The following is a 72089-nucleotide window of genomic DNA, read 5'->3' on the forward strand; positions in this document are numbered from 1 at the left end:
AGGAAGGAAGGGAGGAAAGAAGGAAGGAAGGAAGGAAGGAAGGAAGGAAGGAAGGGAGGGAGGAAGGAAGGAAGGAAGGATGGAAGGGAGGGAGGAAAGGAGGGATGAAGGAAGGAAGGAAGGGAGGAAAGAAGGAAGGAAGGAAGGAAGGAAGGAAGGAAGGAAGGAAGGGAGGGAGGGAGGGAGGGAGGAAGGAAGGAAGGAAGGGAGGGAGGGAGGGAGGGAGGGAGGGAGGGAGGGAGGGAGGAAGGAAGGAAGGAAGGAAGGAAGGGAGGGAGGAAGGAAGGAAAGAAGGGAGGGAGGAAGGAAGGAAGGAAGGAAAGAAGGAAAGAAAGGAAAGAAAGGAGGGAGGAAGGAAGGAAGGGAGGAATGGAGAATGGATGGAAGGAAGGGAGGGAGGGAGGAAGGAAAAACATGGCAGATAGGGAGGAAGAGAGAGAAAGAGGCGGAGAAAGGCAGCATTGCATGATGTTTGTTCTCACAGTTAAGGAAATACTGAACCATCTTGGTTTAACCACTAGGCTCTCAAGAAACAGACATCGCGTGGACACAGAATGGAGACAGAAATGGAGACAGTAATAGCTAATATTTATTAAACCCTTATGATGTACCAGGAGGCATCATTCCAAGCTCTTCATGTTTTAGCTCGTTTACTCCTCATGACAATCCTGAAAAGCGCTACTATAATCACGGCCACTTTATTTTATTTTATTTTATTTTTTTAACCAGAATTTTGTTTTATTTATTTTTTTATAAATTTATTTTTTATTGGTGTTCAATTTGCCAACATACAGAATAACACCCAGTGCTCATCCCGTCCAGTGCCCCCTCAGTGCCCGTCACCCAGTCACCCCCACCCCCCGCCCTCCTTCCCTTCCACCACCCCTAGTTCGTTTCCCAGAGTTAGGCCACTTTAAACATGAGCGAAAGGAGGCCAAGATTGCCTAAGTAAAACGTCTAGTCACATTATATGGTCATAAGTGAATGAGGCTGAAACTCAAACGCAGGCAGGACTCTCCAGACCCCTCACTCTGAACCACCCTGCTGCTTTACACAAGGCGATGAAACTATAGAAAGTTTTAGAAATAAAACTACAAAACTATAGGGGCTCTGGGACGGCTGTCGGTTTGGTATCTGCCTTCGGCTCAGGTCATGATCTCAGGGTCCTGGGTTTGAACCCCACATCGGGCTCCCTGCTCAGCGGGGAGCCTGCTTCTCCCTCTGCCTCTGCCCTTCCTCCCTACTACTGTTCCCTCTCTCTCAAGTAAATAAAGAAAAACTCTTAAAAAAATATGAAACTATGAAACAAGTAAGACAACAAACATGCCCATTGTACCTGTGAGCCAGTTTGGTCTCTGGTTTCACACGTTCCCTGGCTACCTCGATGGCTGGGGGATGCAATGACTACGGAGTTTGCAGTGAGGTGAGAATCGTGTTACTGGAAACGGTCCAATTATAGATAAGACAAGCGAGCCTCAAGACATCGACTGCTCCTGATCGGCATCTGTAGGGTTAGAACCTAGCGCTCCAGACTCTTGGACCTGCGTCTCGCAACAGAGACACACGAATGTGTGCCCTTGACTGACGCCTCGCTCCTCTGCTCCATCCTCCTGCCTCCCCGGCCACGTGGCCCATCATTGCACATCAACATGCTCACCTCTGCGAAACAAAGATAGAATCTCAGAACCTGGGAGGCATAATGTCCTTAGATCGGACCTAGAAAATCCTTTGTCCTCCAGACTTGTTATATAGATGAGAAGACTGAGGCTTAGAAAAGCAAAGCACTCTTCACAAAATCATTTTTACCTGATTAGCTAACCGGAGGCTAGCTTCTTCCCGTGTAACACACCATCCCAGATACTCAGTTTTATTTTTTATTATTTTTTTTTATTTTTTTATTTTTTTACTCATTTTTATATGTGACAAACCAACCATTCATCACCAATGAGCATTGGATCGCATGTGGATAATCCCATACCTTCCATTTGCATATTGAATTCTCAAAAAAGACTCCTGAGAAACATATCATGCTTATTTATTTTTTCTAATTTAGGACCATTTGGATCTAATGACTCCAAACTCGGTGTTGTCTTTAATCTTCCACGGCTGTCTCTCTACTCGTTAGAACCACAAGGACTCTTGATTAGATTTACTGGTTCTAGATTTAACACCATTCACTATCTGTTAGCTACCAACCACAGAGCAGTGATATGTACCTTAGGATTCACACCACATTTTCTAAACACGCACTGAGTACTGTGTATTTGGTGTATGTATGTCCCTGTGTACATGTATGTATAGGGACACGTACACACAGAGATGGATACCTACGTAACACTTAATTAAAAAATGCAAATATATCTCTTTATAGGCCCCTAATCACGTCACATGGTCCTTTTATTGAACATTGCTATGTAAAATTAAGATGTAAAAAGCCTTAATTTGAAACAGCTGACCTAAAATATTTATAGTATTTTAGGAATGGAAACTGACACATTCATCCAACTCAATCATCTTTTATACACTCCAGAGTTTTGCTTACTTAGGCTGCCATTACTAGAGTCACTTTCTTATCTCGCTTTTATTTATTAGTCAAGACCAAAAGACAATGAAACCAAATTGGGTTTCCCTGTGAGTTTCACAGGCAATAAAAAGGCCAGAAAGTACACCGGCAAGTTGCTCCAGACCTTGACACTGGTAGGAAAGAAGCCTGAAATCTCCACCAAGACTCCACTACAGAGGAGATTGAAGGAGGTGGCAGGTTGGGAAGCCTGGAGAGGATGCTCCCTGAACAGCAGAGAGACTAAGAGATTAGTATTCCAGAGAAAACACGATCCGATCCGCTACCAATAAAGAGAGCAAACAAATCCAAACCAATCAAAGATACATCAAGTGTGGGCCTATTTCGGCACCATTTGGCTCCATCCTTGAAATAATAATAAGAGTTGATTGTTTGACACTTAAGAGGGTTTGACGGACTCCTGGCTGTAGATAATGCTTCATGAGCATCCTTTTTCTGTGTTCCTTGAATGGTGCTTGCTAAAGGGGGAAAGAAAAGTTACTTTTTTTTTCTTTCTCTTTAAAGATTTTATTTATTTATTCATGAGAGACACACACAGAGAGAGAGAGAGGCAGAGACATAGAGGGAGAAGCAGCACCCCCGCGGGGAACCCGATGTGGGACTCGATCCTGGGACTGGGATCACGCCCTGAGCCAAAGGCAGATGCTCAACCGCTGAGCCCCCGGGCGCCCCATTTTCTCTAACCACTATAATCATGGTCTATGGTGTTCTGTGCTACTTTTACTAATTACCATTTAACACGAGCCCAGCGCACTAGTACCCACGGAGCCCTTCGTAGAAACCCAATACTGTGCTGGGTTCTTTGCAGACATGATCACATTTAATCTCGACAGAAGCTCTGTGACGTGAGTCCCATTAGGATCTCGATTTTAGAAATAAGAGGCATACAGGGTTTAAACAACTTTCTTAACCACTGGCACAACCGACTGGTGTCAAATGAGGTCCTAAACCAGGGTCTGTTTCCTGCCGAAGGCAGTCCTCTTAACCACCAGGCATAATGCCTAAAGAAAAGTATTCAAAAGGGAAGTCTACAAGTGCAGATTTCAATTAAACATGCAAAATAGGGAAAGCTTCCATAAAAGATCTTAGAAGATGCTCTATGTCCAGCCTCCGCTCTGAGTTTCAAGGCAGAGAGGATGCCTCCGTCCCTTCTCAGTCATTAGACTGCTGGCCGTGCCCTTCAACCTGGCACTGCACCTACTCTTCAAAGCACCAGGTCGGACCCTGGGAGGATTATAAAAGAAAAGCTGACCAAAAATAATCTCCACTCTGGCAGCATTAAAGGGACCCAATTTAAGTGGATTGAGGTGTCAAAATTCATCATTGCAATTTACCTTAGAAAAGGCCTTAAATGTCAATTTACCTCTGCAGTGAGACATACCTTGGAGCAAAAACTGAGAACGCATCTCAGCATAATAACCTCCCTTGCCAAGAGCACCTCTGAACCACTGCTAACGTCTCCTCACTTCATGGGCACTAAAAAGCAGAGTTAATTCTGCAGTCAGTGAGCTCACTGCGTCCCTTTCTGAAGATGCTCAGCCTGCATCAGTTTGCCGGGGCCCAAAAATAAAGCGCCACAGGCTGGGTGGCTTCAGCAACACAGTTTATTTTCTCAAGATCCTGGGGCCTGGAAGTCTGAGGTCAAGGCGTTAGTAGGATTGGTTTCCCCTATAAGCGTTTCTCCCCGGCTTGTAGATGATGGTCTGTCTCCTCCTTGCGTCCTCGAATGGTCTTTCCTCGGAGGGTGTTTGTGCCCTAATCTCCTCTTTTAACAAGGTCTCTAGTCATATAGAATTAGGGTCCATCCGTATGACTTCATTTTACCTTAATTATCTCCAAATGCAGTCCTATTCGGAGGTCCTAGGGGTTAGGACTTGACCACTTGAGTTTTGTGAAGGATGCAATTCAACCCAGAACACAGCTCAACTGAAATGATCCCCATTTAGTATTACTCTACCCAATGCCTCCGAAACCTTCCATTCTTACTCCCTAGCCTCTTCTTGCCACTCAACAGTCCTTTCCAAGCTCCCACCCCAATCCTGCCCTAGAATGAAGCCCAGTGCTGCCTTGTGTTCCCAGGCTACAGGGGTTGGTCCAATGACCAGCACATGTGCCAGGCGATAAAATAAAATGCAATATATTTTTCCCCGGTAGAACGAAGCTCTTTATCCTGTCTCTTGAAGATAAATCTAGAATTATATAACCCAGTGGGCTAGTAGAAGGTATTTTACAGCCAGGAAGGACAAGTCCGAGAATAAGTCAAATAAAGTTGGGCCACAGAGTAGACCCCGAAGACCGAGAGATCAGGGTGTTGGTGACACTTTTTGAGGCTCTGGATCGAACTATGTCTGACGTTAAAATTATATCTAGTCTTTCCCATCCATCCCATATTATCCCTTTTACTTTAGCCATTTGGAGTCTAGCTACCTATAGTTCCATCTGAAACAACAGTTTCGTATAGATGAAAGGGAGCAGTGGTGCTCAGGGGAAGACTGAGAATAAATTAGGGGAGTTTTCTTTGGCTTTCATCTGTTTGCCCTGTGTGGATGGGGCGACCGTGTTCAGTTACTAAAAGTCAAGATTACTTAATTAGCTCAGCAGATGTTTACAAGACACCCAGCAGCATCAGGCATTGTATTATGGCATACATTCTCAACAAGGGGGATATTGCCCTAAAAGGGACAAAAACTGGTTCTTCTGGGTTACAAAAAAAAAAAAAAAAAAAAGAACTTATTCTTTTTTTAACGTATAAAGCAAATATGCACACAATGCACTAACAGATACAGAATCTATCGGTGGTATTATTATTTTATAGGGGGATGGGGACAATTAGGGAGGGAAATCTTTCCCAAAAGGCTTCTGAGGAAGGCAGTAATTGAGGGAAAAAAAAAAGTGGAGAAACACTGTGCTAAAGGAAATCTGGAGATGCAGATGCAAGTAGGAGTACAACAGGCGCTGTGATAGAGCCATACACAAGGTACAATAAAGACCAAAAGAGAAAGCATTTTCAGTCCTACTGGGACAGGATTGAATGAAGAGTCAAAACAGTTATGTAGAAAATGATACTTTATCTTATTCTGAAAGCTAAGCAATCAGGAAGAAAAAGCACGTCCTAGTCCGAGATGCCAGTGTAAGCAAAAGCATGGAAGCGCGCGAGGGCATCGCTCAGCGTGGTTGGGGCTCAGGCTATAAAGGAAAAAGCAGACACCGGGGGGGTGTGAGCCTGTCAGGTAGGAACATCTGATCGATAGTGGATTCATTGTATAAGGCTCTTCCCCCCTCCCCTAAAAAGAACTTCGGAGGCAGGAAGAAGCTTCCAGCTTCAGTTCAGCAGCTCAAATCAGCTCAAATCAGTCACAGTTGGCATTTCTGAAATGCTCTTTGCCTTTTCCTCTGTGTTTGTCACTTCATCCATCCTGGTGTCTGGGGCAGTTCCAGGCGCTTGTGGTTAAGGCAGGAAAATGGAGAAATGGCACCTGCTGTATACGTCAATCGGCTTTCATCGGGACAGGAAAAGCTTCCCCGAATACACCTCCCTCCTTGTGCTTGGGACTCGGGGCCTGACCAGGGTCACTCGGCCATCACCGGCCCCGGTGGAGATGGGGGAACGGAGACCAGAGTGGTCACAACGTGCTGAGACAAAGTATTTCCTCATCTAGGGACAGGCAAGGTGCTGCTGCAAATTTAATCTGTTAGAAAGAAATATATAAAGGTGGGGGGAGTGTCTTTTTTTTTCTCATTAAACTTTTGTTTTAATGGGTCTCAAAATCTGTTGCAACAGATTTTTCAAGCTGTTTCGATTAAAAAGTACTGATTTTTTTAAACAACTGATCACTTAAAACTGCCACACACACACACACACACACACGCATGCACATCCAAATGGTCCATGGAACACTCCTTTCCTTCGGAAGGCTTTGTCCTGCACCCTTAGCAGTAACCATTAGTTCACTATTAAACGTAAGTGGCCAATTGATGCCCCCGAGTTAGACGGGGCGGCAGGTGTGGAGGACGACCCTCATTTAGCCTCTGAGCCCTCTGGGCAGACCCGGGGCCCTGGCAGATGCACCGCTTTGGGGACACCTGCAGCAGCCGTCTATCCCGTGTCCCGATGGGCCAAGGGTGCCAGGAGGATAGAGAAGCCTGGGCTCAGCCAGGTAAGTGGCTGCCCTCGGCTCAGGTCACGACCCCGGGGTTCTGGGATGCAGCCCGCACACATGCTCACTGCTGGGGGGACACCTGCCTCCCTCCCTGCTTGCCACTCCCCCTTGCTTGTGCTCCTGCACTCTCTCTCTCTCTGTAAGATGAATAAATTTTTAAAATCCAAAAAAAAAAAAAAAAAAGAAAGAAATATACAGGGAATACAGTTTAGGTGAAGAAAGAAATGATCAAAGACCAAATTATTATTTTGGTTCTCTTTAGCTAAGACAAGACATAGAATAAAATTCCAATGTACTTTAGAAATTATTAGTAGAGAGGTGATAAAATTATTGATTTTTATATTCCTCTTCATAGTTCTAAGTTTTCTATAGTGAATTTGCATATAATCAAGAAAAAAACCAACATTATAATATTTTCAAAGAAACACTTCCCAGTGAGATTATTGCCCGGGGAAGAGAACTAGAACTAGACTATTTTAAGAGTTAAGCTGGTGAAAAAAATTAAGTATCGTATATTTAGGTAATTGGACTAGAACACATAGAAAATATGGAAGAAAATTAGTGGGGCCCAAAAGGAGAAAAAGAGTAAGTGGTTTTCTGAGGCCAAAGTATACCAATTCCTGAGAGCTGATTGCTCGATTTTGGGGGAACTTTGCTAAGTTGTATGTGAAGCAAAGCCATTATTAAAAACTAAATCATATGAAATTACAGTTAAATAAAGGCAACAAATACTCAAAATAATCACTTCCTAATCATCTTACTATATTGGACTATCGTGTATGGTCTTGAGGTAGTCTATTGCGTTTGTACGGTGGAAACACTGCATAGTGCGTGCTCCTGACTATCTCTTCCTAATTCCACCTTCAGCGAGATCACATTCTAGCTTGAAATAGGCCACGGCCAGAGTGTTTATGTCATGACAACTGGCAAATGCTACAAATCAGAGTGTGATTTATCATTTTGTTTAAGCGTACTTAAATTTAAGCGTACTTAAATGACAGAAAATTTTGTTAATAAAAATTAAATTTTGTCTTGTCTGTAAATATAAGCATAAACATTTGAGAAAGTATATTTTCATCAGCATTATTGAAACAATCACTACTTAACTCTTAAAACCATTACCCTTCTCTTCTTTTATAAAAAATAAGATAAAATCAAGATTTCTTACTTCTTAAGGAACTGAACATGCAACTACTTAGGACCCAGCAAATACACTCCTGGGCATTTAACCCTGAGGTAAAAAAAAAAAAAAAAAAAAAGAAGCGTTCACATGAAAACCTGTACATAAATATTTATCACAGCTTTATTTGTAATAGCCCCAGGGTAGAAAATATCCCAGCATTTTTCAATGGGTAGACTGGTTATACAAACTATAATACATCCAATCCCGTGGAATACTATTTAGCAATGAAAATGAATAAATTATTGATACATGCAACACCTGGATGAACCTCCAGGGCATTATGCTGAATATAAAAAGCCAATCGCAGGGGGACCTGGGTGGCTCAGTCAGTTGGGTATCTAATTCTTGATATCAATTCAGTCTTGATCTCAGGGTCATGAGTTCAAGCCCTTCATGCCCAGTGCAGAGCCTACTTAAAGAAAAGACAAAAAATTAATTAATTAATTTAATTTAATTTAAAAAATAAATAAATAAAAAGAAAAGACAAAGTCCCAAGAGTAACAAACTGTACAATTCCATTTACACAAACTTCTTAAAATGTGAACATTTTGGAAATGGAGACAGATTGGTGGTTGCCAGAGGCCAAGAAGCAGATAGGGCCCGGGAAAGTGGGTGTAACTATTAAAGGACAACATTAAGGTTCCATATGTTGAAGGAGGTGTTGTGTATCAATACCCATATTCTGTTTGTGATATTGTACTATAGGTTGTAAGATATTATTGTTGGCAGAAACTGGATAAAATGTACATGGCACCTCCAGATCATTATTTATGACTGCATGTGAATCTACCATTATCTCAAATACAAAGTTTAACTAAAACAGACAGATAAAAGTCCTAATAGTTTATCTAATGTATAACAAAGAAATTGCAAGCTGAAAAAAAATTATTTTTTAAGAAACTTTATTTTCCCTCGACGTTTTCATTTCGTTTGCAGCTTAAGACTACTCAGTTGTGGTTCCTATCCATTCAAAAAGTTACGCTTTCCTAATTTCCCCTCCTTCCTCTCTGTCTATAGCTCTCACTTCTTCCCTCTTCTTTTCTCATTGCACTTGTTCCTCTTTGATTATATCATCTGTTCTCACATATTCAATTATCATTTATATATAAAATTCCCCAAACATATACTCTCTTTTCTCTTGAAAATGTTAACTCACCTACTGACTGGTCACGCCCCTTGAATATCATATCGGCATTACAACTGAGCATCTCTAAAATTTAATGCAAAAGTAATTCAATGGAGAAAGGCTCGTCTTTGCAATCAGCTGTGCTTAAGCAATCGGATATCCTCATGCAGGAAAGAAGAAGAGTAAAGAGAAAGAAAAGAAAGACGGAGGAGGAGGGAAGGGGAAGGAAGGCCATGCACACCTTTTACTTCATGCAAAAAAATAACTCAAATGAACTTGAGTTGAACATAATACCTAAAACTGAACATAAGCAAATAATCTTTGTTACCTTGTTTTTTTTTTATTTTTTTTATTTTTTATTGGTGTTCAATTTACTAACATACAGAATAACCCCCAGTGCCCGTCACCCATTCACTCCCACCCCCCGCCCACCTCCCCTTCCAACACCCCTAGTTCGTTTCCCAGAGTTAGCAGTCTCTTTGTTACCTTGTAAGCAAAGGTTTCTAGGATATAGCATCAAACAGATGGTCCAAAGAGAAAACATGCCCGATTGGTATTCATCAAAGTGGAAAACTCCTACTGTACAAAACCACTAGTAAAATACAAGGTATAGATTAAGTGAAAATATTTGCAAATATAAATATATATAATCTCAAAATTCAATAAGAAATCATGGGATCCCTGGGTGGCGCAGCGGTTTGGCGCCTGCCTTTGGCCCAGGGCGCGATCCTGGAGACCCGGGATCGAATCCCACGTCGGGCTCCCGGTGCATGGAGCCTGCTTCTCCCTCTGCCTGTGTCTCTGCCTCTCTCTCTCTCTGTAACTATCATAAATAAATAAAAATTTAAAAAAAATAAAAATATTAAAAAAAAAAAAAGAAATCAAATAACCCAATAAAAAATGGTAAAAATATTTGAAAAAACTTCATCCAAGGGGCATTTGGGTGACTCAGCAGTTGAGCATCTGCCTTTGGCTCAGGGTGTGACCCCGGGGTCCCGGGATCAAGTCCTGCATCGGGGTCCCCGCAGGGAGCCTGCTTTTCCCTCTGCCTGTGTCTCTGCCTCTCTCTCTGTGTCTGAAATAATAAATAAATTAATTAATTAATTAATTAATTAATTAATTAATAATAAATACATAAAATATTTAAAAAATTAAACAGTACAGTTTGATGTTTTGACCTGTGAAGTATTTGCCACAGTCAGGGTAGAGAACATGTGTGTCACGAGCAGTCATTTCCTTGAACCCCTTTATCAGCTCTTCTTTCCTCCCCTTCTGGGATTACACCTCTTCTGTGTTGATGACCCCAGGTGACCACAGAGGTGCTTTCTATCACTTTAGGTTAGTTTCCTTTTTTTTTTTTTTTTGAGTAATACATAAATTAAACCACACAATTTTAACTTTTCTTAGTTGGCCTCCTTTCACTGAGCATCATTAATTGGAGATCCACTGATGTTGCTAGGAACATTCGTGCACAAATTCTTGTGTAATTCTAGTTTGGTTTTCTTTTTCCTCTTAGGAAAATACATAAGATTGGAATGGCTGGATTATATAAATAGATGTATGTTTGATTTTTTAAAGAAACTAACAAACGGTTTTCCAAAGTGGTTATACAGTAATATGTGAGGGTTCCCATATCTATATCCTTGTTAACAATTGGTGTGGTTGTGTTTTCAATATTACTTTTTCTTATGGTTGCTTTGATTTTTTAAAATGATTAATCATGTAGAGCATCTTTTTTAAACTTATTTGTTATCTATGCATCTTCTTGGATGAAGTTTTTTTTTTTAAAGATTATACTTATTTATTCATGAGAGACACAGACAGAGGCAGAGACACAGGCAGAGGGAGAAGCAGGGTCCCTGTGGGGAGCTCGATATAGGACTGGATCCCAGGACCCCGGGGTCACGCCCTGAGCCGAAGGCAGGTGCTTGACCCCTGAGCCACCCAGGTGCCCCTCAACTATACTCTTTAAATGTTCAATTTGTCATATGTCAATTAAATTTAATTTTTTTAATGGAGAAAAAATCATAAGAAAAATGTGATTTTGGTGGGGATGTTAGACAAGATCAGATTTAGGTTAAAGAGACCATTTTTTTCCAGTCATCACAGGAAGAAAAGAGAATACACCAAACCCAAGTGTGTGGGTTTTGCAGTGAATAATTAACAGAGTTTTCTTCTCATGTTTTTTATTTTCCCAGTAAAGAGTGAGATTGTGGAAATTACAGGAAGAAGGCTGTGAGGTAACCACTATGGAAGATGGAAACAAGGGTGGTGTTTCTTTCTTTTTTTAAAAGATTTTATTTATTTATTTATTTATTTATTTATTTATTTATTTATTTATTTGAGAGAGGGAATGAACAGTGGGTAAGGGTTGAGGGAGAGGGAGAAGCAGGCTCCCCGCTGAGCAGGGAACCCAATGGGGGGCTCCATTCCAGGACCCTGGGATCATGACCTGAGCAGAAGGCAGATGCTTAACAGACTGTGCCTCTCAGGTGCCCCAAGGGTGGTGTTGTCCAGGGGAATCTTCCCCCACTTCCATGCTACGACAAGTCCCCTTTTCTTCGACCGTCCCTTCGTAACATGTGCCCCAGGCATATGCTCGACGTGTAGCTGTACGATGCCTTCTTCTACGGTTTTCTCACCCAATAGACTAGAGGACAGTCTCTACGGAAGCTAAGACTAATCCATCTTCATGCACTTCCATGTTCCTCACTGCATCCTAGTGGAGTGCGTGTGAGAGACAGGGCTCTTAGGAAACATCTATTGAGTGAACAATTAAGGAAATCTAGAAGGATCCCCTAGCAACACTGATGGTGCAGAAGAGACCCAAGGCCATCATTTCCCAGTGGTATCTACTTGCATGATTTTATTTTGTCCGACGGTGCTTGGCTAGTCAGAGGCAGGACAAGCCCTGAAATGAAAAACTGCTGCCCTGGATTAATGACTGTTTGCCCGTGACAGTGCAAGAGAAGAATAGCAAGCAGAGACACGGACACGAGATAGATCCCAAACAGGTCTTCAAGAAGAAATCAAATTGAAGATACAACTTCAGCAACTCTAATAATTCTATAAATATTTGAAGGAATTCAATAAAACAAGCCATTGAAAAGGACTTCCTTACAAACGAATATTGAATATCGGATAATTGATTTCTTCTCTTAAGGCAGGTGGGTTATGGAAAAATTAGAATCGAGTCTATCTTGAATATCTAGGTTTTCCTCCACCCCTCATTTTTCTATAACCGTGGTAAAATCGCCAATGCAGTCATGCTTGCTGTAAAGATTTTATTCTTTGAGCAGTTTTGGGTTTACAGCAAACTTGAGAGGAAGATGGAGAGATTTTCCCAGATACCTCCTGCTCATAATATGCAGATACCCTGCCTGTTATCAACATCACTCACCAGAATGGTAGGTTTCCTATTCCGAATGAACCCACCGTGACGCATCATAACCACCCAAAGGCCGCGGTTTAGGTTTCATCCTTAGTATCGCACATCCTCTGTGTTTAGAAAACGTATAAGGACATGTATTTATCATTATACTATCACACAGAGTATTTTCACAATCCTTAAAATCCTCTGGCCTCTATTTGTCTCTCACACACCAACCCCAACCCCAACCCTGGCAACCACTGATCTTTTTACTGTCTCCATAACTTTGCCTTTTTCAGAGACTCATGCAGCTGAAATCCTACAGTATCTAACATTTTACATCACCCTCTCTCGCTTAGTCATATGCATGTAGGTTTCCTTCCTTTCTATTTAGTGCTAAATAATAGTCTATTGTCTGGATGCACCTCAGTTTATTTATCCATGAATCTACAAAAGGACCCTTTGGTTGCTTCCAAATACTGGCAATTATAAAGAAAGCTGCTATCTATACCCTTGTGTGGGTTACGTGGACGTAAGTGTTCAGCCACCGTGGGTAAATGCCAAAGAGCGTGATTGTTGTATCGAAAGTGAACAGTATGTTTAGTTTTGTGAGAAATCTCCAAACTATCCACCAAAGTGGCTGTGGCATTCTGCACACCGCCTGGCAAGGTGTAAGAGCTCCTTTTGCTGCACATCCTCAACAGCATTTAGTGTTGCCATCATCGTATTACGGATTTTGACCATTCTCAAAAGTGCGTACTGGTCCTTTACATATTCTAATTTTGCATTTCCCTCATGACGTATAATATTGAACATCTTTCCACATGGCTTTTGACCTCTGTTTATCTTTGGTGAGCTGTCTGTTAAGGGCTTTGGCCCATTTTACATCAGGTCGTTTACTTACTGCTGAGTTCTAGGAGTTCTTTGTATATTTTTAAAAACTGTCATTTATCAGGAGTATCTTTTACAGATATTTTCTCCCAGTCTGCAGTTTGTCTTCAAAGTCTCTTGATGTGGACTTTTGCAGATCAGAAGTTCTTAATGAGGCCCAGTTTATCAATGATTTCTTTCATTCATTGTGCCTTTGGCTTTCTACCAAAAAACTCATCTCTATATCCAAGGTGATTTAGGTTTTCTCCCGTGTTATCTTCCAGGAGTTCTATAGTTTTGCATTTTACACTTAGGTCTGTGAGCCATTTTAGTTAATTTTTGTGAAGGGTGTAAGATCTCTGTCTAGATTCTTTTATGTGTGTGCAGATCTCCACTTGTTCCAGTATCATCTGTTGAAAAAAAATTTCCTTGCCCCCTTGTATTATCTTCGCTCCTCTGTCAAAGATCAGTTGACTATATTTATGGGTCCTATTTCCGTGCTCTCTGTTCTTCCTAAAGATGAATTCATCTGTTCTTTTACCAACACCACACTGTCTTGATTACTGTAGCTCTCTAAGAAGTCCTAAAGTTGGGTAGTACCCAACCTCCAACGTTGTTCTCCTCCTTCAATATGGTGTTGGCTACCCTGAGTCTTTTGCTTCTCCATATAACTTTTAGAATCAGTTTTGACTTATACCCATAAAATAATTTCCTATTTGAGACTTTGTTGAATTTGCAAATGCAGTCAGTAAGAACTGACATCTTGACAATATTGAGTTTTCCTATTCATGAAAATGAAATATCTCTCCATGTATTTACTTCTTGTTTGACTTTATTCATCAAAGGTTTGCCCTTTTCCTCATATGGATCTTCTACACATTTGTTATATTTATACCGAGGTATTTGGTGTGCTTAATGTAAAAATGGTATTTGTGTTTAACTCAGATTTAATTTATCAATTGTTGGTATATAGGAAGGCAATGGACTCTTGTATTATTAACCCTGTGTCCTGCCATGTTGCTCTAATCACTTACTAGTTCCTGGAGTTTTTTGTCAGTTATCTTGGGTTTTCTTCCATAGGTGATCACATCATCTGTGAACCAAGACCATTTTATTTCTTCCTTCCCAAACTGTATGCCTTTTTCTTTTCTTGTCTTATTGCACAAGGCTGAACTTCCAGCAGAATATAGCAAAGGGGTGGTGAGAGGGAACACCCTTGTCTTCTACGTCACCTTATAGGAAACCTTTACATTTCTCAGCATTACATGTGATAATAGCTATAGAATTTTTTTGTAGGGCAGCCCGGGTGGCTCAGCGGTTTAGCACTGCCTTCAGCCCAGGGCATGATCCTGGAGACCCAGGATCAAGTCCCCCATAGGGCTTCCTCCATAGAGCCTGCTTCTCCCTCTGCCTGTGTCTCTGCCTCTCTCTTTCTTTGTGTCTCTCATGAAGAAATAAATAAAATCTTAAAAAAAGAATTTTTTGTCAATATTCTTTATTAATTTGAGGAAGTTCCTTTTTATTTGTAGTCTGCAAGTTTTTAATCACGAATGGTATTGTATCATGTCAAGTTGTTTTTTTATCTATTCATATTAATCATGTCGTTTTTCTTTCTTATCCTATTACTGTGATGGATTCTATTAATTGATTTTCAAATGTTTCTGTTTGTTTTTTAAATATTTTATTTGTTTGGGGAGAGGGGTGGGAGGAGCAGAGGGATAGGGACAAACAGACTCCACCCTGAGTAGGGAGCCCGATGTGGGGCTTGATCCTATGACCCTGAGATCACGGCCAGAGCTAAAATCAGGAGTCAGGTGCCTAACTGACTGAGCCACCCAGTCACCCCGATTTCCAAATGTTGAACTAGCCTTGCAAATCTGAAATAAAATCCCCAAGGTTGTGATGTGTAATCCTTTTTAAATACTGTTGGATGCAATTTACTACCATTTTCTCAAGTGTTTTTGCATCTATGTTAATGAGACAAATTGGTCTTTAGCTTTTTTCTTTTTTCATGAAATGTTTTTGTCCAGGTTTGATATAAGGTAAGGCTGAGTTCACAGGATGAGTTTAAAAATACTCCCTCTGCTTTTATCTTCTGAAAATTGGTAGAATTTTTTTCTTAAATTCTTGGTAGATTTCACTGGTGAACCTATCTAAACCTGGTGCTTTCTGTTTGGGAAGGTTATTAACTATGATTCAGTTCTTTAATAGACATAGGCCTATTCAGGTTCTCTATTTCTCCTCTATGAGTTTTGAAAGCTTGTGTCTTTCAATGAATGTGTCCTTTTCCTCTAGGTCATCAAATTTGTAGATGTGAAGATGTTCATAGTATTCCTTTATTATTTTAATGTCAGTAGGATTTATAATTATGTCCCTTCTTTTTTTTTCTGACATTAATAATTTGTGTCTTCTTTTTTTCTTAGCATGGTTAAAGGCTTTTCAATTTTGTTGATCTTTTCAATAAGCTAGCTATTGATTTCACTGATTTTTCTCTATTAATTTTCTGGTTTCGATTTCATTGTTTTCTGTGTTTATTATTACTTTTCTTCTGCTTACTTCCAATTTAATTTGCTCTTTTTTTTCTGCTAGTTTCCTAAGGTGGAAATTTAGATTATTGGTTTTAGATCTTTCCTCTTTTCTAATATATGCATTTAATCCCATAAATTTTCCTCTAAGACCTATGTTTGTTGCATCCCACAAATTTTTATAAGGTGTATTTTCATTTTCATTTCATTCAAATATTTTTTCTCTTGAGGTTTCTTCTTTGACCCATATGTTATTTAGAAGTGTGTTGTTTAATATCCACATATTTTGACATTTTTTAGATGTCTTTCTGTTATTAATTTCCAGTTTAATTCCACTGTGATCTAAGAGCAGATATTGTATGATTTCTATTCTTTTAAATGTGTTAATGTGCATTTTATGGGCCAAAATATGATTTATCTCCCTAACTTGAGAAAGATATGTACTTTCCTGTTTTGGGATGAAGTACTCAATAGATGTCAATTATATCCAGTCGACTGATGGTACGGAATTCAAATATGTCCTTGTTGATTTTCTGCCGTTTAATCTGTCTACTTCTCAGAAAGGGGTGTGGAAGTTTCCAACTATGATAGTAAATTCACGTATTCCCCCTAGTAATTCTTTTCAGTTTTTGCCTCATGCAGTTTGATGCTCTGTTGTTAAGCACATACACATTAAGAATGATTATATCTTTTTGGAGAAGTGACCTCTTCAATATTATGTAATTCTCTTCTTTCTCTTTGATAGATTTCCTTACCTTAAAGTCTGCTATTTCTCAGATCCCTGGGTCGCTTAGCAGTTGAGCGTCTGCCTTTGGCTCAGGTCATGATCCCGGAGTCCCGGGATGGAGTCCCACATTGGGCTCCTTGCAGGGAGCCTGCTTCTCCCTCTGCCTGTGTCTGCCTATCTCCGTGTGTCTCACATGAATAAATAAATAATTTTTTAAAAGTTTGCTATTCCTGAAATTAAAATAGTAACACCCAATTTGATCAATGTCTATATGGTATATTTTCCTCCATTTAATCTGTATTTAATATATATGTCTTTATGTTTAAAGTGTGTTTCATGTAGGCAGCATATAGTTAGGTCATGGATTTTGATTCACTCTGAAAATCTCTCTCTTTTAATTCATGCATTTAGACCAATGACATTCAAAGTGATAATTGATACAGTTGGATTAATACCTACCATATTCATTAATGTTTTACATTTGTTATTCTTTGTTCCTATTTTTTTTCTTCCACAAATTTTCTGCCTCTTGTGGTTTCAAATGAGCATTTTATATGAATCTTTTCTTTCTTACCATATCATTTACACTTAATTTTTTTAGCTTTTTTTAGTGGTTGATCTAGTTTGCCATATACTTTCATAACTAATCCATGCAGTATAAGAATCTCATAATAACAAAATAATCCTAATTCTTTCCTCCTAGCTTTTATATCTTTGCTATTATTCATTTTATTTATATATAAGCATACATAAGTGCATATGCATGTCTATATAAATGTGTACATATATAGTATCTATATAATAGGACACATTATTGCCATTATTATTTTGAATTAGTGTTTTATCTGGTAGATCAGTTAAGAATAAGAACAAAAGAAGTTTTGCTTTGTTCTTTACCCTCACTTATTCCTTCTTCAATACTCTTCCTTTCTTTCTATTTATCTGAGTTTCTGACCTATATGTTTCCTTTCTCTAAATAACTTTTAACATTTCTTGCAAGGCAAATAAATCTACTGGCAACAAATTCCCTCAGTTTTTGTTTGTCTGAGAAAGTCTAAATTTCTCCTTCACTTTTGAAGGATAATTTTGCAGAGTACAGAATTCTAGGTTTTCTGATTTTTCTCCCAACATTTTAAACTTTTCACTCCATTGTCTTCTTGCTTGCACTATTTCTGAGAAGATGTTCAGTGTCATTTCTTAACTTTGTTCCTCTACAGGTAAGGTGATTTTTTCCCTCTGGCATCTTTCAGATTTCTTTCTTTATCTTTGATTTTCTATAGTTTTAAAATGATATACCCAAGCATAATTGGGTTGTTGGTTTGTTTTATTTTATTTTGTTTTGGCATTTATCCTGATTGGTATCCTCTGAGTTTCCCGGATCTGTTGTTTAATGTCTGACATTTATTTGGGGAAAATTCTGTCATTATTTTGTCAAATATTTCTTCTGTTTCATTTTTTTCTTCTGATATTCCCATTATGTGTATGTTACACCTCTGTAGTTGTTCCATAGTCCTTGGGTATGCTGTTCTGGGATGTTGTTGCATTTTTTTTTTGTTTGTTTGTTTTTTCTTTTCACTTTTCTGTGGTTGAAGATTCAATATTGATCTATCTCTAGCTCAGAGTTTCTTTCCTCAACCATGTCCAGTCTCCTAATAAGCCCATCAAAGACATTCTTCAGTTCTGCTACATTCATTTTTTTATCTCTAGAATTTCTTTTCATTCTTTCTTAGGATTTCTCTCTCTGCTTACATTGGCCATCTGTTTTTGCATGATGTCGCTTTTATCCATTAGAATGCTTAACTTATAAACACAGTTATTTACAATTCTCTGATAATTCCAACACCCCTACCATGTTCAGTTCTGATGTCTTTTCTCTTCAAATTATGGTTTTTGTTTGGTTTTGTTTTGTTTTGTTTTACTTTTGGTATGCCCTGTAAATTTTCTTGATAGTCAGACATGATGTACTGAGTACAAGGAACTGCTGTAAGTAGGCCTTCGGTAATGTGGTAGTGAGGTATAAGGATAAAGGAAGTGTTGTGTGTACTGTGAGTAGGTCTCCAGGTTTTCTTGAACCTTGTCCCTAGTTTGTGAAATTCATGAGAGTTTCTCAGGCATTTTTCTCCCCACTTAAGTGAGACAAGATGGCTACAGCCTGTTGAAGTTGGGTACTTCCCATCTCCAAGTCAATCAAAATCTGGTTTAACTAGTTTCCCTGAAGGTAGGCCTTGCTAAGAAGAACAGAAGGTTCTGGCTTATTTCAAAATGGTTCCTTTCCCCGTCCTTCTGCCAAAAGCACAAGGGGACTTTTTTCAGATATTACTGTAGGACTCTGGCTGAATTCCCAGAGGTAAATCATATGATATTGTGGGGGACTTCCTATGACTGTGTGTTTTTAACTCTCAAAGTTGTCCACTTCGACCATCTAGCAATTCACCAATTACTGGTCTGGGTTCCCTACCATGGCACTGGATCCCAAGGTGATTTCTGCAGCAATTTCTGCCTGGGAGCCTATGTTGTAATAAGCAGTAACTCCCTGTATTTACATGTGTATCCAATCTTGATAACAGTGGCCTGCCCTGTGTCCTCCTCTCTCTTATGGATCCAAGAGGAGGTACTAACTTTTAAGTCTGTTCACCTTTTAATATCTTGTTAGGACAGAGAGGTGACTTACATGCAGAAATCGTAAGTCCCTCCAATAATGCACTTTTAATAAAAAATACAGGATGGTTTATTTGCAGAAGACTATCATGAAGAAACCGCACGAGGAAATGTGTGGTAATTCTCTACCTCTCTGTGTATCCTTACCCTTTCAATAAGACCTTGAAGCTCTTCTCATAAAAATTTTGATTAAATTTCTTTGTCTCTTAATCTCGGTTGGGCTTATGACTTGCTTTAGCCAATAAGATAAGAAAAAATGAAAATGTGACAGAGCAAGAGCAGGCCTCAAGAGGCATTGCACAGCTCCACTTTGTCATCCACCTATGCCTAAGCTAGCTTGTGGGAAGCTGGCAAAAACACAGAATTCAGAAAAGTTAACTCAGTCAAACCATCTTGGATGAGTCATTTCTTCTGCCAATGGTCTTTTAAGAGGGACAAGAGTGGGAGACTGTGCACCTACAGATAATAACATCAGGATAGAAGGACTGCCAGGAGGAAGCCACTAGGAAAAGAGGGGTGAGAGAAGAACCCTACTCAACAGCAGTTGATTTCTGTCTTATTCACATCCCATTCTCAAGTAGGGAAGTGAAAGGTCACCTAACTCGGGAGAAGACTATTTTAAAGATACACTCATTTGCCATCATTTTTGCAATAAATTTATGTGATGCTTTGTATTCCTAAAGTATTATTCTGACATAAGGCATTTTTATAAGATATCTGACTAAAGACCTGTAAATGTGTTCTTAAATATTAGATATAATAACCACATATGTTTACACTGTTTTATTTTTCTTTTAACGTATGTTAAGGACACCTGTTATTTTTCTCGATTCACCATTCATTCTGTTTTCTGTTCCCTCTACTTCCAGAATGGGAAATTCATTCTGTAATGTTGGCGTAGACATGAATCCCATATGAATGAGCACAAAACCCAGGCATGGCTAATCAGAATATCCTATACGCCTAATTGGTTCAGGAGTAGATATACATTCAATTTATGCAAAGTTAGTCCTTTTTAGGAGTTCTCTGCCATATTTACTGAGAAAGACTGTCCTTTTTCACTGGGTTACTAACCTGGTAAGATATGAATCTGAGGCATCTAGAACCATCTTGCCTGTTACTTGTGAGAGAGCTTGTAGAGGGAAAGAGAGTGCCCCGATAATATCATTTAAGCCCCCGGATCCAATTCTGGTTGACTCTTTTGTGCCAGTGGACTTTATCGATATGTGAGCCAATAAATCCCCTTTAATGCCCAATGCAGTTTCAATTGTGTTCCCATCTCTTGTAACAATTTCTAACAAATATATCCAGGCTTTGGGATGTTGGTAACCACCTCGTCTATCCTGCATGCCTTAACCTGCTTGATCAAGAACTGACTGTATTATTCCCTGAAATTACACACTCAAGATACATCTTAAGGGAAAGCACTCTCAGTCAAGACTCTGAAATGGCTATAGAGGAAAGTATGAGAGCTTATACATGCCAGAAATGTCTCAGAAAAAAAGTGCAGAAACAGATGCAAAATGCATAAGAGAGATACAAGAAAAACAATACCTGACAACATTGCCACAAAGAATAAGAAATTATTAATTCAAGCAAGAAGGAGCAAGTGAATCAATTTGTGTCATATATATGTTCAGGGGTAACAGTGGAAGTTTGGAGAGCTAGTTAATCAGAATCTTGCAAAGCCTGACAATTCTAAGAAAATGAGAGGAAAGTGAAGAAGGAGAGAGGAACCTGCTTCCCATAAAACAATGCTAGATGCAATTCTTTTCCCCGTTTGCCCTCAGCTTTTCTCTTAATGGATGGCACTGTGTACTGGATGGTCTGAGTGTCCACAGTCTGCAGGGGCTGTGCCCAGAGGCTGTTGCTGTTGTTTTAATCATTATTACATAAAGAAAGAAGAAAGAATCCCAGCACATCCCTTACCAGTCTGTTTCCTAAAACCCTCCCAGAGGCAATTTATGGAAATCACCTCCCTATAATTATGTCCCATTGCTTCAGTACAAGGCCAGTGGAAAATCAACAAAATCTCTCTTGGTCACTGACTTAGCAGCAGAGGACATTTCATCCGAAGAACTTACTTCTTTGGGGGAAAGGAAAGCTTCACTTTGTTACAGACAAAGCACCCTTATTATAAAAGTCTCTGGATAATACAGCTATTTCCGTATCCCTGCAGAATGGCTCAGAGAATCAGTTCTCTTAACAGAGTCCCTAGAGTGGAGAAGTGTTCAAGCAGTAATCAGTTCTTAAGAGGGAAGGGCCTGGTTGTTCACTGTTGATATGAAAGTAAGGAGGAGGAAACCCATAAAAAAAAAAAAAAAGAGTCTTACAATCACATTGTACTTTAGTATTTAAAAATTCAGGGATCTAAAAAAAAAATTCAGGGATCTTCAGGAATATTAAGTTTGAAAAGGGCCTTGAGATACAGATAAGAAGAAAGATATTGTATCCATTTTATGGCTGTGGAAACGGAAATCTAGGGAGAAATACTTTACTTAAGCCATAAAGCAAACAACTAACAGAGTCCGGATTCAAGCGAACATCTCCAGAAGGTACTCATGTGTTCCTTTATTTAATAAACTTCTTGCTCCCGCTTCAGTCCTGGAGGTACAAGCGTCTATCTAAAATTGCATTGCGTACACCAACTTATATCCTGATGTAATTTCTAGAGTGGAAGGAAAGATAGCATTAAAATCATAATGTTGAGAATGGCTTAAGACGCTATGTTGTAATACATCACGTGTGTAACCAAATAAAAGATGACCGGAAGCAACGGACACGTGTACAAGTGCAGAAAACAGCAGAAACCCCAAGCAACAAACATGGTCTCTTCCACATGATGCATGTTGGAGAATTAAGAATAAAACGCCTTCCCAGCACAGATGAGATGTCAGGGCCAGGTCTTGCACTATGAGTGGACTGGGGTTGCGAGTGAATCATGGACCCTAAAAGCCAGAGCAAAGCATGTGAGGAGAGGCATGGGGACTATATGTGAAATCATCAGCCATTCATGGAGGCTCTCCAAGGACACAGGATGAATGAAAGACAAGGAATTCTTCTCTAGGGCATGTCAGTCCTGTTCTTTAACGCTATGATCCTGTCTCTAGACTTCAGAGAACTTTTATTTCATCCTTAAATATCTATTCCCCTCATACTTCTTCCATTAATTATCATTTTTCTTTCTTTCTCTCTGGCTTACAGAATATGAAAACTACGACCAAGAAATCCTACCCAACTCCTAAATTACCAATTAAAATCAAGTACAACAGTATTTCAATAATTCCAGAAGCCTGGGGAAGAAAAAGAAATAGTCCTGAAGGGGTATGTTTGTATATATTTATGCACAAATATAAATATTTTTTCCTTTTCTAAAAAAACTACTAAGCAATTAGAGTCAAGATAAACCCCTCCCTTGATTGTAAATATAAAAAAGATCATGGTATACATTTTGTTTGTGAAGACTGAACTTTGTATAAATTAGCTCTTATTTACACTATAGAGAGAGAGGAGGCTCTGATACCACTTTGGTAAATTTACAAACCCTCCCATCATCTTGCTTCATAAACTCTCTCAGACTAACCCAACATCAGAGCTTTCCAAATCACATCTTTTATAGTATTCATGAAGTTATTTTATTTATTCAAGAAATATGTCTTCAGATCATTTTAAATGTAAGTTATGAATTTTGGCACTGCCTCTGGTATAATTTCGTGCACCAAAATATGCATTCAGTATCTCCAACTCACCTCTTGGGTATTAAGATAGGGTGCAAATAAATATATTCATTCAGTCGCTACCATATATTGTTTGCTTCTGCAAGAACCCACTTTGGTTAAAGACATGTCCTGAATTAATCAAACACCCCGGGATCCCTGGGTGGCGCAGCGGTTTGGCGCCTGCCTTTGGCCCAGGGCACGATCCTGGAGACCCGGGATCGAATCCCACGTCGGGCTTCCGGTGCATGGAGCCTGCTTCTCCCTCTGCCTGTGTCTCTGCCTCTCTCTCTCTCTCACTGTGTGCCTATCATAAATAAATAAAAAATTAAAAAAAAATTAAAAAAAAAAAATCAAACACCCCTGACTAGCTCTTAGTGACAGCAGGTTAAGTCTTAACTATTCTTTTAGTTGTTAGTAAAGTTCCTCCATCAGGTTAGATATTTCACATGGTCTCTTGTGTCAGACTATTAATTTTTTATAACTAGTGTTCTGAAACTTTTGGCCTAGGGACTCTGTTATATTCCTAAAAATTACTGAGGACCCCCAAAAGCCTTTCGTTTGTGTGAATTGTATCTGTCTATATTTACTACACTAAAAAGTCAAGTTAGGACATTTAAAAATAGTTATTTATAAGCTCACTCAAAATGGCAATAACAGATTCATTATATGTCGATATAAATAAATATTTCTAGAAAATATTTTTTTTTCCAAAACAAAAAAAAGCAGTTAGGGGCACCTGGGTGGCTCAGTTGGTTAAGTGTCTGATTCTTGATTTGGGCTCAGGTTATGATTTCAGGGTCATGAGACCAGGCCCTGCATGAGGCTCCACACTGGGTGTGGAACCTATTTGGGATTCTCTCTCTCTCTCTCCCCCTCTACTCCACTCTCTCCCTATCTAACAAAACAAAACAAAAATAAATAAAGAGTGGTGTTTTTGTTTTGGTTTAGTTTTGCATATCCCTTTAGTGCCTAGATTAATAGAAACCAGAGAGATTCTCTTCTCTGCTTCTTCAATCTGCCGCATAGCATTTATCATATTGCCTCTGGAAAATGCCTCTGTGCAGGGTGAGAGGGTGAGAGTGAAATGGCAAATAACATCTCAGTATCATTATGGAAGTCTTTTTGATCTCGTGGTGACTCACCTACCCTCCCCGACACACACACACACACATACAAATTCGGGGGAGACTCCAGGGATGCTTGGACCACACTCTGAGAACCACTACTTTACATGCTAAGCCTGGAAAGACCAGAACAGTTTCCACTTGCAGCTTAAGGATCACAGTCTGCACAAGATTCTTGCCACCTCAAGTGCCTGTTTACTGAGCCATGATGATAAGAGAAGCAATGACACCCCAATTTACACAGCTGAATACAAAGGCAACAGCTTGTCAGCTTTGATGGAAAAATAGAGGAGACCCATTCCTCGCCCAGACTACCACCATCTATTACCCTGGGCAATCAGCTGCTCTACCTGTATACACTCCTGCCTGCTATCAATCCATTTTCTCACAAAGCCTCCAGAACATTCCTTTCTTTTAGTAAATCTTATCATGATACCCTCTCCTCTTAAACTCCTTCAGTAGATGACTTTAATTCTTTTTTTTAAAAAAGATTTTATTTATTTATTCATGTGAGACACAGAGAGAGAGAGAGGCAGAGACACAGGCAGAAGGAGAAGCAGGCTCCCTGCGGGGAGCTCGATGCAGGACTCGATCCCAGGACCCCAGGATCACTCCCTGAGCCGAAGGCAGATGCTCAATCACTGAGCCACCAGGCATCCCACTAGATGACCTGACTTGTTAATAAGCCTCACAAGGCAGGACATAGCTGGCTCCGATTTACCTCCCTCACTTTACTTTGCTATCTTGGTTCCAACAACGTTGACTTATTTTCATTCTTGGGAAGCAGGCTGCTTCTCATCATGGGGCGTTAGCACATTTTCTTCCTTTTCCCCTCAATGTTCTTCCTTCCCTTCATGCTTTAAATACCTACTTTCCCTTCAAATCTTCCCTTGTTATTTCTTAGGGGACAGTTTACTGACTCCTTCCTCCAAACCAACTCTCTCAAATGCTCCACCATATTATTCCCTTTCATAGTTCTTATTACTGTTGTGGTTTCTAATTTATTTCCCTGATTCATTGGTTAATAATCTGTCTGCACCACTGGAAAACAGCTGACCCTTGAACAAATAAGTTTTAACTGGATGGATCCACTTTTACACAGGTAATTTTAAATAAATACAGTGCCATACTATAAATGTATTTTCTCTTCCTTATGATTTTCCTAATAACATATTTTTTACTTTAGCTTCTTTTATTGGAAGAATAAGTATATAATACACATAACATATAAAATATGTTTTTAATTGACTATTTAGGTTTATCAGTAAGACTTCTGGTCAACGTAGGTTATTAGTAGTTAACCTTTTGGCGAGTCAAAAGTTAATTGCAGATTTTCAAGTGTGCAAGAGTCAGTACCCCTAACCCCTGCATTGCTCAAGAGTCAACTGTATAAGCTCCCTGAAGTCAGGAACTTTATTTCAGTGTTCAACTTTTTTTACGGACTATTATACTCTTAATGCCTAAAAGCTATGTCTGGCAGTGAACAAATATTTGGTAAGTGGTGAATAAATAAACAAATGGATGTATGGTGCATCAAAGGTGTGTGGTTCAGAGTTGGACAGATCTGATTTTGAGTCCTTTCTCTGCTAAATATCCTCACTTTTCTTCTCTGAGCATCAATTTTTTCATACATAAGGCACAAATAATAATAATTGATCTATTTACACAATACATAATAATTCATTATGTCTGCATTCTGATAAGCAATGTGAAGCATACACACAAGGGGGCTGAGATAAAGCCTACCTGGGGGTAGCAGCATCAGCCAGAGTGGTGAGCAAAGACATCTCTGGGGAATATAACTTGAAACTGAAACCTACAAGTTGAGAAGGATCTTATGGGACAACGATTTCTAAGCAAAGGAAACAATACAGGCAAATGCCTTGAGTCTGGAACAAAAATTTAGGGAGATGAAAGAAGACTGCAATGTAGTCAGTATGAGAGATTGTAGAATGAAACGAACTTGGAGAAACAGTCAGGGACACAAGTACACAGAACTTTGTGGGCTGCCTGCTAAAGCCATCATGAGAGTTAACTGAGGAAATATGTGGAAACCACCTCAAAAAGGGAGCTTGAACATAAGGAGTTCTCAATACATAGAAATGATTAGGGTCACAGTCACCTCTTCATCCATAATCCCGAGAAGACAGTATATAGATAACAAGGTATGAGAACTGGCATGATCCTCTGAAGAAGTGGCTTGATCTCTGGAGAAAATCTTGGCTCATTAAGGGCTCTAAAGAATTTTTACCAAAATAATTAGTGACCTTTGTGTTAAAAGTAGTCATTTTCAGAAAAAAAAAAAAATCCTGGGAGAGGGATTATAATGCTCAAGTTAACATCTTACAATCCTCGCCTCCTCTCTTTCTCCCACATACATGCAAGTGCATGCATGCACACACGTGCATGCACACACACAAGCTCATGCACACACGCACGCACACATCCACACATGCAGGCTAGGGCTTTATTTTATTTTTCCCTTTTGTTTTGTTTAATAATCAGGAGGAAATGCTTTCTCCCTATTCCCAACCTCCAAGGTCTGGGGCTGCAAGTGCCTTCTCTGCAAGTGTACTGTTTTAAAAAATGGACGCATTAAATATGCATTTGCTGTTGAGTTTCTGAGATTGCTTAGGGACTATTTCTTTTCAGAATAAATCACTTTCAACAGCATATTTAATATGAGATGAGGATGTATGTCCTACTCATCAGAGTAATAATTTTTTTTAAGTCAGGAATTGTCCTAGGGGTATTCTCAGCTACACACTTTTCTGGCTGGGTATGTTGTCTAGCTAGAGACGTTTTCCCTTGGGATGTTAGATTTGAGTCCTGATAGCCCATCTAGTTGATCTGACATTGATTGGGTGATAGGTGTACATTCTCTGCATTACAATTGCCTTTACCTTTGGCTTTCACTCTTTCCCCTCTTTCTAGTCATGAACAGTACATCAGTTGTAATAGGCAAGGTTAGGCTGTAGTAACAAACAACCCCAAAATATAAGTGGCTTAGATCGGCAGCTTATTTCTCACTCACTTTCCCTTATCTTCACTCTGGAATTCAAGTTGACTAAGCAGCCTTCATCTAGAATGTCCCTGGTGTTGTGGCAGAGTGAAAAAGAGCACAGTGATCTATGACTTGATTCTATGACTTCTGTGCTGCTCAGGAGTAACACATGTTACTGTCACTCACATTAATTGGCCAAAACAAATTATGTGGATAGGACTGACATCAGTGGGGCAGGGAATATAACCCTTTTACAAGGAGAAATAGTAAACATCTGTGAGAAGTAAAAGAGTATAGGGCAGGCAGGCTTCACCAAGGAGCAGTCTACACATTCTGGAGGGAGAAGCTGAAAAAAGTCATGAGCTCTGGAATCAGTGAGAGCCAGCTTTTGGTTCTGGCTTTACTACATAGTGAACTACACTATGTCAGACTAACTACTTCCAAATTTTAACCCTATGCTTCCTCATCAGAAATATAGTGATAATAATAGTCCCAAAGAACCATCGTGAAATTCAGAGACAATGTATGTAAAGCAGTGACTAATCCGTAAAATTGCTCAATCTATTTTAAGTTTTATCTTGAATTGCCTGTTGTGTTTTCTCTATTCCAATTCTGTACAACATCCATTGCAACATGACTTTTCCCCACCATTCTACTGCTCTGTTTAAGGTCATAGAGACTGCTTACCTACCAAAAGGTACCTGGTCTTCAGCCTTCTTGACTTCACATTTACCACCTCTGCTTGCTCCCATGCTGAAAGTCTTTCTTCTCCCCCTAAACCATATGCTATTCCCTCTACTTTACCAACTGTTTCCCTTCCAGATTCTCTTCTTTCTTCTTTTCATGCATTTAGTGCTAACTTTGCCTAGATCCAGCCAGGGATTCCCTTCTATCTACACTTCCCCCTAGTGAGACAGATAACAGAGGTAAGAGTAGAGATTTCAGAGCCATGGAGTCCTGGATCATGGTCTGACTTCTGCTACTTATTTCTGGACAGCCTAATTCACCATTTCTTCATAAGCAAAATCAGGATTCAAAAATTTGTTGGAAATATTAAATGACTAAATCTATATAGAGTAGCTAACACTGTGCTTAGACATATCAAGTGTGCAATACATTTTATTTCCCTCATCTGTCTATACCTGCCTTGAAAATCTTCTGAAAATCCTACCACTTAGTGTAGGTGTTCAAAATCATAGCTACTGCCTTTTCTCCTTGATTATTCCAAGAGGAACAGATTTCAATAAGTAATGTCAGTGTTTACTAAAAATCCCACTATCTTGAGATTATTTGTATTTTGAAAGGAGACTTATACATACATAAAAGAATGTACCTAAATCAAAAGAATCCATCTCTAACTGTATTTACCTCAGATCTTAATACAGTATATTTTCCATAGTACAACAAACAGTTAAGAGTTTCAGATTTTAGTGAAAGGGAATAAAGGGGAAAGGAGAAAAAAATGAGTGGGAAATATCAGAAAGGGAGACAGAACATGAGAGACTCCCAACTCTGGGAAACTATCTAGGGGCGGTGGAAGAGGAGGTGGGCGGGGGGGTGGGGGTGACTGGGTGACGGTGCCCGTCACTGAGGTGGGCACTTGACGGGATGAGCACTGGCTGTTATTCTATATGTTGGCAAATTGAACACCAATAAAAAATACATTTATAAAAAAAAAGTTTTAGATTTTGTGTTAAACTACCTTGATTCAATTATTGGCTCAAGCAGCCTAGTTCCGTGACCCCAAGCAAGTCATTTAACTTCTCTTTAATTTTCCGCATCTGTAAAAATGGGTATAATAACAGTAAATAATCTCACTGGAATGTTGGGAGGATTCAATTTGTTAATGCAAGAAAGTACTTAAAGAATTAGTTGGCATGTAATGAGCATTCAATCAGTATCAGTATCGTCATCATCATCCATAGAAATTAAACTACTGGGAAGAGACCTTTTCTCATAACCTATCAAGTCATGGCTACTGCATATCACGGATCAATTAGGAGTTACCCTCATCCCTCAGTGAAGACTGCTGTGTGTTCTACTTTCCCATTTTACCATTTTCTCTCCTTCCATTCCAGGATAGCAAAGCATTTGCTTCTGGCCTCACAGGGATGTCAGGAGGATTCATGAGATAACATCCATAAGGCACTTTAAGCTCCTTGAAAGCAAGGTGTTTGATAAATAAAAGGTTATTACCATTGCTAGTGATATCTTACATTACTCTAGCCCTTCTCAGCCCAGAGGGATCCTGAAATGGTTTGCAAAACTTGAAGCACAAACAAGAATCATTCAATAGTAGCTGAGATGAAGTAGTTACCACACATACGGCCATTGATTCTTCAGAGCCTCTAGTAATCTAAACCTACTGGTTCCACCAGAGGCATAAAAAGCACTGAAGTTGATTCAAAGGGTGCTTTGAGATATCAAATACTTAAGGGTCAGTTCACTGAGCAGAACAGGAGGCAGACACTGGTTTAGACACTCAAAATTATGTGGAAAAAAATCACAAGTCAATGAGAGAGGCTAGGAGGTCAAATTTGATACTAAACAAGGATGAGGCGTGGGTCAAATATGGAATTCCCTTGTGGTTTCCTGGTCCATATTCTTGTAGTCATATATTGAAAGTCTACTCTTCATAAAACAACTTGTGCCTTTAAAACAATCCAATTTTTTTAAAAGCTTGCAAATATGCAAACATTCTCCTAGTGCTTTACAGTAAATCCTTCTATAACACAGTGTTATTTAAAAAACCAATCTAAAGTACATTAGTCTTGAACCCAACCTGCCCTATATGGATGGTTCACTTAGTTCTGGTTGAACAGTCCACTAATTCTGCTTTATCTAATGCAAAGTATCTTAACCAAACCTTGGCCACATGTCCCATCTCTATTTTAGTCTGAAAGCATGACTCTGGAATTTGACTCTCCAGCCTGTGACTCTTTGAGACTGTTCATTGATACTCACTTCGTGTATGAGCGTTCAGACCTGGCGCTGAATTACTGATTTACACTGGGTCCCTTTGACCTGTGACCTGCAGTTAGGGCTTCTACTATTAACCATCATACAAAAATATCATGATAGCATCTGATTAAATCACTCCACAAATATAAAGGGGGAGTAAGGTTTACAACCAGATGTAGCCTATCCTGTATAGTCAAAAGAGTCGTTTTAAGAAAAACAGTAAAGTTTTAGCTTTAGGCTCCTGATTCCATCTGCCTCATTAAACCTGCCTTCTCATACCTACACCACAAAGAAGTTTCAAAAATAACACTCAAAATGTTGAAAAAGAAGCATAATGAATTAGTATTATCTTCTATCAGTTAAAGAAACAATCTATAAAAGTATAGTAATTTAAAAAGTTTGGGAAAAAACTAATGAAATGAAAAAAAATAACAAATGGAGTCAGTGTAGCATAAATTTGGGTATGACAATATTTGACGAAAAAATTAGATATTTACCTTATAACCTATACCAAAGACAAGTCCACAGGATGTAAGGATTTAAGAGGGAAAAAAATAAAGCTTTAAAAAGCCTAGAAGAAAATATTGGAGAATTACTGTATGATCTCAGGGTGTGTGTGGTTAATTTTAGCGTTACATTAAGTCTAGAGATGATATATAATTTTTTAATATTATTACAGAACACAGTAAAACTAGAGCCCATCAAAATGTGGGGGTAAAATGAGAAACAAATGAGAGAAAATTTTTGTAATTTAAATGAAAAGCAAAATGTTAACATCATTAGAGTAAAACATGCCTGTAAGATAACAAGGAAAATAATAAAAACCAAAGAAGAAAATGGACAAAGGAGAGGTAGAATGGATTTGCAGAAAATGAAATATAGCATAAATACAAGATCCTTCACATCACTAATAAACTCTATGTCAATCAAAACAATGAGGTGTTGTTTTTGAAGAGTGTTAATAGAACAAAAGGCGTTTGTATCAAGTTGGTAATGACATAAGCTGGTATAATGTTTTTCAGGGTAGTTTTCTAACGTCAAATTTTATATGGGTCTATCCTTCCATATAGAATCTTCAATTCTAGTACTCTATTCCAAAAATGTATCTACACAAATATGCATGAATTGGGGAAAAGTTACTTATTGAAGCAATGTTGGTAGCAAAGAAAAACTGGAAATCCCTTTAATGTTTTTCATTATCTATTAGAAATGATGCAGAGATATACATGCATAAATGACTTGAAAATGTGAAATAAGCAAGTTGAATCCCATTTTTGAAAAAAAATGCACACACTGACATATGTGTGTATCTGTGCATGTGGTATGTGTATGCATGTAATATAAGAATATTTGAAAAGATATAAACCAAAATGTTACTAGCAGTCACCTTGGGAGCACAGGGTGGCAGGACTCTTTCACTGTCTGCTTTTTAGGGTAATTTTTGTTCAAATTTTTTATTAGAAACATGTATGCTCTTCTAAAATCAAAATATACAAATAAAATCAAAGCAAGAGCATGTAAGGAGGTTATACGACAGTATTTATAACAATATTTGAAATAACATTAAATATCAAAAAATATATAATATATAATATAAAAAATACATAATATATAATATAATATTAAAAATATATAAATTAATACTCTGAAAATCTCTATAGAAATCTATCATCAGTAACTAACTCTGAAAGTAGAATTATGGTGGGATTTTACCATAATTTTTTACAGTACTTTCATATACTTCTTATAGTATATTATTTTATTTTTATTTTTCAGTATCATTAAAAACCAGAAAATATAAAAATGTGATCATAAATATTGTCCTAAAGCCCACACTCAGCACGGTGGTGGCCACCATGACTAAAGAGGTTTGGTTCTGACCCAGAGGCATCTTCTCACCTCTCTAGATCCATGTCTCCTTTTCAAGATCACAGCGATACATCAGCCTCTCACTATATTTGTAAAATTTAAGGGTGAAGTGGAAACAATGCCTTGACTTGTCCTTAAAGCAAGTGCTATAAAAATAGCAAGGCAACTTGGAATGAGTGGAAGATTCAGTAAATATATCCAAGTTCCCGATTCTTCAGGATTGAGTGTTGACTAATATAAACAATCATAACTTATTTGAGTGAACCATTAACTTTTAATTAGTCACCAAGACACAGATTAGTTATCTCTACCTTTAGGGAGTATCTCTGATTTTCCTCCAACCGGCCCATCTGCCTCACTTCAAGCTGGGAAGCTGCCATGTTTATGCTCTTTCCAAACTCTGTTTAAGTCCTTCCTGTTCATTTATTCATTGTTAGGCACACTTTCATTTCCTCGACATACTTTCACCAAGCACTCTTAACAGGCTCTTGAGATACAGTGGTGAGTAATGAGAGGCCCTGACCTTCTGGAAGCTTACATTCCAGGAGGGGAAGCCAGCATTAATAAAATAAATAAATAAATAAATAAATAAATAAATAAATAAATAAATAAACAAACAAACAAACATGAACAGTTATAAATATTATGAAGGAAAACTAAAAAGTGCAAAAAAAAAAAGTGCAGAACAAAGGAACTCACTAGCTAATTTTACAATATTGTAAATAGCTCTTTCACCAAAGTATAAGGTTCCAGAAGAGAGAGAGACCATCTTTTCATCTTGTTTTTTCAGCTTTGTATCATATCTGATATACAATAAATATTCAGCTTCTGTCTAATTGAATAGAACTGATCATAATTTTTTTGATATATTCCATGATGGCCCAATAATCTGAAAAGTGATTGAACCACAAAGTAATCACTGTGTCAGGCATGCAGTCTGGTAAGAATCACTGATGATTTGGATTGAGTCCCTTTTCCTCATTCATAGTGATTATTATTCCAATATAAAGTGTGTTGTCAGTGGCCACTGCATTGTAGGTGGAAAGTGTGGGGAAAGAAGAGGAGAAACAGTAGGAAAAAGAAAAGATATCTCAGTAACAGAATGTCAATAGTTTGGCAAGAAAAAAATTAGTGTCCAAACCATCTTCTACGGTTATTTAAATAACATATAGTCAATTAAAATAGCATATATGCTATGAGTTGCTTAGCTTCTCAGATTGTATTTCCTTATTTCCAACATGAAGGCAACAATACCTATTTTTCACTTAAGAATTAAAAAGTTTAAGATAAGTGAAGTGCTTGGAACAGTAACTGATAGAAAGGAGGCACCCAAAATATCAATAACATTAATAATGTTTATTCCTTTATCCCAGTGGTTCTAAACAAGGGGCAATTTTGTCCCCCAGAGGACACGAGGTAATGTCTGGACACATTTCTGGTTATCACAATTGATAATGCTGGCATCTCGTGGGTAGAGGACAGGGACGCTGCTAGACGTCCGCCATACAGAGGACAGTCCCCACTGCAAAGAATTATCAGATGAGCCAAAATGTCAACAGTGCCAAGACTGAAAAATCCTGCTGTATTCCTTTATTTCTGAAGTCCAATATCCCATGTCCTGATATAGTTCAGAGGAATTTACAGTTCAGAGGAATAACAGCACATTCTGCTAGCACATACACACACTATCTAAGAATTCCTTAGGAATCTTCCCATCCTTTCCTCAACCACTACAAGACTTTATTTTTATGGCCCATATTTACCATTCAAATTATGTCACTCCCTTGCCACAGCACCTCCAAGCCCTCTTCCTTGTATACCCAGAGTGTCCGTGTTCTTCACTGTTGCAATGACTACGTTCCTTTGTTCCCCAAGGTCCCAGTCTGTCTCCTTATGGTCCTTAAAATCCAATTTAACTGCGTTAAATTGCTTTAATACTCCTCCACTCCTCTATGACTGCAGGTTCCTCTAATTCTCCCACTCTGACCCTGTCCCTTCCCTCATTTCTACTGTTCACTAACTGAACTCAATATATTAGCCTTAATTTATTTTGGGAATCTAAATAACACACCATAGAAGTTAGCATTTATAGAATATATTCGCTTTTTGCTGTGCTGTTACAACAGCAAAGTTAATAAAACTGACACCTAATTACAACTAACAAGCATGGTCTGATTAAACTCAAACAATAAAGAAAGCAGCAAAGATTGCATTACCCATCCTACACACTCTTACGAGAATGACTAGACAATCAGAAGAAGACCACCTCTTCTCTGGACATCTAGGAGGGCATGTTGCCAAAGACATCTCTGGCACACACACAAAACAAAACAAAACAAAACAAAACAACCTAAAAGAAATGGTGAAATCCTGGATTTTCATCGGGACACAGTTTATTCTTCGGAAGAGCAGGACTAGCACTGCTTCAGATTAAAAGCTACATTTCAAAGTTCCAAATTCTATTTCCAGGTACGTCAAATGCCAGGTTCTCTAATAGGAATGGTAAGGACAGCCACCACCTTACAGTTCTATAAACTTCAGAGGGCTGCCACACGCATTATCTCATATGATCCTAACCAAAGCCCCGTGAGATCAGAGGGTCAAGCAATCACCTTCCCAATTCAAAGAAGGCACAAATTAAGACTCAGAGTATAGTGACTCCAGGTCACACGCTAAGGGCTTGGGTTAAACGACAATTCAATCTACTACTCTTAAAAATCATTCCTACGTCTCCTTAAAAAACAACATAATCTAGATGTTAAGGGTACAGACTCTGGAGACACATTGCCTGGGTTCGAGCCCAGCAGACCCACCCACTTGCTAGGTACCACAACTCAGGCAAGAGCCAAGTTACTTATCTTCTTTGTGTCTGTTTGTTCATCTGCCAAGTGGGTTTAATAACAGCACTTATCTCCTGGAATTGCGGTGAGGATGAGGAACTAATAAGTGCAAAATTCTTGAAAGCACTTCTAATGTGTTCCTGATGAACACTCAACAAACCTTAAGTTTTCTTTTTTAAGCTTTTCTGGTAAAAAGTAAAAAATTTAGCATACTCATATAAGCTTTTCTGCTTTAGAAGGAAGTGAGTGAAATCATCTTCATTTTATGTATGAGGAACCGGAGATGCCAAGTTACTACTTCTGCATTAATTAGCCTCAAAAAGTAGTGGCATATACATAACAGAAGCCATTCAATGGTGTCCACAGATTGTTTGGACAAGGATTTGGGACAAGACACAGCAGAGAAGTCATGTCTCTTCTCCACGTGGTCTACAGCCTCACCTGGGGAGACTTAGGTGAGGATGGGCTCTGGTGGCACTTTATTCACGTCTGGGGGTTGACACTGGCTCCCCGCTTGGACCTGAGCTGGGCTATGGGCTAGAATATGTGTCCTCCTTCTATATGGCTTAAGGCTTCCTCTGCAGCAGGGCAGCCAAGGATGCTGGGACTTCTCACACAGCAGCTCAGGGTGTCAAAGATCCAATAGAAGCTGTAGCACCTTTTATGGCCTATTCCTGAAAGTGACACAGCATTGTTCCAGACACAAGACTGTTCAGGTTCAAGGAGATTGAGATTAGACACCACTTCTCAATGGAGAAGTAGAGATTTTTGGAAAAACATGGGGGGGGGGAGATGGCAAATATCGTTGCAGCCATCTTCAGAAGATGTAAGATGCTACATGTAGAAGGAGAGGATTTGCCAAAACCTTTACAAAAAATAAGTGAATATGGGGCACCTAGGTGGCTCAGCAGGTTAAGCGTCTGGCTCTCGATCTAGGCTCAGGTCATGATCTCAGGGTTGGGAGACTGAGCCCCAGGTCAGGCTCTATGCTGAGTATGGAGCCTGCTTGAGAGTCTCTCTCTCCTTCTCCCTCTGCCCCACCTAAAAAAATAAATAAATAAAATAAAGTGAATATACTAGAATAGAAATGCACAGCTTTTCATTTGTAAATTTTTGTTCTTTCACTGGCCTCCCAGACCTCTTTCATTTGTAAATAGTGTCAATTAATCTTGCACTTTCCCTGGCGGGTACATCTGAAGGCTTGGCCCTACAGGGATGCAACTGAGGGCAAGCAGACTGCCCTGGAAAAGCATCCAAATAAATTCTACAAACTTGTAATGGGAACTTACTGTTAGTCGTCCCCTTTCCCCATGCCTTCCATACTCTCTCCTCTTCGCATCAACGCGCAGGGAGGAAAAATACGAATCAAAATTGGTCAGATTCCAGAGGACGGACTCAACCCTCCTCATGAGTACATAAATAATGACTTATAGCTCCAGCTCAGTGCTTTGTCTTCAGCCCAGAAGGCCGTCCTCACTTGCTGTTCTCTTGGGTCTGGTCCGTCCCTTTTGACCACTCCACATCACGTCGTCTTCTATCAGACTGGTCCAAGCCCCCATCATCTCTCTCCGGGATGAAAGAAGAGCCCCTAATTCATCTCCCTGCTTTCATTCTCATATCCCACAGACTGTTCTCAACACACTAGCCAGAGGTAGCCTTTTAAAACCCAGGTCAGATGGTGTCATCACTCTTCTACCTTCTAATTCCTATGTCTTTGGAGTATAAGCCAAAGTCCTTACAAGGTCTGATGGAATCTGGGCATCTCTTTGATCTCATCTCCTTTAAGTCTTCCCATAGCTCACTCTGCTCTACTCATGCTAACATCTCTTTTAAAAATACCACACCATCAACAGAGTGTTGGTATTTTCTCTCTGCCACACTGCTCTTGCCCTATATACCCACATGTCCAAGTCTTGCACTTCCTTACTGCCTTTGCTCATAAGTCAGCTTCTCAGGAGACCTTTCCTTGTACGCTGCGCTAAAAATTACAAATGCCCTTTCTCTGTAGTTTCTATCCCCATCCCCTGCCCCATTTACCACCAAACAACAAATTTTGTATTTACATTCTCTACTTGTATAGCATGTGTCTCCTGCTACCCCTAGGTACACACTAGAGCATCAGCTTCTGAGAACAAGATTTATTTTTTGGTCCGTTTTATTCAATGTTATATCTCTAGAACCTAGAGCAGTGCCTGACACAACCTAGGTGCTCAATGAGTATTTGCAGACAGAATGAATGAATAATGTGAAGGTAGCAATACTAGATGCACATTTAGGCACAGGTTAGGTAGCTACTGAAGACATGGCAACACTGATCGAAAGCTATTTCAAACTAGTTAGCCAAAAAAAAAAAAAAAGGATGTTTCCCCATGGCTCAGCCCAGTGTACTGCAGCACGTTGTTTTTGGGCTCAAGTCCATCTATTATAAAAATGGTTGTTTCCCATCTTTTATTATTATTATTATTATTATTATTATTATTATTATTATTTTGGTGTATGTCACATCCTTAGAGAACTCTGAGGCAGAAAGGCCAAGATTTGATCTGGGCAGGATCCAGGATTTCCTGCTTCCCCTGGCCTCCGAGCTATCCAAGAGTCCTCTTATCCTACTGTGGTAGACAGAACAGTGGTCCCCTACAATGGCCACATCTTAATGTCGAAACCTATGCATATGTGGTGATCCATGGCAAGGGGAAATTCAGGCTGCAGACGGAATTAAGATTCCTAACTCACCTGACATGTGAGAGATTGCCCTGAATTCATCCGGGTGGACTCAATGTTGTTATAAGAGTCCTTTTAAGTGAAAGAGGAAACAAGGGGCATCCAAGGCAGAGAAAGAGACAGACTGATGGGAGGACAGGTCAGCATCAGAGAAAGAGGTAAAGCTGTGGAAGTAGAGATCAGAATAATGCCTACGCTAGTCTTGAAGAAAGAGGCCACGGGCCAGGGACTGCAGGGCCTCTACAGAGCTCAGAAGGCAAGAAAACAGATTCTCCTCTAGAATCTCCAGAAGGAACACAGCCTGGCTCCTACCTGGACTTTAGCCCAGGGAGACCCATTTCAGACTTCCAACCCCCAGATACGTAAGGGGATAAATCCGTGTGGTTTCACGCCACCAATCTGATGGGTAACTGTGACAGTGGCGGTAGGAAACTCATGAACTTACTGAGGACTTCTAATAAACACCCCCATCCTTAGCGCCACCATCGAAGTACAAAAGGAAATCCAGCCTGAGAGTCACAGCCTGAGAGTCACAGCCCTACTCCCATAGAGAGGGAGGCGATCATTCTGGGCCCTGCCATTCAACTTACAGCTGCCCCAAGGGTGAGGTTTGAGCGTCTCCTTTCATCAAGTACAAAGAGCAAATGTTATCACCAGTCATAAAGTCCTGGCGATAAACTTAATTTTCTACATTCCAAATGCCATCCAAATAACAACTCTGGCTAAAGCTATTTTTTCTCTTTAAAGACATATTCTGAAGATGTGGCTGAACTAGACCAGGAAAAGAATAATAAGTACTTCTTTCCGTTTAGCAACTGACAAAACACGCTTTCCACTCGCAGGAAAAAAAAAAAAAAGATTAAAATGCGTCTTCCATGAATTATAAGTCGAATTTTAAAATTTAGCCCAATTCAAGTAAATTCCTACCTATTGCTTCTAATTATACCATTCTCCTCTTTTATTATTATTTTTTTATGAAGACTACGGATCAAGAAAGAAAGAGCACTAGAAGTTGATTTTTTTTTTTTAAAGAATGTGTTTTCTCAATTCAAAATGGGAAAGGATTTCAACAGCAGGTCTGTAGATTTTTGAAAATCCTAATTAGACTGAATTAAATGACTAAAATGCTACTAATTACTTTTTAATTTCAAGAGAGATGTTTACAAAGCACAGTATAATGAGTAATACAGCACTTCAAATGATTACTAATGTTGCCATTTTGTCTGACTTAATCTCAATTAGTATAAATCACATTGTCATCATTGTTAATTGCCATTTCTTTCAAGCAAAATGCTAATTTCTCTTTACAATCTTACAATTGCTGTTTGTTTTCTTCAAAATATTCCATTTGAAAGGCCTAATAAAGAGAACATTTACAGCCTTTGTATTTTCTGCAGTTTGAGGCAAATGCATTTGTTTGTTATCCTTTTTGGAAGGTAGTGGTAATTCCTACTTACTTCTTAATAAAATGCAACCGGTAACTTTTAGCTCGGTGGAGGTGCTGAATGTAAATGCAGGGGTGGCTCTCAGGCCAAGGAAGAGGCTTTTCCATCTGAAGGGGAGGGAAAGCCTTCGTTAATGAGTGCTAAGAGGCATCGTTTGTTTTACCTCTCCCAAGAAATTCATCATAAAAAGAGAGGAAATAGCCTTTAACCAAGAGAATATAGAATAGTTCTTGGTTTTTCTCCCTCCAGCTTCTTTCCATTGTTCTTCTACTCCTGTGGAAGTTAAACTCTCCCTTGAGGGAATTATCTCATCAGCCAGAGGCTATTGGTTTTCCAGTCCGCTGTGTCATTGGAAATCCTTGGGAAATTTCCCCCCAGCTTTTGCTCAGTCATAAACACAGGGAACCTTAAAAATCATGAAGATTCAATAACTCTCCAATGAGAGGCTAACATTACACTATTGTTTTAAGAGCTCTTCTAGATCAACTTCATTTTCCTTTAAAAAAAAAAAGAGATTAGGAATTGAATATTAGTACTTTTAAGGTTTTTTGTTTGTTTGTTTTTTCCTACACAGGTATTTTTTTCATAAGTCTTTGGTGCCTGTTCAGTTTGCTTATTGTCACATAACAGACTACTCCAAAACTGATTAGCCTAAAGAAAGTAAAACATCATTTTCACTCATAATTTTGTAAGAATTTGGGGGAGGGCCTGACTGGGTCATTTGTGGCAACAGTAGAGGCAGCTGGAAATACAAGGATCCACTTCCATAGAGGGCCTCTTCATGCACATGTCTGGCAACTTAGGGCTACTTTGCTTGTCTTAACTTCACACCAAGACTCGTCCTTCAGTCTGTTGATGTGCTTTGAGCTTTTCAGAGCATGACGGCTTCCATGTGGATAAACTTCCAAGAGCATGTGCTCCAAAAGATGCGTAGATGGTGCCTCTTAGGAGTTCCAGGATGTCCTTTCTCCCAAATTCTATTGTTCAAGGTAATAAGATCAGCTGAATTCAAAAACAACGATTTGTAGTCTCTTACAAGTGAGGAGTGGCTAAGAATGTGCTTCCATTTCTATCCTACAGCATATACAAAAGCTCACAATAAAATAAAATGATTTAAAATGCAGATATTCATGGAAAATCTTAATGTTCTTGCTTAGTGCTGTTGCCTGCTGTTTTCCCCTCCAAAAACTAAAGCTTGTGTGTTATGGACCCCTCAAAACTCATATGATGAAGCCCTAACTCCCAATGTGACTATATTCAGAAACAGGATCTTTAGGAGGTAACATTTAAATGAGGTCACTAAGGTTGGGGTCCTTGAGGCCTTTTCAGAGGAAGAGAGGGGTGCCTGGGTGGCTCAGTTGGTTAAGCGTTTGCCTTCAGCTCAGGTCATGATCCCAGGGTCCTGGGATCGGGCCCTACATTGGGCTCGGGCCCTACATTGGGCTCCCTGCTCAGCAGTGAGTCTGCTTGTCTCTCTCCCTTTCCATCTCCCTCTGTAATTTCTCTTGCCTTCCTTCTCTCTCAAATAAATAAAATCTTAAAAGAAGAAGAAGAAAGAAGAAGAAGAAGAAGAAGAAGAAGAAGAAGAAGAAGAAGAAGGAGGAGGAGGAGGAGGAGGAGGAGGAGGAGGAGGAGGAGAAGAAGAAGAAAGAAGAAGAAGAGGAGGAGGAGGAGGAGGAAGGGAGATTGCTCTTTCCGCACACACAGAAAGACCATATGAGGACATATGAGCCTTACTAGAAATCAAATCATCTGGCACCTTGATCTTAGACTCTGGAATTGTGAGAAAATGAATTTCTATTTTTTAATCCTTCTAGTCTTCGGTGTTTTCTCATAGCAGCCGAAGCTGACTGATACATCATCTTTGGGATTTTACATGATTTACATGATAACAACATAATTTTTGGCAGGCAAATCATGTTTCACAGTTGAGGAGTTCTGTCAGTTTTTGCCTCTTCAGTATCTGTGTCTCCTTCCATTAAGAGCAAACTGATTTTTCTTTAAGAACTCACCCTTCTCTCTCTAGATGCAGTATTCCAGGGCTGTCGACCCTTCTGCTGTCATTGGCCAAGAGGTGGATATTTTACTTGATCTCGGCCAATGAAATGCTTTCCCCTGGAATTTAAGTCACGAGAAGAGTGGCACAGAGAAGAGAATTATTTGGTCTTCATACCTCCTGATGTTGGTACCCTGCAACGTCGACACTTATGTCTTCTCAAGCACCTTTACCATAAGCTTTTCCAAATGTGGTTCCTTTAAGGCTTTCCTTTGATTCTATGAGCTAGTTTGAATTTTCCATTTTGTTGTTGTTAATGCTGCTTAAAATAGCCACAGTTTTCTATTCTTTCAAAACAAAACCAAAAACCCTAACAGATAGAGAAATTGGCACAGTCAGTGGGGTTACCCATAAATATTAGAATAAAAGATCAAGAAGTACAATGACACAAAAATTGGGAATCATCAGGCATGAATGATAGGACTTCAAAATTCATTAAGCAAACACTGGTAGAAATTCAAGAAGAAAATGACAAATCCAGACTCATAGTTGGAGACATCTAGCTCAACAATAATTAAAACAGAGGAAAGAGTAAGTCGGCAGGCAGGTTACGTTAATATCTAGCAGCTTCATATCTGATCCCATATTTGTTTAGCCTTTTGGTGTTCAAAGCATTTTTACATGTGCTCATTCATATTCTCTCCTTATTTCTCTAAAGTAATTGAGGTGAGCAAGGAAAAATGCAATTTGTGGAATTGTTGGAATTGTTTAGAACTCGAGTCTCCAGCTTTTAAGTTGTATTCTTTTCCCTCCTCTTCTGGTTATATTCCTTATTTTCTTGGTTATAGCAGTGAGCTCACCACTCTCTGCTCATGACTGAGATTTCAAAGGAGCAGACATATGCTCCGAAATGATGATTTACTTGATAAACTCACAGAGACATTAATCTAATAATGTACAGGAGGTGTCTGGCCTAGTCCCTGGCCTATAGTGAGTACTCAATAAATGGCAGGGGCTACGATGCTGGATACCATGCAAAGCTCTATTATTTCTAAGTTGATTTTTCTCCTGTCTCATGGTCCAATAGTCATTTGTAGCATTCAAAGCAAGTACTCAGTGGTCTCAAAATACTCTTCTGGATGAGATCTCACTCCATAACCTTTCTATATGGCAGTAAGCATTGACAAGCCCATTCATTAGATGTAAGAAATATGAAATCTAGAGTGAAAACAGAGAAGGCAAATCTTCAACAGCAGGGCAGTTGCAGTGTCTATGATTTTATCTTTTAAATGCCCCAAGGTTACCTTTCCCTCTCAATTCTGCTGATCCAGTGTGAAAGAAAATTCCTTCAGACAGCACCACAGCATCTGAGCTCTAACAGAGCAGCTGAGTTTCTTTTGCAGCCACTACTAGCTGGTGGTACTCCACAAAGTTTTGTCTTTGAGGCTGATTCTAGAACCCGGCTGTAACAAGAGTTGGAGTCCAATAAAACCAGTGATATTTACTCCTTAATGCAGTTCCTCTTTCCAGGGTATGCTTTCTCTGAAGATTGATCACGGTTTTTATTGTGTTGAGCTTGTAAAATGCAAGATGATTAAAGGTACATCTATTTTTTTAATCCCATCTCTGTCATTCTTATAGTCAACAGCGGCTGAGTCCCGGCAGTTTCACATACACTTACACGAAAGGTCAGGTTTAGCCATCAGCACTGAAAAAAAAATCTTAAAGGGCAAGACTGCTGCATGGTAATGAGTTTGGGGAGCACTCCTGGGCTGACTCTAAGTGGAAGGACTTGACTTGTGATCTTTCAGAAAGTTCCCCATTTACTTTCTCTTCCCCAGCATGAGCCTAACTCAACAGATCCATTTCCATATCATTACAGAGCATGAAAAGGAAATTTCCTCTCAAGAGCCATAGTTTGCAGTCACTCCGTTGAAGTCCTGTCCGTCTTCTTACTTGGCATTCCGGGACACTTCCCAATTTTGACTTCGACCTGGATTCACTCTCACTGCTGGCAGCCAAGGTCTCTCACCCTTCCTTTCTGAACTCCATTCTGCTCATCTCCTCTCTGCCCCATAATAAGCACCCCAACTGCAGACTTCATTTAGGAATTTTAATGTGACAGGAAAAAAGAGCTCAACAAAACTGTTGTGGATGGAGAGTGACTGATGTGAACTTGTGAAGTGAGTGTTCTGCGTGGCTTATGCCGTAACTTCGGGCAACAAATAAAGTTTTACCTCTTCCTAGATGGCCTCAAGCAACCAAGAACAAGCACAAGGTCCATCTCTCCCTGACCCCACCTGTCCTAGAGGACAGACTGGTATGATCCAGGCTGTCCTTACCATAAGAAGCAAACTTGGGCTATAGCATAACTTTGGCACTGTGGGACTTGGGTTGAGGCAAAGAGTCAAAGATCATTAGAGAGAAAATAAGGCCAAGCCTCAAATCTCAGGCATATAGAGTCATGAACATGATACAGAACCAACAGTTACAAGCTATGGAATCAGGTGTGTGAGACAGGTATGGGGTGGGGGATGGGGGAGGTCATATGTTCAGGGTTCAAATCTCAGCACAGCTATTGACTGACTATATAGAACTCAAGGAAAGTTTCCTAACGACTATAAGCCTCCATTTCCTCATCATTTAACTAGGCTCAATGTTACCTTCCTCTAATATCATGAAGAACATTAAGTAATCTTATGGGTACTTACTAGGGAGAATATTGTTTAAAATATTAAACTCCTCTAGAAATAAATGAAGACCAACCAAATGAGAACAAGCACAAGCTATTTATCTAGAGTTTGCTCTGTCAGGGGACTCAGCTACCATCACTTGCATTTAGAAGAAATTCAACGGCAGACAAAAGAGTGGGAAAGCTTATGGAAAAAGGAGGTTTTAGGTGTGCCGTGAGTGAAGGCTGTTGGCATGCAGAAGCATAGGCAGGCTAAGTAGAAGCAGGGTGTCATCCTATATGATGAGTTAGGGATGCACATCTGACTATTTCTGGTTGCTCCTACGATGGAAGCAGGCACAAAAGTCAGGGAACCTGTCAGTTACTAATCAAGTCCTGGCCATTTTAGGCCAATTGTCATACGGGCTATTGTTTGGTTTTCTGAGCTTGTTGCTAGAGATAGTCTGACTTCCTAAAAGTCTGACTTCTAGCAGGCTGGCCTCCTCGGCTAGGGCTGGCTACAATATATAATGGGTTAATTTCTTGGGCTATTTGCTGACTGTGAGTCAGCATTCTATTTTTATATGTGGTCTGGCCACTGTCTGTTTGCATATTCAGTCTTAAGTTTTCATTTTTCTTAAATAAATGCTTACCTGGACCTCCTCCACCAAATCTCAGAGTCCATTTCAGTGTTTCAGGGAGTAAGTGGATATAGGCTAGGATAATGAGACACTATTGGTCAGCTTTTGTTTTTAAATTATTTTGTTCTTGCAAGTCCACCGGGAGACAAGAGTCTCTAGATTCCAGCTTTTGTGAACAGATTGCAAAGGATATCTACATTCTAAATGACCTCCTCACATCGAGTTGTGATCCCAAATCACTAGGATCAAGGAAATCCTCATGCCCAAGGCTGAAAAGTCTTTTTGCAGTTTTCTCCAGGGTGAGCAAAGGAGGAAAAGGAAGAGCAAGAGAAGAGGGAGGCAGAGGAAGAGGAGGAGGCAGGGGGCAGGAGGCAGCTCCTCCAGTTTCCATGGGCATCCTGGGGTCACAAACATATTTGTCAAACTGAAATCACAGGATATTCAGTGTAGTTATAGACTAGAGGCATTGTAGTTTCTAGTACTCTTCCCAAGAATACCTGAAATTCTACTATTAATGAATTATCTCGGAATGGAATGCATTGCTCCCTCACATCTTTTTTTTTTTTTTTTAATTGTGTTCAGTCCTTACTAGGCAGTAGACTTAAAAGACATTTACACAATAGTTAGGAGGTCAGCCATGATATCGAGGAGAGTCAAATCTATGTCATATTAGAAGGGAATAAAAGTTTCTTAACTTCACTACCATGCCATTTTGAACTGGATAACTCTTTGCTGTCCCAGATATTTTTTGAATGTTTAACAGTGGCTGGTGCTCACTAGATGACAGTAGCACACCCCACTACAGCTGCAACAGCCAAAAAACGTCTCCAGATTCTGACAAATATCCCCTGGGGTGCACAAATGCCCCCACTTGAAAACTCCTGGAAAGCAAGATTCCTATACCCACAGAATCTCCTGAAGAACTTGTTTAAAAAAGTTGACTCCAGGGATGTACTGTGGTGATTCTGATTCAATAAGAGCAGAAAGTTGTATTAATTTAAAAACTCCATAGAGGCCTGCTGATCCCCCAGTTTGGAAAGCACTTTTGGGTACTAACTATGGACAAGAAATGACTCAAGGGGATGTTACATCCATCTTCAAATATATAAAAGTTTACCAGTAGAAATGAAATTCAACTTTTTCTGAGTAGTGGAAAAGGGAGTTCTGACCAAATTAAAAAACAAGAAAAGAATAAAAATAACTCTAACAGAACAGATTTTTTAATCACCAAAGTCATTTAAAGAAAAGTTTAAAGAGCATTTGTCAAGAAAGTTGTCAAAACAAATTATAAATCAAGGAAGATTCTAAATATGACCTTTAAGGCATATTCTAATTCTGAAATTATATGATGTTATTCAAATAATTATCCCTTAGTATGAATACTAGATCTTTCAGCCAACATGGAAGTAAATTAAAAGGAATTACTGTTATTTGTATCTAATACAATACACAGTTTCTCAATCTTTAGTAAACAACAGATCCACCTGTAGAACTTACAGGAAACTCTTAGGCTCACAGGAGATGAGAATCATCAGTTTACTCTGTGTCAGGCTCTTCTCAGCTCAACTCTTAGTCATAGGCCTTATTATTGCACGTTTACAGATGAGAGCACTAAGCAAAACTTTACACAATTTGCTCAAGGTCACATGACTTATGAGTGGTAAGACTGTGTAGGCGCCCAGGGCAGCCCCAAAGATGGGCCACTTTGGCATGAATATTTTTTTCAATTAAAAGCAAAAAAAAAAAAAAAAAAGCAAACAAAACCTTGCAGGTTTAGAAAAATTCTTTACTTCCACCTCAACTGCCACTGGTACCAGGAAGAGAACTATTAACAGAGATTCCTCTTCACCTAAGAAAGTTACTTGCATAAGCAGCAATGTCCACAATAGCCACACTGTGGAAGGAGCCTCGGTGTCCATCGAAAGAGGAATGGATAAAGAAGATGTGGTTTATGTCTACAGTGGGATATTCCTCAGCCATTAGAAACGACAAATACCCACCATTTGCTTCGACATGGATGGAACTGGAGGGTATGATGCTGAGTGACGTAATTCAATTGGAGAAGGACAATCATCATATGGTCTCATTCATTCGGGTAATATAAAAAATAGTGAAAGAGAATAAAGGGGAAAAGACAAAAAATGAGTGGGAAATATCAGAGAGGGAGACAGCACATGAGAGCCCCCTGACTTTGGGAAACGAACAAGGGGTGATGGAAGGGGAGGTGGGCGGGGGGTGGGGGTGACTGTGTGATGGGCACCGAGGGGGGCACTTGATGGGATGAGCACTGGGTGTTATGCTATATGTTGGCAAATCGAACACCAATAAAAAATATATTAAAAAAAGAGAAACTTATCTGCATAATAGGGCAACTTTTATTTTCCAAATACTCCTCTCACTTTCCTGCTAATGATCTTTCTCCTCTGTTTCCTCAGCCCCTACATATAGTGCATATAAGCCTCATGGTCCCTCGCTGTCTTTGGAATCTCCACGTCTGTGTGAATTCCTGTATATACTATTAAATTTGTTTTACTCCTGCCCATCTGTTTCTTATCAACTTGATCCTCAGTCCAGCTAGAAGGATCTTGAAGCGCAGAGAAAATTCTTCCTCCCCAACAACTGGAACTGACTTCTCTGATTTCAAACCCTCAGGATCCCCACAGTGCCTCACCAGAGAGAAAGAGGGGGCAGATATTTTTGAGTGGCTGCTGTCTTCTAGGCCTTTTGTGGACCACCTTGGAAAAACCTGCTAAGATAACTTTTGTCTTTTTGATAGTTTTATTTTACGTTAACCAAAGGGCAGAAGTAAAATAATGATGGCCAGAAAACATAGTTGACATTGAAGAAAAAAGATCAATAAAAAACGGTTTACTTTAATTTCTTGGAGAAGGCCATGTCTAGAGAAAAGAAGGAGGCGCATCATTATGCAGTTCAGTGATGAAGAGTCTGTTACCTAGCCTGGTTCATACAAATCTCCCCCACGGCTGAAAGCTGTAATCCACATTTCACAGATGTATGTCCAACTTCTATTCCTAAGACATAGCCCTAAAATACGAATCTTAATCAGAGTGAGGAATTAGCTAGAATTTTGATCATATCCTAAAATTTGCTGATTTGATCCCCAGTACTGAAATGTCTCTCATGATGGACAGGATCCGGTTTCTATTGACTACGATTGGATTTGATATGGGTGGAGAACAGGAGAGGGGGCAGGGAAGGGGGGAGAATCAAGTTGATCATTTAGTATAAACTTGAAACACACAAACAAAAAAACCCAGAAGTCAGGAATATAATAATCCATAGTAAGTATTGAGTTATAAAGGACATGCCAGAAAATGTGCTAACCACTTCATACATTTAGCATCGCTAATAGTTTTTAAAATGCTATCATCCTAGAACTCCCAATTCGTTCCTAAAGAAATAGGATCATAGAAAATTAAGTGCTTGCCCGGGGTCACACAGACTGTGCATGGGATGCAAGCTGAGTCCTCCGACCTCAGTGTGTGCTCCCCACTCTCTCCCCACCCTCCACCTTGTCCCCACACAGACCCCTTCCTGCTCCAGGCCCCAGGGAAGGACACAACGTGGGGACGTCAGGCAGGAATCCCATGGTTTCATTCCCCTCCCCTTCCTCCTACTCTTTCAGGTTGGGTTGTTGGAGGTCATCATTCAAGGCTAATCTGGATGCCACGGGGACTCCCAGAACCCTGGGAACCCAGCAGAACTGAGGGAGCCACTGGCATTCCAGGGGCCCTCAGCACCCCCATTCCATGATGTGGGAGGGGAAGTTCAGCTCAAAGGCAACTGAGCAGATAGGCAAGCTCTCTAGGACCCTGACATTGTTTAAGCAAAAGTGAGAGCTGCAAGCAGGTCTGGTTCTAAGCAGACCCAGAGGTATTTCCATTTTCTGCCTCAGCATCCAGGTGCGCTCACTGGGCGCTGAGAACTTGGGCGCTGGCGCCCTCAGGCCCGGGGGCCTTCCCCAGGCGGAGGCCAGGATCCTGTGCAGCTGGTCCCTGGGGCTAAGTGCTTCCTCTGGCTGGAGTAAAATCCTCACACCTCATCGCTTTGCCTCCAGGCTTGTTTTTTCTTAAAATTCAAAGGGTCCCTTTTAAGCTCCTATCAGGAACCAGTCAAGCCCAGCAAAACCTATTTAAAGCCTCCCTAAGCATAATCCCTCTATCCTGGCCGAGGCCCAGGCGGCCTTCCCCTCACCCCCCACCCTGGTAGGACCACCTTGTGTCCTGCTGGGACCCCTCCTCTCCCTCAGGGCCTTCCCTCACCCCCTACCCTGGTAGGACCACCTGTGTCCTGCTGGGAGCCCTCCTCTCCCTCAGGGCCCACACCCCTGCCTCTCTATCTAGTCTTCCTGCCTCCCCGTCTTCACCTTCCTGACCTTCAGCCGGAGCCCTCCTTCCCGTGTCACTGACTCGAACTGCCCTGAGTGAAACATCTGCTCAAGTCTCTCATCTCTAGTCACCCCCGCTTGCCCACCTCCTGCCTCCGGATGGTACGATGGGTGAGACAACCTCAACCAGGGGCTGGACATCCCACAGAGCAGAGAATAATGTGAATGAAACCTGGAGGCTGAGGCCCCAGAGAAACCAAACTAGATTGTTAGCTCTGTATTTAGGGATGACCACAGAGGGATTAAAACCCAAGGTGTTAACGCTGGGCAATGACAACGTAGATGGTTATAGAACCTGTGCATCTGCTGATGTATTAAATCTAACAGAGGTGATGATGGCAAAGACAAAGGGCACATTTTTCTTTACGTTGTACAAACCACTTTCACTTACGTCATCTTACTCCATGTCTTGGGCGGCCCATCCAAATATACTGCCAGGTAGGGATTACTACGCCGATTCTAGAGATACTGCAGTTGAGGACCAGGGAAATTATTTTTTTTAATATTTTTTTTTATTTATTCATGAGAGACACACAGAGAGAGAGAGAGAGAGAGGCGGAGGGAGAAGCAGGCTCCATGCAGGGAGCCCAATGCGGGACTCGATCCCGGGTCTCCAGGATCATGCCCTGAGCCGAAGGCAACACTAAGCCACTGAGCCACCCAGGCTTCCCGGACCAGGGAAATTAAATGGTGAATGCAAACCTAGGCGGTAATGCAATCCCAATAGGAGTCCAAGGTCTTCCGGTCTCTAAATAGCATTCTTGGTCACAGTATCCCCTGGCCCTCCGCTTTGGTTTTTCCCCTTGACAGAGTCTGAATGATGCTGGTGGTGCCCCTCTTCTGATGGTCAGGGCCAGAGAATCAGGAGTGTGTAGGAGTAAGAAAAGGAGCCCAGCTGCCTGCCTGTGGATCCCAGGCCCCTCATTTTTAATGGCTATATGAATTTAGTTAAGTGGCTTAATTATTTTGCACCTTTATTTCATAACCATAACCTAACCCCACAAGATTCTTGCATTAAACAAGAAAATGAGAGAGAATGTGGCGCATGGCTCTCACTAAATAAATGTTTACTGCTATAATGACTCGTGCTGTGGTTGCTGTTGTTGTTATTATTAACGGTGATGATGAAACTCCTATTGAGATCCTGCAACACTTGGGCTCTGTAAAGAAAAGAGGCCTTCAGTGCAGAGCAAGTGTGGTTTTTGAGGCCTGAAAATAATTTTTGGATTTAAACTGAAACTTCTTTTAAAACAGTCTCAGAAGGATAATTACTTCTCTCCTTTGGCTTGCACATTCCGTCATGACAGGGCTATCTCCAGCACTAAGAGTAGACATCTGAGACGTACCAACGTCAAAACTGTGAAAAAAGGATAGCAGCCTCCCCTCCATCTCAACTGTTTCTCAGATGTCTGACGTCCCTGTATGTTACGCCTTTGCTGCCTATGTGGTAGTCCCTGGCTATCAGTGCCTAGTTGAATTTAGACAAACTAAAAATGAATAACATTCAAAACTTATCTTCTCAGTTCTCACTAGCCACACTTCAAGTATCAATAGCCACCTGTCACCGATGGCTACTGAACTGGACAAAGCAGAAGAACACTCCCGTTATAAAAAGTTCTTTTTAAGGTGTGTAGGTGAATCAGTCAGTTAAGCGTCTGACTCTGGTTTCAGCTCAGGTCACGATCTTACGGGTTGTGGCAAAAAGCCCTGTGTGAGGCTCTACTCTCAGCAGGAAGTCTGCTTGAAGCTTCTCTCCCTCTGCCCCTTCCTCCGCTCTCATGCATGCATGTGCTCTCTCTCTCTCTCTAATAAGTAAATTACATTAAAAAAAAAAAAAAGAAAATTATCTTGGCTAGAGCTGGTCTAGACATACCAAAACCTCCTTCCATAAAGATGGAAATGTTAACAAGGTTCTGAGATTTAACTCTCAAGAAGATATGTGCTTCTTAACAGGTAGCAATGCCATGAAGCTGGGTGAAAATTCTAAAGCATTTGAGTAAAATATTCTATGAACTTTCCAGGATCTCATAAACAGCACTATCCTGGCATTGCTTAGGTAAGCTAAGGAAAACCACCACTTATCATTAAAAGGAGCTAAGGGCAGCCCTCAGAATAGCTATATAGGGAAGATCTTCATGAATGGGGGAGAACTAGAAATATCCAAAATGTAAAGCAAATAAAGAATGGCTTATTTAGCAGAGGTAAATCATATAATTGTGGGTAACCATCAAAAACTGTTTTAAAAAAATAATTCTGGAACTTCCACTTCCAACATGATAGAGAACAGACAGTTTTTCTAACTCCTCCTGCTAATTACAACTAAAACCCATGGACATATATATAAAACAGGAGAATACAGAAGGGATGATATGATTGGTAAGGAAGCCCTGCTGCTCTACTTGTATGGCACCCTACAATGGAGGAAACATTAACTTTATATATAAAGGATGGACGAAAGGCTATGAAGATTATGGGGAACCAAACTCCATCCTAGCTACCCTTAACATTGCTACAACTGGGAAGCAGAAAAGTTGACTATTTTATATCAAAGTGCTTTAAATAATCAATATGAAGAAATAAGATGAATTTTCTAAAGAGTCTAAAATACACATTTATGACTTTCATAATCAAAGATAAGGGTCTCTTTTTTAACATTTATATGAAGTATGAACACCTTTCAGTTAATCCCAAGTATAGCCTCATTTACTTCCTGGGATACTTTTAAAATCAAACATCCTCTTGATACCATTGAACTCTATAGAATAGGTCCTCTGCCATTTTGGTCAATAGTTTCTCAAGATCAGCAAAGCAATTTCTGTCCTACACAAGAATACAATGCTGGAGAATTCCATGCTGCCTTTAGTAAATAGAGTGCCCATAAGAAGTGTCTGGTAAATACCCAACATAATTGAAAGCAGTGTCTCAAAGAGACATTTATGCACCCACGTTAACAGCGGCATTAGTCGCCACGTGCCAGGTTCAAACTCGGGCTTCAAGGAGACATGTCCTACCTTCTGGCATCACCATAGGAACACCTTTAGGCTAGCCTGTTGTTGAAGGGTGAGAGACACATGCAACAGAACTGAGTCACCCGTGTCATTCTAGAAGAAACCAGCCAAAATCAGCAGGAAAACCTACCCAATCCAAGCTGAACACATGTAAATGTGCACTAAACGCTTTCTATTATACATCACTGAGCTTGTATTAAGCAAAAGCTAACTGATAAACAGACCCTTTTAAATTCTCTCTAAAATGTTTTTCAAGTTTTTCTTTATGACAAAGCAGTAATAAGGAAACTGCATGGGAGGAAGATCCCCCGGTTTACAGGAAATTCTATGATGAGCTTCTGTTCCCCCTATAGACACAGCCACTTTATGAACCAACGATAATTGTCCTGTTTCTGCCTCCTTTGCCATGTAAGATGTAGTTGATTTTCTTCTCAACCGGTTCATGTATGATCAGCTACTGCTAGATGGTTTAAGGGGACTAAACAGCACCTATTAAGGGAACTACATTCATTTCCACCTGTTACACCATGGAGGCATATCTGAATATAATACAACACGTATAACAACTAGAAAATAAAGTGATTTTCCTATTCAGCTTGAGATTCCCCATAATCAAACTCCTTAACGCACATACTATGCCCATTTCTGCAAAACCATTTATGTTTGCAGGTGTTTCACACTGGCTATCTGCATGTTCAGCTGAGCTCTGTGCTGCACCAATTTAAAAAATGATAAAGAATGCTTTTATAGTCTTAAACAATTTACCCTCTTCTAAATTGTTTCAGGAGTATAACAGCCAGAACTCTTGTCAACAAGCAAGAGACATTTTCCCCTTTATTAAATTAACCAAAAACAAAGGTTTGGGAAGGAACATTAGGGGGCTGGATGGCTTAATTAATAAAAAGAGAATGTGACATAGGATGAGGTTTTCTGAAAACCACTGTCACTGAACATCAGACACCTGGCTGCTGCCACCACAGCACTTTAACCCTGGATATCCCTGCTGTGGCTAAAATTAATTCTCCACTGACTTCTTTACATCACCGAATACGCAAACTCTAAGGCAGTAGCATATGATTTGCCAAATATAGGAAACATACACTAAAATTCCACAACTTGGAAAAAACTTTACTCCCAATCAAATCAAAATAGTGATCACCCCATCTAAAGGAGCTGAAAAAAATAAACACCTGGTTCTTTTGTGTAAGAGCCAGTAAGTAGGTCCTTGTATACCTCTGAAATATGCAAATCAAAGATTTCCCTAAATACAGTAAGAGCATTTTTAAAAATGACAGATTTTTACAACACTGTTAATATTTCATTTAACACTCAGGAAAAATAAACCTGAAGTTTCCAGGGCAGGCATTATCATATCTGATAGCTAAGGAACAGGGAATCATTTCTCATTCAACAAATATTTTTTGAATGTGCCAGGTTTCTGTTAGTCACTTAGGATGTTTATGAAAAAGGCAAAATTCAGGAGTGCCTGCTATAGTCAGAGTGTTTTCAGTAAATGAATTTATTATATCAGATAGTAACTGTGAAGAAGTCATAAGCGAGGTAAGGGAAGTGTGATCAGGTGGTGAAATGAAAAGGTATCGATTCTTAAAATGGCAGTCAGGCAAGTACCGTCTGAAGAGATGACAACAACCAAATCTTGAAATAAGGGTACAAGTGTTACAAACAAATTGAACAAGAACATTCTGGGCAGAGGAGAAGCAAGAATCAAGACCCACGTCTAAAGCAAACCTGGCACGTTTTAAAAATAGCAAAAAGACAAATGTTCCTGAAACACTTGAAGCAAAGGCAAATGAATATGGGATTTGAATTAAAAGTCACAGTTACAAACCAGATCATGGAAGGTCTTATAGGACACGGTAGGCCTACTTTATACACAAACTCCAAGAGCTCAAAAAGAAGCAGTTGAAAATAGGAAGCTGAACTGCAATTAAATTAAGCTGCTTTTCAAAACAGACTCCCACAATCTATAAGGGAAGCCAAAAATATCCAAACTCTCAACACCATATGCACAATGTCAAGTATTCAATTAAAAAAACAATAAGATGCAAAGAATCAAAAAGACATGGCCAAAAAACAAAGAGAAGTCTGTCTGAAACCAACCCCAAAATGACATAAATGATGGACGTAGCAGACAAGGACTTTCAGTTACTGTAAATATATGCAAAGATGTAAAGGACAAACAGGAAACCTAACAGACAAATCCAAACTCTGAAAAACAACCAAAAGGAACATGTAAAGCTAAAAAATATATAAAATTGAAAACTCATCAAATGAGCTCCATGGCAGAGTAGGCTCTGCAGAAAAAAAAAAAAAAAAAAAGATCAGTACTCTTAAAAACAAGGCAATAGAAATTATATTTGAAATGAGGAAAAAGATAAAAAGCTGAAAAAAAGTAAGAGTCTCAGTGACCTGTGGGACAATATAAAGTAGTCTGAAATATGAGAGTCCAAGAAATAGAGAAGAAAGGGAAGCAAGGTCAAATAATGCTTGATACTAATGTACCAAGATTTATAATATTTTTTAAAGATTTGTTTTAGAGAGAGAAAGAGAGCACAAGCAGGAGGAAGGGCAGAAGGAGAAGGAGAGAAGCAGATTCCCACAGAACACGGACCCCCCCAACCCATTTGAGGCTCAACCCCAAGACCATGGGATCATGACCTGAGCCAAAATCAAGTCAGATGCTTAACCCACTGAGCCACCCAAGGGCCCAAGATTTATAATTCTTGATAAAACATAGAGCTCACAGATACTGACTTTTGAAAATTTGGGGGGTGTAGAGGGTTGAGTTTTCTTTTTTTTTGCAAACCAAAGGTTTGTGGCAACCTGGCATCAAGCAAGTCTAGTTGCACCATTTTTCCAATAGCATTTGTTCACTTTGTTTCTTAGTGTCACATATTTTGATAATTCTCAAATATTTTAAACTCTTTCATTAGTATGGTCAATAGGTTTTAGCCAAAAATATTTTTTGATTAAAGTATGTACATTTTTTGACATATGCTATTGCACACTTAACAGACTATAGTATGGTGTAAATATAATTTTCATATGCATGGGGAAACCCAAAAATTTATTTAACTGACTTTATCGCAGTATTTGCTTTACTGCAGTGGTCTGGAACCAAACCCTCAACATCTTCGAACTATGGCCGTGTAGTGATAAAACCACAGATGTAAGATGGACCGCGTACACGCACATGCATCCAAATACACACTTCATTGTCACACTGCAAGATTTTTTCTTTTAAACTTGAAAACACCCAGGAAAAAAGGAAACATTAATGATAGAAGGAGAATGATAAGAATTATAGTCGATTTCTCATTAGAAACTATGCAGGACAGAGGAGTGATATGTTTGGGGTACAGAGAGAAAAACACTGTATCCAGTGAAAAGATACTTCAAAAAATAAATAAATAAATAAAGGTAGGGGCGCCTGGGTGGCTCAGTCAGTTACGTGTCTGCCTTCGGCTCAGGTCATGATGGCAGGACCATGGGATCAAGCCCTGTACCAGCGCCCTGCTCAGCGGGGAGCCTGCTTCTCCCTCTCTTGCTCACCCTGCTTGTGCTCTCTCGCTCTTTCCCTCTCTGTCAAGTAAATAAATAACATATTTAAAAAAAATAAAGGTAAAGTAAGACTTTTCAGGGAAACCAAGACTGAGAAAATTCATTGTTCGGAGGCCTGGTATGCAGCAAGGGGTTAACTCAGAAGGTCTGGGGTGCTTAGCTTGCAGGAAACAGTTAATTTAGTGGGCTTTCGTGTCCAAACCCTGCACATCTCAAAGAAAGGTCTGTCTTCTGGAAGACAACGTCTGAGCCCTTGCAATAATCTGACTAGAGTATCTTTGTATAGCCAGGGGCTTGAGCCATGCCAGAGAGTTTATTGTAACAACAGGATTCATAGTGGGGACTTTGGGCCACACTGTAGTAGTTTGACCTCTGGCAGGGCTGGAGATTGAGTAATTGAGATCAGTCCCATGCATGCCTCGAGACTCATCCCCAGTAAACACCCTAGACCACCAAGGATTGAGTGAGCCTCCATGGTTGGCAATATTCTGTAGATATTGTCCCACACCATTGCTAGAATTAATCACTGTCAATAGGACAACTGGAAGCTTGTACCTGGTCTCTCTTAGACTTTGTGCCAGGTGCCTTTTACCTTTAGTGATTTTTTTTTTAACCTTTGTCGATTTTACTCTATATCCTTTCTCTGTAACAAACTATAACCATACATATTTTCTGTTTTTCTAACAAATCACAGAACTATAACCATACATATTTTCTGTTTTCTAACAAATCACAGAATCTATGAGTGATCTTAGTGTGTTGGGGTCACTACAAAATGCACACAGAAAGAAGAGATTCCTCCAAGCAAGTAAAATGTGATACAGAAGGAAACTGAGAACTTATCTAAGGAAGGAAATAAATAAGGAAATCAAGGGTACACGTGTACAAGAGTACATTTTTCCATGTATTTCAAGTTTAAAAACAAGTAACACTAAAATTTGATGACGGAAGTTGACTGTTAGGGATCCTGGCCAGTTTTTACAAAACGGTGAATGTTAGTTGCATGTGTGTTGACTTTATAAAATTTTCCTGAGCTGTAGATATATTTGATGTACACCATGATGATGAGAGATAGAAGGTAGGTAAGTAAATAGACAGATATTACCTTAATTTAAAAATGTCTACAATATGTGATAGACATATAATCTGGGAGTGCCTATGAAGAGAGAGTTTCCTAGGAGAGCAAGGTTATTATGTTGACACAAAAAGTTTCAGTTCCCAGATAATATAGCATCAGAGAGAGACTGTAAGCCTGTAAGCCTAAAGGAACTGTGTGGTTTTTTCCTGCCTAGCTGGCTATCTGTTCTCAGGTAATTCCTTAATCTCTCTCAGAATCAGCTTCCTCATCAGGGAAATGGGGAAAATCATATTTACCTTTCCGTGTTAGGTGAGGAATTAATGAAATAATATCCACAGAGGGACTCAACAAAAACTAGTACAAGTCCATGAAAATGCAAGCAATGCTTTTTCACATTATTGTTAAAATGATGGGCAGGAAGGAGGATGAGATGCTGAGGATACTTCAGTTCATGTAAATGTGTAATCAGGTGAATCCTATGGTACTAAAGAAACCCATAGCTGTGCCCACACCCTATAAAACTCCCTTTCACTTTTTCATTAATTTTTGTCCACGCTGTAAACATAGAATAATTCCATAGGTACCAAATGCACTACGGCATGAATGGACTCATGCAGAGTTGAGGGAAAAATAAGGTTCAAGAAACTGGAATGATATCTAGAGATTTTGACATTTCCAAAGAAATCATCTTACCTCAGCACTTCCAAACCTTATGGTCATCGCCCAACTTCATTGCCTTTGATTAAAAAAAAAAATATCACCAGCTACTAATCTTTCTCCTAAGTCACAGAAGAAGGTGTGGCTGGATCTGAAGTTCCAGAGAAATACAAACACATTCCCAGAACATGGCAAGTCCAGAACTTGGGGAATCAGCGTAAGGGGTCAGGGTATTCAATGGGAGAGGTCATATGTCATCTAACGTAGCTCCTCATTGGCAAAATACAGAATAGCAACCCTACTTCACAAGAGTGGTTCTCATTTTAAACATCCCGTCCGGTCATTTCCATCAATACAGTCCCACATTCTAGGCTGTGCACTCTGCTTGGGAGTTAACAGGACACCATCAGCACTCTGATGGAATTCTATGGGAAATGATCATAAAGAGCGTAATCTAAACATTAAATAAAATTTAATTTTAAAAGCATTGTGGGGCAGCAAGTGCTGACGACACTTTATGTCAGGATGATCTTAGGAAACTACTATATCCTGCTGTGAGTTCATCAGTTTCCCTTTTTGGCATTTCAACCGTTTTATTGTTCAGGTGCAGGATAAATCAGAAATCACTCTTCTCATCGTCCACTCCCCTTAACAAATGAGAAACAGGCTCAGGGCAGGAAAGTGAGCTGTGTGAACTCCTACAGCTTGTCAGGACTGAACCTAGGGCAACGGCTAGTTTTCCCGACTCCAGGCCAAATGCATTCTCGATACTAAAACACAGAATGTAAAGTGAAAGCACTGCCACCTTGTTAGAAAATGGCACCTATCTCAAGGACTATGCTCATAACAACTAGAAATAGGACCCTAACACACTGCACTAGCACATGTGAGATATTAGAATACTCATGAACAACAATCATTCATGGGCAAGAGTGAAATCTTGGCCATGATGATGTCACTGACCACCGTGAATCAGCCAGACACACGATCGCCGTGTGTTTTCCTTGTTGTGAAGCAATGGATCAGAGATGATGAGTTCAAAGTCAGTCATTAATTCCACCCTTCCAGTTGTAGCCGTCGCACACATCATGCTTCTAAATCTGCTTTCTGTGATGAAATATCAGTTCATACGTGGGTCAGAAGAAATGGGGGCGTCTCTGAGGAAGTTCTCAGAGCCTGTGCCCACACTTGAGACTAGCAAGTCTACCTAACCAAACGTTTCCAACAACCTATTTCTGCCATTTGGGAAATATAGTTAACTTGTGTGTGTGTATGTGTGTGTGTGTGTGTGTGTGTGTGTGCATTTTTTACATAGTACTGCACATGAGAACACACAGGTCTTTCGTTTAGATCAGAGGAGGAGACATAATAGAGTAAAAGGACAATTGCTTTAGACTCCATTCGACCTCTTCCGCCAATTAGCTGTCCAGACAAATCACAGAACTTCTTTGAATCTCTTGTTTGTCTGCTCAGAAATGGAGATAAAGCCACCTCCCACCCCCCACCTCACTGCTTGTGACAAGCAGTAGAAAAGACCTACAGTCTTTCTCTCAATTCCCTTCCTTCTCACTTCTTGGGAAGGAATAAAAACAAAATTCACTGATCAAAGGATGGGGGATCGGGGGTGGCGGGGAACCAATGTAGAAATGGCTACCAGTAGATGAGATGTTCCTTAGTCTAACTTAATCTGAGGCTGTTGACCTTAGGGAGAAAAATAACCCTGCTGCATTGTGTGAGACCTGGACCGCCTATGAACCTGCTACAGCAAAAGGCTCACCGTTCCTGGAGGCAAATGAAAATAACTAAAACAGCTGCTAATTCAATAATAACGACCAATGGGACACCCATGAGTAGAGTTCAAATCAAAAATAATTGGTTATCAGTCCCTACTTAGCAAAGACCAGTCTTTCACACGGTGTGCTGTTCTCCCTCTTTAGCATGAGATGCCAGTGTTTGGAACAGTCACTTGGATTAATGCGTAAACACGAACTTAGATGTATAACGCAGAAGGGAAAGAAAAACAAATGAGGCAAAAAAAAGGGGGGGGTGAAGATGCGGCCTGGCTTTTAAAAATTAAATAAGCCATATATTATGTCCCACGTTCATTATTTTTAGAAACATTTATTAAGCTTGGAGTCAGACACTGAACTGGATGCCAGAAATACAGAGATTAATGACTTTGTCCAGACCTGCAGGGAACTCATTGTCTAGGGGGGCAAGGCGGTAATGAGGAGGACAGCTCTGCAGGAGCAGACTGTGGCTTGGGGAAAGCTCCCCGCACAGCGCTAACCGGGCCCCACGACCCACGAAGGAAGCTAGACCAAAGGGTAGGGTCATGGATGAAGATTCAGGGCAGCGCAGCATTCTGGAAAATAGCAAGTCGTTTAGCGTGGCTGCGGAATTTGGGTAAGGCAAGAAGCCTGGGCCTTGGGGAGGCTATTGAAGTTAATAGGGACAAGTCACAGAAGTCCTCTCATGCTGAGTAGTTTGGATTTACTTTTTTTATAAAGCAGATCGGAAAGCATACAAAAGAAAAAAACCCAAGTATTATTTTTTAGAAGTGGGTTATATGGTCAGGTCTACTTTTTAGTAGAGCATGCCTCCAAGCCAGGGGTCTCTGCAACCACCCGCCGGCGCCCGACTCAGGTACTAGGATGACAGTGAGAGGCAGACACAAGGAAGCAAAACGTCTGAACTTGGTGACCAATGAAACAAGAGAAATGAAGCAAAGACCCAATCGCAGGAATTATTCGGCTAATCTCCCCTTTTGATTAGTTCAATGCGCCTTTATGTGAGGCCACAGGTACCCCTTACCCCCGCTTAGTGTGGCATGTGCAGACTTCGCTGTGTCATTAGGCTACGGCTGTTGCCATTCCTTAAACATACCAAAACACCTTCTGACCTCAGGCTCGTTGCATTGGGTAGAGAGGTCATTTTTTCCCCCAAATAATTACTAATCCAATAATTTAATTCCAGTCTCCAGGGCTAGCTCCTCAGACAGAACTTTTCTAATTATCTAAAACAAATTCCCCTGCCATCACTCTCTTTTCTCTTTTTAACTTGTTTTAATTTTTTCACAGCATTTATTAATACCTAAAATTAAATCATGTAATTATTTGTTTCCCACCAGCATGTAAGCTTTCTAGAGCCAGGGTTGGTTTTTTGTTTTTGTTTTTAAGATTTATTTCTTTATTTATTCATGAGAGACACAGAGAGAGAGGCAGAGACACAGGCAGAGGGAGAAGCAGGCTCCATGCAGGGAGCCCGATGCAGGACTCGATCCCAGGACCCCAGGGTCACATCCTGAGCCGAAGGCAGATGCTCAACTGCTGAGCCACCCAGGACTCCCTACAGCCAGGTTGTTTTTTTGTTTTCTGGTTTTTGTTTTTCCCCTTCCACCACAACTACACTCTCACCACTAAGAGCAAAACCTAGCACAAGGTAGTAGGCACTCAACACATGATTATTAACGTATGAGATGTTCCTATGTTTTGTGCTTTCCCAATTAGGCAGCACATTCCTTGACATTCTACAATATTTAAATCAAAGCTGTCACTGCAGGGAGTCCAAATAAACGGTTTTATTTTCAAGATAAGGAAATAAAATCCTGGGGAGGTTTTATTATTCCTTCAAAAATCTAAAAGTTAGCTAGTGGTAAAATCGAGGATTTCTGATTCCTAGTGCCAAATCTCTTCCCTTTGATGATTCTCTCCACTGTAGGTAAAAATAATATTTTCTATTTTGTCTATTTTTTTTCTCTCCCACAGTACCCATACCCATACTAGGTACACTGAAATGTTTACTTCTTATTGAAAAACAATCAAAATATTCGACAATCTCTCATCCTTGATAATAAAGCTGGCTCACCAATTTCAATTCTACCTGAAATTCTGACCCTTTGCCTTAATAACAGTGCCTGCAGTTTCAATTATAGGAACAATATTGCCTTTCCTTGAGCACAAATAAAGTCAGAACTACCCCTACTGGCTTTCTATGGCTTTGGGGTAGAGCAAGGAAATACTGCTGGTAAGAAAATCAGGTTGTAGTCCTTCATGAGTAGGACTACAGTAGTTGGAATGGAATGAACTTAAGCTATTAGTCTATTTAAACTATTTAGTATGAATAAAACCAGTAGAAAAAAAAAACAGTAGAATATTATTTATCTATGAAGTTCCAGTGCCCCGAACGTTGCTTTAAAAAGACTTTGATAGATATTATTTCACACCTCAAGAAACAATTGCATAGCTTCCCAGCTGTCCATGGTCACAGTCATTTTGCACTCCAGGGCTGCATGGCTCCTCCAATTTCCATTTAAAATATTGCTCCAAAGCTTAATATATTGCCCCCCTAAATACACAAAAGAGTATTGTAATGATCACATTCATGCCAGACAGTGATATGTAAAGATGTTTCAGCCAGGCTCCAAAGACAAGTAGAAATAATACTATTTCGTAAGTTGACCATTATATGGGCCAATTCTACTACCAACCCCTCCTAAATTTAACTTGTGATTTCCGTGTTTCTAGGCCTACTAGTTGACAGTGCTTCTCCAATAAGTTGCATTTTGAAAAAAATAAAAAATAAACAGCAAATTAAAGACCCTCCCTCTAGCTTCTAGTTCAGATTCTTCAGAGACTACTCACTCCCCTCCTCCCACTGTGGATAGGGTGTACTTCTCCAGGTCATTGATACAGAGCTGGACCACGTATCTTGCTTTAACCGACGGAATGTTAGTGGATAGCATGCAAGCAGAGATTTGAAACAGGCTCGCAAGGGGCGGGGGATGCTTTCTGACATTTCAAGGGTCCACCATGAAAAGAGCTTTCCGTGGATAGCTTCTGCTCCTCTAGCTTGGGCTCAAGAACCCAACAGAAGGAGCAGGTTTGAACTCCACTCCCAGCCCAAAGCATAGATGCCCCAGCTGACTGCAGACCATGAGTGAGAAAAACGAATATTTATTTTGAAGGCCACTGAGATACTGAGGTTGTTTGTTAAATAGCAAGATCAATTAATATAGATTACATCCCCAGTCACCTGCTGACATTCAAAGCTTGAATACCTAAATGATAACGCCCTATGATGTTCATAACCAAGCGCACGGAATCCAAAAGCAAAGTCAAATAGTCTTAAGTTTAGTTCCTGGCTTGGTCACAAAGAAACTCTATAGAATCAGTCAAGTTGCTTTATGTGGCTCCACTTTAGCGCCTTACCTACAATATGGGACTAATAATATTTTCCCCCAGGGGTTATGAAGAGTATTAGATAAGTTCCACAAATCAACTAGCGCAAGGACTGTTCAGGATGGTTCAGGATGGTGCTGGATGTGGGGATTGTGTCCAAATCCTGGATCTCACAACATCTGATTGAAAGTACCTAACTTTGAAATACATAAATTTTTGAGACTGCCTACATGCATTCTCTCTCTCTCTCTCTCTCTCCCTTCCTCTGGGAACAGCCCTTTATTGGTGGGCAAGCTATTCCATATAGTTCATGTGAAAGTGACTCTTTCCCAGCCTTGTAGGTCAGAGGCCTCTGTGTAACTACCACGCCCTCTAAATCAAAGTCCTACCCCTCTCGTGCCACAGTGATTGGATCATGGATGGGCACATGACCAAAGTCTGGCCAATCAGGGCTCTTCCCAAGGTCTTTTTCTTTTTTTTTTTAAATAAATTTATTTTTTATTGGTGTTCAATTTGCCAACATACAGAATAACACCCAGTGCTCGTCCCGTCAAGTGCCCCCCTCAGTGCCTGTCACCCATTCACCCCTACCCCCGCCCTCCTCCCCTTCCACCACCCCTAGTTCGTTTCCCAGAGTTAGGAGTCTTTATGTTCTGTCTCCCTTTCTGATATTTCCTACCCATTTCTTCTCCCTTCCCTTCTATTCCCTTTCACTATTATTTATATTCCCCAAATGAATGAGAACATATAATGTTTGTCCTTCTCCGATTGCCTTACTTCACTCAGCATAATACCCTCCAGTTCCATCCATGTTGAAGCAAATGGTGGGTATTTGTCGTTTCTAATGGCTGAGGAATATTCCATTGTATACATAAGCCACATCTTCTTTATCCATTCCTCTTTCGATGGACACCGAGGCTCCTTCCACAGTTTGGCTATTATGGACATTGCTGCTAGAAACATCGGGGTGCGGGGGTCCCAGCATTTCACTGCATCTGTATCTTTGGGGTAAATCCCCAGCAGTGCAATTGCTGGGTCGTAGGGCAGGTCTATTTGTAACTCTTTGAGGAACCTCCACACAGTTTTCCAGAGTGGCTGCACCAGTTCCCATTCTCACCAACAGTTCAAGAGGGTCCAAGGCCTTTTTCTGAAACTGTAGAGGTGGTTGAGGCACTCTGTCTTTTCTCATGATCATATGCTGACCCAGTGCAGTATAGACTTAGAGCTAAGCTGGCCATTACTGACAACGTACTGGGGGAGTCTGGGTTCAAATGAAGCCTACATAGAGGAAATCAAATCAGGACATATAGGGAAAGTCAGTTCTGATTATACTGGTTAAGCTTCCGGAGTCCCTCTTGGGCTGTAGACAGGACCACCAATAGGCATTTTGTAATGTGAGCTAAAACAGTCCCATTTGCTTAGGCTTGTCTGAGATGGGAATCCTCACTTGCAAATAAGAAAGTGTGATCTTGGAAAATCTGACTACCTTCTTTGAATCAAATTAGTTTTCTAATCTGTAAAAATGGAAACAAGAATAGCATTACAAGAATAATATTTGAGTGTGTTGCTGTCATGGGCATGAATAAGGATGTGCCTCACATCCAGTACGAAGCCACTAAGAATTATCTGTCATCATCATGATCCTCTTCACATCCTCCTACTTCACAACTGCTTTGATAAATGGCACAGACTAATAAACCAATAAACACATATTTGTCCTTACTTCTGTCTCTACTGGTCCCAGACAGAGGTGGGGTGTGGTGGAGTTCCACAGCAATGTTCAAAAGTACGGTAAGAAAATGGGGACCAAGAGGTCTCACATGCCCCCAAGAGCTCTGAAAGCTAGACCAACCTAAAAAGGGTGATAGAATATGAAGGGATTAAAAAAACCAATAATTCCTGAGATGATCCTGAGTCAACCCATAGAAAGTTAACAAGAGCCCACTGGTGGGAGAAAGGCAAAAAGCAGACAAAGAGGGGCCTGCTGATACCAGCTTCTGTTCCTCATCCTCTCAGCCGCTGAAAAAGACAAAATGCCACCCAATGAAAGCAACACTCTTGGAGACCTGCAAAGTCATCAATCCTGAGGATCCCTGCCTGCCCTGAATGATGGATGTCAAAGTTCTTCAGCCCCAAGGAGGCAGCAATAACCATCTGTCATCCTCTGCACCACAGGAAATTGGTAGCTGCTTCTGAGTAAGCTTTCCTATAGGCTGCTCAGCAGACAAGGGCCAAAACCCAAACTGATTCTTTCCAAAAGACCCTTATATGTTTGGCAGACAAGTCCCCACCCACGCACACAGCTCTGGTGGAAAGCTCCCATTTTCCATACGTTAGAATCTCTCACCCCCTTGTCTTAGACTAGCGGTCCACCTGCATCCCCTTCGTGCTTCCTCTCCCCAGGTAACCACACCCCTCCTCCTTCAACCTCTCCTCCTCAGCCACAGGATGCTCAAAAATCAAGGCCAACAGAGTTAAACACCCTCAGCTCTCCTTATCTCCCCAACTATCCTTTTTTTTTTTTTCACTTTTACTTTTTCCACCCAGTGTCAGAGGAGTGTTCCAAATATGTTGCTCAGTTTCAAGGAAAATTCTTCTCCCATAATTCCAGTATCAACTCCTCTCATCTCTCCAATGTTCATTCTCATTTTCTTGTCCTCTCCTCTTTCTTTGCCCTGGCCACTTTCCTGGACTATTTCTCTTCAGGTTTCAAATCTCCTGACCCACAACTAGACTAAAAAAAAAAAAAAAAAAAAAGTCAAATAACTGCTATCAATAAGAAAAAGTCTTTGGGGCCTGTTACTGTATATGACTATCACTTCTCTGTTCCTCTGATAACCACCAATGATTCTAAAGAGCAGTCTGTTCTCTGCTACATCTCTTCATACCCGCTCTCACTGCTCACTTTCTTGAGGTCTGAATTCTGTCACCTGCTTCAAACTACGTAATGGAAGATGTTAGTAACAGGAGAAGCTCGGGGGAGGATTGAAGAGGTATATTAAAACTATATGCTCAGCTTCTCTGCAAACATAAATTGCTCAAAAAATGGTCTGTTAATTTAAAGAAAAGACAATGCCATCATGCATAGTATTGCATTAAAGTCAGCTGAGATTCTGAGACACTAAACATACACACGCACACACGCACCCGTGTATACCTGAAAGTCACTGGCGAAACTCTAAGCACCAACTCCAATCCCCTTTCTTTATACATCTTCCTCCTTTATTTCTGTACTGTTAGACACCACAAGCATATTTCCAAACTGCTAGAATATAACACCTGGATGCCTGATGGCTTTTTTTAAATCCTACCTTTATAATAAAATTAATAGTAAGATTCTTATGTAGCAGTTGAGAAAACATTGGTTCAAATACATCACAGTGCTAGTAAGTGGCAAATGACTAAAAAAGCATGAAAATTCAAGTAATCTTTCCCAGTTGAGTACTCTTTCCTCCACCACTTTTAAACCTGAAACTCATTCCTCCTCTTGACTGCCTTGTGTGTATTAAAGGCACAGATAATCTCCTACTCACCCAAGAGCAAAACATCAAGATCTTCAATAACATTAGAATTTAAAGTCCCTTCCTATAACACCATGGGTGCCTGGAGGCTATCGCTCACTCACTACCACTCTAGACTAACTTATTGCTGTTTAAATAGGGAGGCTGAAATTTGAGACCAGGGAGGGTGATGGGAAGTAGGACTGTCTATGATATTATTGTTTGTAACAACAGGTTTAGGACTAGAACTTTAGAATTCCTTGCCTAATCTGTTCTAACTTCATCAGACTATAACTCAGAGGGAGATGAAAGACGGACTATAATGTGGGTGGTACCCTCCTGGGCAGGTGAATCATTCTATCAGTGAACTTACTGCCCCAGAAACTCTGCTTATTTCTAAAGACTTGGCTCTCATCAGTTTCATGTAATTGATCTCTTGGTACTTCCTACTTCCTACATTTATAATGATTAAATTTCCCCGGAGTTTAACTAAATTTTGTACAATTAGGCAGATCATCCTTAGGTCAACTTGTGGGTATTAGTTAGATAGTAGTTTTGGTACTTTTCTTTTTCTTCAAATAACGCCCAAGAATGCCCTCCATCCCATAGGTATCATGAGGCCAAAATATATGTGAGCCTTCTGGCTGAGGTCAACAGTACAGCTTGTGCTTGAATAAAGCTAACTTCTGGTGAAAAGTGGGACAATGTAGAGAAGTCATAAGGGACACTTGCTTGAAGAAGAGCATCAGCAGAGAAAATTTAATTAATTTTCTAGTTATTTTCAAATGGCTACACGTCCCATACTGTGCTTGCCATAAAAACCATGACTCAAATATTTATCCATGAACTTTTAAAGACTGGTGGGCTTATAAATTTTATGCAGTTCCTTCATTTTATAAATAAGAAAAGAGAACTTCTTATTTGAAGTACTTTTTTTTTTTCAGATTTTATTTATTCATGAGAGACCCAGAGATAGAGGCAGAGACACAGGCAGAGGGAGAAGCAGGATCCCTGCAGGAAGCCCGATATGGGACTCGATCCCAGGACCCCGGGATCATGCCCTGAGCTGAAGGCAGATTTTCAATCACTGAGCCACTCAGGTGCCCTGAGAACTTACTTGCTACAGGCCAATTCCAAGGTCAAATGAATGTAAAGACGAAGCACTAGGTACCTTAAATTATTAAGGCCAGTCCTGGCTTTCTTTTACCCCATGAAATTTAATGCGTTTAAACTTAAACAGTGTAATAAAAAGATGCACAGAGAAACTCACATATATCCACATGCGCACAAGTACAGCATAGTTTTGAATTACTTAGAACTTTTTCTCAGGTGATTTTGTTCTCTTGCTTTTATCCACCCACAGAGCTGAACCTCGTTAGTCCCTGTAGTGCCATTCCTCTCTCTTTCCTATAGTTTGCAACATTCCCAATTTAGTAACATCTGAAAGCATAATTAAAGTGTCATTTATTCACTTTTACATAACATGAACTGATAAAAGTAGAAAAGTTGAAAACTCTTAAATACAATTGGTTTTGTCTTCTGGTTCCTTCCTCAGTCCTATGAAGAATACAGCTCTAGTGTCCTTTGTGGTCCTGATGTTCTTTTGAAAAAGATAATAATATGAAACCAAAGTAAGGGAGTATCCTATAAAATAGAAACCTTACTTTGGCTGAGCTGAGAAAAATGTTGAAGATGCAGCACGAGAAGCATGCTAAGGAAGGCAATCATCAAAGTTAAGTATGGAGTCCAGGGCATACGTGGAAATTAAGAAACAGACATCAGCCTCACTCCCTTTGAATTGAAATTACAGAGAACTACTGGGGAAACAGACATGGTGAAAATCAAGAAATAATGTCCCTATTATGAAAATCACATGAAGATTAAAAAGAGAGAAGAGCTGTGGGCTAGTTTTTACACTGAATTATGTGCTTTTACTCTTCCCTCAATTTGACTTTCAGATAGTCTATCCTTTGTCCCTTAGAACACTAAGTCAGCATGCAGCTGTGATCACTATATTTTACAAATCTCTTTTGATAATTTAACAAATTAGGAAATCAGGCATAAAAACTGGTTACATGCTTTCACAACTCCTCCTTCAATGAGATTAAACTAGAGTGACCTTTAAGGTTTATAGTGCTGGCGGTCACTCCCATAATGGGCAAGGATCTCGCAGGAGATAACTTAAATCAGGAAGTCATCCTTGGAGTAAAATATTACCCATTTCTCTAATGAAACTTAAATGAGATGAGAAAGAGTAGTCATAGTCCCATAATGGTTAAGAATGTCAGTAGAGACAAAGCTGAAACAATATAATCACTCTGGGTTGTATAGTAATCCCTGAGATAAATTTATATGTCAAGGAAGATGATTCTAATAAAGAAGGAATTCCTAGAAGTGGGAATTGCCCATTATCTTTTTCACAAATTAAAACTGTAGTTAACGTAAGATTATCAGATAACAATGTCCTAACATTGTAGAGGCCTGTGCAGACATTCCCCCAGGAGGCCAAGATTTCAAAGGAGAAAATTTAAAGCAACATTCCTAACCAGGAGTTTTATGAAGAAGGGCAGTGCTGTGATGTGGGGATAATGGTGATAGTCCGATGTCAGCAAAGACTCTCAATGGAATGTAACTCAAGATTGAATGTTAGGCAGCCAGTGGCTCCTTCCATGACAAGTGAGGATCTCATAGATGAATATAGGACAAAAGGCAAGATTCCACTTGAGAATCAACCATCAGTTACTACTTCTTTTTTTTTTTTTTTCAGTTTAAATACAGATGAAAGGATATCGAGATAATGCTGGGGAGATAAGTAAAATAAATATAAAACTGGAATAGTTACCATATTAAAAAATGTCAGATGAGACTATCCAAAACAAACAAATAACTGCTTCCAGGAGTTTCAATGGGAATGTGAGACATGTCTCATTCCTGGACTCTTGGAATAGATCCCATGGTAGTCCTACAATGGCTGACAATGTGAAAGGATTGGTCTAGCACCTGGTCTACTCTCTTTAATTTTATGTCAGGTGGCTTGCGGGCATTCCTAGGATGGCTCTACCATTTGAGAAGAAATGACCAAAGTTGGGAAGTCTTACACCCATCACCTTTTATTTAGATGGATACTCCCAATGACAGGGAAGAGCCTCAGAGGTGTCCAATCTAAAACAAAAGACCTATCTAACCATTTATTTTAAACATCACTGATAGCTGGTGCTAGTTGGAAATTCTGGTAAACTCCAGATTGTCAGAAGACATCAAGAAAAGACAGGATTGCCCTATCTTAAGTAATAACCCACTTCATTCTTTCTGATTTTCAAGTGGATAGATTTGAGCATGTCAACATGCCTCTGGGTATTATTTAATCAATACAATTGTATCAGGAGTGAATTTTGATAGGAGGAGCAATGAGAAATAAATCATCATTAACTAATTTCTCATAATTTTAAAGAGGATTCAGGTAATGGTTTTACATATGTATATAAACATATACAGGGATGTTTATGTCACTATTTATGTTTAATTTTGTTTGATTTTAGCATTGCACTTTTTCTTTAGGTGTCCTAGGCCACAGTCTAGAAAGGCAAAAGTTTTGAGAAACACCAGTCACTATTTATGTCATTCCAGGATTGATGGTAAGTGCTAAATAGCATAACTACATTTACTCATAAATTATGATTATTACTTTCTGTACTTGACGTGTGTGTTTACGCGCGCACGCATGTGTGTAGAGTAGCTGCCTCTACTAGATTTAATGTCTCTGGCTCTTAATCTAATGCCTTCCTAACTTTATGATTAGTATGTGCCCATTTCATCTTGCTCCTGAGATTTAGATCTTAATCTGAATACATGGATTTACTTGAATTAGCATCTAACAGATTTACCTAAATCAGGAAGAGAAACATTTGCACTCAACAAATTCATTAAATCTGGCATAAAACTACCAAATTTCTTGCCATCAGGAGCTAAACTAATCATAATATAAATTTCTAGAACATAGAATTATAGAGTGTGATTCTTCATCCACTATCCTGAAATATTCTCAGAAGTGCAGGAAGTAATCTGTGAAATTCACATTATGATTACCATAGGTCTAAAAAAATTTTCACTGATTAAATTCTCCCCCTGAATTAGAGCACAGTAACCTCAAAGCCAGATAGATTCTACCTGTCTCCACAGTATTAATAGAGCCAGACCAGAAAGGAATTTCCCTGGATAAAACACACAAGAACATTGTTAAAGTGAAGTGAGAACCTCCTCACCAGAAGGTCCTGAAAAGCAAAGGAAACAAATCATATTTGTAAGAAGATGAGAGCTGCAAATGTGGTTTTTAAGTTTCCTATCAGGAAAATACATAAATAAGATTTATTAATTATAGAATCCATCAACTAAAAACAAATATGTCTCTCAGACAAAGCAGTGGTCTTTGCTTCCTTGTCTCTTCTTTTCAGCTCTCCTGAGCTGGCTCAGATTCCCTCTCTGGAGGCTCATCATGTACATGTTGGATCATGGCCTATAGTTGCAATAGCATTTCTACAATAACAAAAAGGGGAGTTATGCTGCTATTTTTCTAGTTTTATCTGTTGCGGCAAGCTGACACATAAACTAAAACACTCTTAATTTCAGGAAGGAAGGAAGGAAGGAAGGAAGGAAGGAAGGAAGGAAGGAAGGAAGGAAGGAAGGAAGGAGAAAGAAAACGGAAGGGGAAAGGGGAAAGGGAAAGGGGAAGGGAGAGGGGAAGGGAAGGGAAGAGAGGAAAGGAAAAAAAATAAGTTCTCAGCTCTTTGACATCTAAGATAAAATGTCTACAATCAAAAAGTGAGAAGTGAATGAGCCCTGTATTGTTTAGGTAAACAGCCATCAAAATAAGTCTCCGAAGTAAACCTTGGCTCAGTTTCAGGCTGAGGAAGGCCTATGAGTTCCAAAGCGTACTGAGGAGCATCTGAGACCTGGAGAGAGCAGGGAGATGGAGCAGGAATAACTACTCCTCTAAGGTGTTCCAATCTTCGTGAACCGGAGTTTTCTTTTTCATCAATGTAAGAAACAGACTTTGGAGTTGACTGGAATAGATTCATCTGCAAATATGCTAATATGCTGGTCTCCGTACCTCATTATTGGTGGAAGAAACAGATGGGTATACAGGTGATTACAATGCATGATAAGGAGCCTCAGCAGGAGTAGGGAAAAGACAAGAGCTTTGGTTGCCGAGCCTCTTTGTTATAGGACCACAACTCTGTCCTATATGAGAGAATTAAATAAGTCAACTCGTGCAAATTGCTTGGCGTAGTGCTTGATTTATAGAGTATTCAGTAAATGCTATCTAGTGAAATGCGTGTTTAATAATTGTAGCAGATATGATGAGCCATTCTCGAGACCTCATGACAATCCTGGACAGAATAGTAAGTACTTTACATATACTAATTTAATCTTCATAAAAATTCTTTGACATAGGTGTTTCACCGGGAAGTGAAGCCGTGCGTCCAAGGTTACAAAGTCAGGAAGGATGGAGTAGAATTCAAATCCTGACACTCGAAGTCCAGAGCCAGGGCTCCAAAATACTACACCCTCCTACAAGTAGCAGCAAGGCCGAAATAGCCAGTCAAGGGAAAGTAGAGGATTTTTACATCAACTAGACATTCCTATGGGAGATGAAAATTACTGTAAAGCTCTCTCAACATCCACGTTCATATGTAATTATGTAAACCTTTCCCGCCTAGCACAGGCTGATTTCAGCAGTAGTATTCAACGTGCGATTTGAAGACCTCTCACAACTGACCTGAATGTTTAATTCCTGGCTCCACCCACATCTATGAAATCTTCAGACCAGTTCCTAAGAGTCTGCGTGGAGCAAGCTCCGCTACCTGTCATTTCTAGGCATAACAACACTTGAGAACCACTGGCATAAATCATTCTAATGGAGAAGGCAAAAAAAAAAAAAAAAAAAAAGTCATATAAGTGTGTGTCATGTGTGTTAGTTCAGGTCCTCCAAGAAGCAGATGGGAAGAAAGGATTAAGTGTGTGAAGTGTTTTACTCTGAGAAAAGCCTGTGAGGCCAAATGGGGAGGAAGCCAAATGACCATGTTGAACTTTACTGAGCTCTGTGCTTCTGGAAAACAAATAGTCAAGCAACCGACCCCGATTTTGTAGTCCAAGAAACGGCTCGCTGCAAAGAACCACCCCTCTCCCTTGACTTAGACGGAACTGGTGAACGAAACCCTTGTTTATTTATGACAAAGACGCACACACCCTATATATTCCCATTTTTGTCTCATAAATTAATGGCTGAACCGCTGGTCACCATTGTCCAACAGGGTTCAATGCCCATGAATGTAACTTTACCAAACTGAAGTCAGGCTTCCCTACTTACTCCCCGGCCCCTGATCCTTGGCCCACCCCCCTGAGAACTGGGACAGACAATAATCCCTTCTGAGCAGTGCCTCCAAGAACCAGCTAACCTCAGAGGATAATGTTCCCTGATTCATTGT

At 40.0% G+C, this 72089-nt stretch overlaps 1 long non-coding RNA gene across 1 annotated transcript; it reads right to left on the reverse strand.

The window, feature by feature from the left end:
* Nucleotides 1-26146: 26146 nt before the first annotated feature.
* LOC144293449 (uncharacterized) lies at nucleotides 26147-34318 on the reverse strand. Its single transcript, XR_013360680.1, has 3 exons — nucleotides 34228-34318; nucleotides 28750-28828; nucleotides 26147-26279 (listed from the first exon to the last, which is right to left on the reverse strand). It is a non-coding gene; the product is annotated as an uncharacterized LOC144293449 (long non-coding RNA).
* Nucleotides 34319-72089: the final 37771 nt, after the last annotated feature.

The sequence above is a fragment of the Canis aureus genome, chromosome 21, assembly GCF_053574225.1.
Source record: "Canis aureus isolate CA01 chromosome 21, VMU_Caureus_v.1.0, whole genome shotgun sequence".
Taxonomy (NCBI): Eukaryota; Metazoa; Chordata; class Mammalia; order Carnivora; family Canidae; genus Canis; species Canis aureus.